This window comes from Simochromis diagramma, unplaced genomic scaffold (assembly GCF_900408965.1).
Source record: "Simochromis diagramma unplaced genomic scaffold, fSimDia1.1 OVJJ01000261.1, whole genome shotgun sequence".
NCBI lineage: Eukaryota > Metazoa > Chordata > Actinopteri > Cichliformes > Cichlidae > Simochromis > Simochromis diagramma.
Genome location: NW_024387206.1, coordinates 1 through 58726, shown reverse-complemented (window position 1 = coordinate 58726; position 58726 = coordinate 1). Strand labels below are relative to the sequence as shown.

At 40.2% G+C, this 58726-nt stretch overlaps 5 protein-coding genes and 1 long non-coding RNA gene across 6 annotated transcripts; 4 read left to right on the top strand and 2 right to left on the bottom strand.

Moving 5' to 3' along the window:
* Positions 1-237: 237 nt before the first annotated feature.
* Positions 238-4125, bottom strand: LOC120746011. The gene is made up of 2 exons (XM_040051233.1): positions 3940-4125; positions 238-2246 (listed from the first exon to the last, which is right to left on the bottom strand). The coding sequence occupies exon 2, from the start codon at positions 2160-2162 to the stop codon at positions 477-479; it is 1686 nt and encodes a 561-aa protein (XP_039907167.1). The 5' UTR covers positions 2163-2246; positions 3940-4125; the 3' UTR covers positions 238-476.
* Positions 4126-6309: 2184 nt separating this feature from the next.
* Positions 6310-11665, top strand: LOC120746009 (NACHT, LRR and PYD domains-containing protein 1a-like). The gene is made up of 2 exons (XM_040051232.1): positions 6310-6418; positions 9527-11665. The coding sequence occupies exon 2, from the start codon at positions 9543-9545 to the stop codon at positions 10926-10928; it is 1386 nt and encodes a 461-aa protein (XP_039907166.1). The 5' UTR covers positions 6310-6418; positions 9527-9542; the 3' UTR covers positions 10929-11665.
* Positions 7016-9228, top strand: LOC120746008 (piggyBac transposable element-derived protein 4-like). The gene has a single exon (XM_040051231.1). The coding sequence runs from the start codon at positions 7350-7352 to the stop codon at positions 9156-9158; it is 1809 nt and encodes a 602-aa protein (XP_039907165.1). The 5' UTR covers positions 7016-7349; the 3' UTR covers positions 9159-9228.
* Positions 11666-11676: 11 nt separating the features above from the next.
* On the bottom strand, positions 11677-13229 carry LOC120746010. Its single transcript, XR_005698752.1, has 3 exons — positions 13134-13229; positions 12854-13018; positions 11677-12739 (listed from the first exon to the last, which is right to left on the bottom strand). It is a non-coding gene; the product is annotated as an uncharacterized LOC120746010 (long non-coding RNA).
* A 15627-nt stretch (positions 13230-28856) lies between these two features.
* Positions 28857-32025, top strand: LOC120746007 (NACHT, LRR and PYD domains-containing protein 1b allele 3-like). Its single transcript, XM_040051229.1, has 2 exons — positions 28857-28965; positions 29414-32025. Exon 2 carries the CDS (start codon positions 29430-29432, stop codon positions 30804-30806), a length of 1377 nt encoding a protein of 458 aa, XP_039907163.1. The 5' UTR covers positions 28857-28965; positions 29414-29429; the 3' UTR covers positions 30807-32025.
* Positions 32026-41760: 9735 nt separating this feature from the next.
* On the top strand, positions 41761-45354 carry LOC120746012 (NACHT, LRR and PYD domains-containing protein 1a-like). Its single transcript, XM_040051234.1, has 3 exons — positions 41761-41934; positions 43081-43160; positions 43319-45354. The coding sequence occupies exons 2-3, from the start codon at positions 43106-43108 to the stop codon at positions 44551-44553; spliced, it is 1290 nt and encodes a 429-aa protein (XP_039907168.1). The 5' UTR covers positions 41761-41934; positions 43081-43105; the 3' UTR covers positions 44554-45354.
* Positions 45355-58726: the final 13372 nt, after the last annotated feature.

Sequence of the window (58726 nt, the reverse complement as noted above, 5' to 3'; positions counted from 1 at the left end):
GTTCATAATGTTAGCGGTTCCCAATTGAATCCCTCGACATGGTGATAACAAAAAAAATCTTTAAAAAAGGTGCATGCACACTCTCTAGAATGCGTCATATGTTTATTCTTACTGTCTGTTCACATGGATTGCATCACAACCCACGATATGTCCGAGGAGGGTCAGCTCACACCACGCATCATCCTGTGAACTGCCCTCACCTTTCTTCCCTCACGGTCGAAACGCGGCTCTGTCATTCTGTTTGTATGACGTTTGCTTCCTCCATCTCAGCATCAGTTATCACCTTTTCATCCAGCAGTTTGTCCATCAGATCGCTGAGAACAGGTCCTGATATACTTTTGATGAAGGAGCTCCGTAGAGCTGATAGTCTCTTTATTGGATCAGTGTCCAAAGTATCAGTTTTCCCTCCGCTGGGCAACAGACAAACCTCTCTTTCCCAAACACAGCTGGAGCTGCTCTTGTCTCCCAGACTCAGGTTAATATCCGTAAGGGATTTTTTTTAAGACTACCTGAAATGATGGGAAGTAGCTTTCATGGTGCTCCTCATCAAAATCAGCTTCTTTGGGTTGAACTTTAATCAGGTCATGCTCAGGATCAGTGACCAGAGTGTAAACCTGCTTTGGGTGCAGTTTACAGTGAGATGATGTCTCTATGTATATCTCAGTTTTGTCTGACTTCTTCCTGTCACGCCGCATTTTGGGGAACACAATATTACGTGGCAACATGAACACACTGAGGACAGATCTGGGATTACAATCGTTTGGGGGTTTGTAGAAGAGCAGAACTAATGATTGGACTGGGTCAGGAGGAGAGTCTTCATCCTTGACATTACCATAAGCAGAAAACCCTGTGATGTTTATAAAAGCATGACTTTCTGTTATCTTGTGGGGGGTAATAAACTCGATACCCTCATCCTTCACATGAGCGACCTGCAAGAACTGACCTCCACCTGTGGAGATGACCTCACAGTGTGGGAGACAAAGCTGACACACAGACTGCTGCTGACATTTGATGTCAAACAGGGGTCCTGCAGGCTTCTTGTGGTGTTGGGCCAGCAGCCTCCTGTTCCAAGGGACAGTCCTGTAAACCACGTCTCCTTCTGCCTTCATGACAAACACCAGGCCGGTCACACTGCACTGGTACAGGCCTGCACTGGAGCACTGGAACAGGTAGGTTTCATCATCAGACTCATCAGCAGTGATGCCAGGTGTAAACCCCTTTAACCTCATGTCAGGTAAGCTTGCTGCTTGTATCAAGTTCTTGATTGGTGTTTTGGTCAGTGAAGACAGGCTGTGAGAACGAGTCAAGTAGCAGGAATCTGTGGAGGAGAACTGTACACGAGAACTGTGTGAAAGCGTATTGGTTGATGACATGTTCTTAGTCATGACAGGAGGATCTGTTTCTCTTGACTTGTTTTTTATCCATGGAGAAGAAACTCTGCAACCATCTTCTTCAATTGTTCCTTCACTTATATATTTAGGCAACCCAGTGGATTTACAGGGTGATGAAGTCTTGCCCATCAGGTCTGTGGAGCCAAACTTAATTTCACCACATTTACCTTCAGTATACTGGTGAGATGTGTTTTGTTCCTCTTGCCAATCTTCCATCTCATGAAAAACATACACTAGTTCAGCTCCTGCTATACTTGTTCTATTTGATTTTTGATCTTGAACATAGTCAGGAGTAAAAGAGCCAGACAAATTAATCTGTCTAAAATCACTGTCTTCCACTTTGAGCTCCTCATAAACAATTGACGGCTCCGGTGATGGGGAAGGATTGTGGCTTAAAGGTTTACGGTTCTCCTTTCTGTCTGACTTCTTCCACTTAAAATGTAAAATCTTGAATCCACGTTTATCAGCTGAAATCTTTTTTTCTTTAGGTAGTGAAATATTCCTGTAGCAGACACCATCATCATCATTGTCGTCGTCTGTGTTCAGCTCTGTTCTGATGTCTTCATCACTGATGCAGTATGTCCTACAGGAGGGCCTTCTGAGAAAGAAGCACCAACCTGCTCTTACATCCTCCTCACCTTCTTCATCATGTGACTTAAATGCATAATTTGTGTCTTCTTCTGTTTTTCCTTCACTTATTGGATCATCTCTAACTTTAGTGATTTCTCTCTTTTTCTCCTTTAAGTGTCTGTTCTTAGATAAACACTTCATCTTTTCTTCTTTAAATGTCTCTTGTTTAAAGAAGCTGCTTCAGTCTTCTTTTTGGCTCTGATGGTATCCGTCACTTTCTTGAACCTGGAAAACCAATTGTAGACTTTGTTTTATTCTGTAAGAATCATTCAGTAGCTGGAGTGTATACAGAATAAATACAAATCATTATTTACGCCTACACATTCAATTCAATTTTATTTATACAGTGCAAAATCACAACAACAGTCGCCTCAACGCACTTTATATTGTAAAGTAGACCCTACAATAATACATACAGAGAAAAACTCAACAATCATAAGACCCCCCTATGAGCAAGCACTTTGGTGACAGTGGGGACGAAAAACTCCCTTTTAACAGGAAGAAACCTCCGGCAGAACCAGGCTCAGGGAGGGGCATCTTGTCTAATGTAGACAAGATGCAATCCCGGATTGAAAATGCTGATTTGAGATGGTTTGTAGTGGACCTGTGTGGTTAAGATTTGGAATTGCAAATAAATAACACAGAATTGAATAAATAAAACAATCCAAAATTGAATTCAAAATCCTGCTCCTCACATACAAGGTCTTAAATAATCATCTTTTACTCCAGCAGAGTTCATTCGAGTTCGTTAATTAAACAAATGTATACAAATATTATAATATCATATAACATCTGTAGGACTCTGCACAGCATGGAGGCTGCATCACATGAAAGTACCTGGCTGGAAAAAAATGTTCAGTGAGAGAGAAGTTACTTACAAAGGCTACACAGCAGTACACTGAAGCAACCTCCACTCTGTCACCAACACTTGTGACCAGACAAAAAATATGAGCACACGTTTTCCCCACACACCAGCTGGTGTTTGTACAGGAAGTAAAAAGAACACAAAAGTGTCAGAACGCATCAGAGCCTGATTAAGTGACGTTAAAAGAAAAAGGCAAGAAAGAATTTAACATAACATAAACCAATGAACAAGATGTGTTTCACTCGGACATTTCAGCTTAAACTATATTTTCATTTTTCGTTAATAGTTTTATTATTTAATTATTGAATTTAATTGAATAAGTGCAATGAATATATTGTCCTATTTGAGCCAAGTAGCTTATTTGTCTCTCTCTTATTTATTTTTCTTTTCCGGCAAATAAACTCATGTGTGTTTTCACACATTTAAACTGATGTTGTTATTTTACTCCTGTAGAGAACTACTGTTGACATCAGTTTTTACAAATCCATAATCAAGAAACACGAAGCAATTCATTATTTTTCTTTGTTTTGTTTTTTAAGCGAGCGATACAAAGTTATCTCGGTTGTTTGGATGATTATATTCCAGCTTGATCCAAAAGTATGCAAAAAGAAATATGCGCATATTCAGTGAAACTGGAACAGCAACGCTGTAAACAGCCTGAGTGTGTTTGACAGACCGAGGTTGTCCAACCTGCATTTCAGCTTCGCTCCTGATCTGGACAGAGCCACGTTTTTACACTCGTACGTGACAATCAGGGCCCGAAATCTCTCTGGATGTGCGCTCTGTACAAAAATGTTCATGCCACAACTAAAAAAAATTAAATAAATAAAAATAAAAATAAACACCACTTTAATTAACAGAGAAATGTTAATCGTTACAGACAAACACGGCCCGCTGACGCCGGGGTGCAAACGGGAGTTCTAAAAAGTTTGTAAGAAAGAATTTGTTTCTGTAAGCTCTTCTTTTCTTAACTTTCATATTTTTAAAATGTTCTCTACAAATGTTTTAAAATGTTTCTCTGCAGATAACCCAAATGTTCACGGTCTACATTACCTGAAGCTTCCTTAACGTTTCAGCCTTGATTTCCTTTTTCGGTGTGATCCACCGACTGCACCTGCCAAGATCTGACTTTGCCTTCGACCAGTAAGTTTTAAGAATATATAAACGAAAATGGCTCAAAATCACTTTACCACCTATCGACCTTGATCCCATGTACACCTCAGCTATTAGAAATGTTTTTTGTTCATTTCAAAGTCCAGCAGGGCGCGGCCGACCTGTAAACGTCACCAGTATCTCACCCTTTTAGTTTAATTCGATTTATTGTTTTTTGGTTTTTTGTTTAATAAACTTTCAAGTCTCATTTAAATCCTTTGCAAACTATTTTGCTTCTAACAAGGGAACATGCTGCTTTCAAAAAGCATAGATTAGAAGTGGGCAGAGATTTATAGTTAAAGAAAGTGAAACAAAAAGTAATGTATAAAAACAAACCCTGAGCTGTCTGACTGCTCCAGTAATTATGTAACAGCACATGCAGTTCCTGCTTTCTTGCTTTTCACTTTTTGCAGGATTTTGATGAAATTAACCTAAATGAATCCAAAATGTCTTGGAAAGCTCAGAATTACATGTCAGGGTTTTGGTAGCTGGCAGTCAGTCCTGATCGCCTTCACTAAATCCCTGTCCAACAAAGCAGTATTGAGGCCTTATTGATTTAACTTGAGCTCCAGTCCTGAGTTTTATGTTTATGAAGGTGGTTCAGGTTTTTCTGGGATACATTGCCATGGTAACCTATGGTCAAAATAAGAGATCCGTATAAATGCCCAGGGACCAATCGAATTTGTAAAAAAAATAGCATCATCTGGATTAGTGAGAGGCAAGATCCCTCAGACCTCAGTGGGTGGATGGTGTCTAATGCTTTTAAGAGCATCAGAAGTTTCTGTATTCACCCAAAAAACATCAGGAAAAATTATCAGTTCTTAGAAGCAACATAATACTCACAAATTTAAATTAAGTTATTGTTTATACATATCAATATAGCTGACCTTTTATTAGGTTTGGTAGTAGACCAAGTCTGTGTGTGACTTGTGTTTTGTGTCGTACAGATAAGCTTTCATCTGATGGAATCGCAGGTTAGAACAATGTAGCTTTAACACTCAGATTTCCACAGTCAGCGTTTTTGAAGAGCAATGGTGAATGCATGTCATTCTAAAAGTACCGTAGCAAAGTTTAAGGCTATCATTTATTCAATGTTATGTGCCAACTAAGCAAACAGCAGCTGCTGCTACTCCCTCAACAGTCGATTGTCCTGTTTATTCTGGTTCATCCTCCACGCAAACATCACAAGACGCTCATTCTCGAGTTACTTAAAGTTTTGCGGGTGACAGTCTGTACTTCTGCGTGACAATGTATACATGTGTGGTCTGTTCATCAGGGATTCCCAAACGCTGACACTGTCCACAACACAACGGGTAAATGCCATCGCCTCAAAAAAAGAGGACGTGGTTTAAATAAGTAAAGAAATGTTCAGGCCACAAATAACCACAACATAAACACTTGTTTGTTTAAAACTCAGATGTTAATCAAAAAGAAGAAAAATATAAATGCAAATAAAAGTTTTTGTTTTTGAACTGTACATTTGAAATTATTTTGTTCCAGGGTGCAGCACCGTTTTTCTGTCTCTCCCTCTTTCCTCCACCTTTAATCTTCTTGTGTTCTCCATTCGATCATCCAACTAAATAAATCATCAGAGAAGCAGAAAGACGTCCTGCAGGACCCTGCGTTTGCAATGCACTTAGCTTTGAGCCCCAGAAACAATCAACAGATGCTGAAAGATGCTGATCGTATTGAGTTTCATGCAAACAACATGAGACACTCATTCTCCACTTAAAGTTTACCAGCTACACCTGTCTTATCTATGACCTATGACACCTTTCTCTGTAAGATCTTTAACAAAGTCTTAATAATAAAGTCCTTTAAAAAAAGTTTCAGTTTTTAATGAGCAATTATAGAGAAGCTATATCAGATTCCCTTATGAGAGAAATGAGTAATATAACATTGCTGCCTTCATCGGTCCATTACAGGGACATTATTGTAGATTATTTGAGTGCTTGGACTCGTGGGAGAACCCCAAGTTCGATTCCAGCTGCTGGAATCACTCGGCTGTAGTAGCTGTAGGTTTTCTGAGCACACAGACTGTGATCAGATGACCTGCTGTGGATGGTTCTAAGGTTTACTGCTTTTTGTGGATTTAGCCATCATATTGTATAAGCACCTGTCACGTGAGAGATGCTTTCGAACCCCTGGTCATTGTCTAAACACCATCAGCTGAAAATCACATTTTAAAATCTCTGCACTTATTGGCAGTTATTTAGTTTTGCACACTTAATCACTGTGGTAGGCTGCCACTTATGAAACACCTAAATGACATCACAGTCGGCTGGGAAAGAGGAAGGAGTCACACGACAGATTGGAATAAAAAGACATGACAACCTGTCTAAAAGATTCAGTTATAAGAAAACGACGGACAAGTTACTGGGTAGGTGAGATCTCTTTTTTTCTGTCTTTAATGCATGTAGGTTTATGTAAAACTAGATAAGTTTACATAGTTTGTCCAGTTTATTCTGATGTCAGTTTTCATAAGAAAAGGTCAAATTAGAAATGCAATACAGCACTGCTAGTCCCCAGCCTAGATAGAAAACAGACCTATTAATTGCACTTGTGTGAATACTATGCATTTATTTTTTACTGAAAGCGTTTAACTTGTAATAATCTTGTGATTATTATTATTATTTGCCAAATTCCTTTATTTATTTCCTATAATCCTATAATTCCTATAATTCCTATAATTTATAATCCTTATCTTTATAATCTCTTCTGCTATTTGCACATTCTTTACTGTAAATTCCTAAGTTAATTTGTAAATTTTTTGTAGTAAACTGTAAATCGTAAATATTGTAAAACTTTTCTTCTGTCATTTAATGGTCGGGCATTGTACAGCTACAAGCATTTCACCCCCATGTCATACTGTGTATGGTTGTGTGTGTGTGACAAATAAAATTTGAATTTGAATTTGAATTTAAAAAAGTTACATATGCTGAGAACAAACTAGCAGCACAGAGTTTTAAATAATTTCTGTCATGATCTCTTTTAACCTTCTTATTATGTTAAGGGTCAATTTGACCCATTCCAGTTTTTGTGTTGACCAAAGTACAGGTCACCCTTTCTTTTTCTTCATGAAAGCTTATGACTTTTCCTTATCTGGGGTCATGAACTGGTGTGTAAAATATGGACACTTTGATGTGTCCTGGAATGTCTCTGCAGTGTTTGTATACAAAGATGATGTTGCGGGTCATTTTGACCCGCACACTTTTATGTAAGTAAAAAGTTGTTCAGATCCAAAATAAACATTTCTCTTTGATGTACTTTGTTTTGACTGCTTCTGAATATACATTCAGACCCAGGTGTGCATGCAAGAAACTTTCTCTCCCCTATTCTTGTCACTGTTCTCATGTCATTTCAACACACCAAAAATGAGCTCCAGAAGGTTGACGACTGAAGAAGCTTTATCACTGCTTTTCAACTGGGATAGTGATGAAGAAGAAGATGTTTCAGAGACTGAGGATCTTTCAGAGGCCGAGGACAATGTTATTGATGATCCAGACTGCCAATTTTCAGACGAGGAGGAGGATTCTGAGGGAGAGTGTGCCGCCATCTCTACATCAAATGAAAACCAAGGAATGCAGCAATCATCATCCACAGAGGAGACATGGACATCTAAAGATGGTAATATAAAATGGTCATTATCACCACACCGAAGTCAAGGCAGGCTGTCATCTTCTAATATCATCAAAATGACTCCTGGTCCTACAAGATTTGCCATCACACGAGTTGATGATATTCAATCAGCATTTCAACTCTTCATATCCCCTCCAATAGAGAGGATTATACTGGACATGACTAACCTGGAAGGGAGGCGTGTATTTCAAGAGAAATGGAAGCCACTGGATCAGACTGACTTGCATGCTTATATTGGAATTCTGATATTAGCTGGAGTATACAGGTCCAAGGGAGAAGCAACTGCAAGTCTATGGAATGAAGAGAATGGAAGGCCAATCTTTCGAGCAACAATGTCTTTGGAGACATTCCTCAAGATATCTCGTGTGATCAGATTTGACAACCGTGAAACCAGAGCTGGTCGACGTGAAAGAGACAAACTTGCTGCAATCAGAGATGTATGGGATAAATGGGTGGAAATTCTACCTTTGTTGTACAACCCTGGTCCCCATGTTACTGTTGATGAGCGCCTTGTCCCATTCAGGGGTCGCTGTCCTTTCCGACAGTATATGCCCAACAAGCCGGCCAAGTATGGCATCAAAATATGGGCAGCCTGTGATGCAAAATCTAGCTATGCATGGAATATGCAAGTGTACACTGGAAAGCTACCTGGAGGAGCATCTGAGAAGAATCAGGGGATGCGTGTGGTGCTGCAGATGAGTGAAGGGCTGCAAGGGCATAACATCACCTGTGACAATTTCTTTACATCCTACTGGCTTGGAGAGGAACTTCAGAAGAGAAAGCTGACTATGTTGGGAACAATCAGAAGAAATAAGCCAGAACTTCCCAGTGAAATTTTGAAGATGCAGGGAAGACCTCTGCATTCCTCAATATTTGTTTTCACTGAGAAAGCAACAGTGGTTTCATATTGCCCAAAGAAAAACAAGAATGTTCTTGTCATGAGCACAATGCACACAGATGCATCTCTGAGCACAAGAGAAGACAAAAAACCACAAATGATCCTAGACTACAACTCCACCAAAGGAGGAGTGGACAATCTTGACAAAGTCACAGCGACATACAGCTGCCAGCGCAAGACAGCTCGTTGGCCCTTGGTAATTTTCTACAACATTTTGGATGTGTCTGCTTACAATGCCTATGTCCTGTGGACTGAAATCAACCAACATTGGAATGCGGGTAAATTGTACCGACGTCGCCTTTTCCTGGAAGAACTGGGAAAAAGCCTTGTCACTCCCAAGATCCAGATGCGAGTCAGACCAGCTCGATCCCCAGCAGCAGCAGCTGTCATTGAAAAGGTCAAGCGTGCACCATCCAACCAATCTGCAGTGGATCCAGTGGATACAGGTGTAAAGAAACGGAAAAGATGCCAGGTCTGTCCCTCACGAGAAGACATTAAAACAAGCACTGTTTGTGAGAAATGCAAAAAGTACATCTGCAGAAAGCACACAGTCACATTCTGTCCATCATGTGGACAAAATTGAAAATGTTGAACACTGAAAAACTGAGAAAATCGGGCAAGTTCAAAAGAAATGTGTTTGTAAAGAAGGAAAAACTTTTGCTAAATTGTTCTTAAAAAGAGTTATGGTAATTCAAACTGTGTTGTATGTCTGTGTTCTAAATGTTTTTCTAATGGAAAATAAAGTTGCTATTGTTTCATTGTACTTTTTTGACAATTCTGAGTGGATTTACATAGTACGGGTCAAAATGACCCGCAACATAATCAATGTGATTTTTTTTCAACATAATACAAGGGTTAAAACAAATCTGAGATCACACTGTTTCAAAATGTTTTATAACAGTTGAGAGTGAAAAGTGTTGTAATGAAGAGTTTGTTTTTAATGTTTCACAGATGCAAACAAGACAGGATGAAACGCAAACAGAAACATCTGCACTGCTTTGATGCAGGAGACGCACCACTGAAGGAAAAGAAAAAGCTTAATGGACAGACTTCTGTACCAATAAACACACAATCTAACAGTCAGAGTGTTAATGGGAAGGAAAGCCTAGAAGAAATCAAACATACTGGTGCTATTACATATAATGCAATGATCCAGAACAAAGGTCGGCGTCAGTCACTGACCACAACACAACGAAGGACGGATTTAACACAAGCAACCTGTTCACCTGACATGAAGCCACAAAGCTGCTTTGAAGAGTTTACACCTATCATCGCTGCTGATGAGTCTGATGACGAAACCTACCTGTTCCAGTGCTCCAGTGCAGGCCTGTACCAGTGCAGTGTGACCGGCCTGGTGTTTGACATGCAGGGAGAAGGAGACGTGGTTTACAGGACTGTCCCTTGGAACCAGAGGCTGCTGGCCCAACACCACAAGAAGCCTGCAGGACCCCTGTTTGACATCAAATGTCAGCAGCAGTCTGTGTGTCAGCTTCATCTCCCACACTGTGAGCTCATCTCCACAGGTGGAGGTCAGTTCTTGCAGGTCGCTCATGTGAAGGATGAAGGCATTGAGTTCATCCCCCCTCATCAGATAACAGAAACTCATGTTGTTATAAACATCACAGGGTTTTCTGGTTATGGTATTGTGAAGGATGAAGACTCTCCCCCTGAACCAGTCCAAGCTTTGGTTCTGCTCTTCTACAAACCTCCAGAAGAACTTAATCTCAGATCCTTCCTCAACGTATTGTTGTTGCCAAGGAACATCGTGATCCATGATGTTAAAAACAAGAGGAGGGAATTAGTTGGTGAAGAGATGTACATAGATGTACCCTCAAAATGTATTCTGTATCCAAAACAAGTTTACACTCTGTCCACTGTTCCTGACGATGACCTGATTAACATTCAACCAAATGAGGCAGAGTTTGATGAGGAGTATCCTAACTACTCCATCACAACCTTCCAGGTGATTTTAAAAACAATCATTACAGATATTAACCTGAGTGTGATACACCAGGGTAGCTCCAGCTGTATCTGGGAAAGAGAGGTTTGTCTTTTGCCCAACAGAGTTAGAGCCATGACTGCTTCTCCAAAAAAGAGGCTTTTAAATGTAAGGAGCTCATTCATTGATAGGATATCAGGACCTGTTCTCAGCAGTCTGATGGACAAACTCCTGGAGAAAGGGTTGATGGTTGATGGTGACAGGGAGGAAGCAGACGCAATGCAAAGCAGGAGCGATAGAGCTCGTTTTGTTATCGACACTGTGAGAAGGAAAGGTGAACCTGCCAGTTCACAGATGATTGCGTTTCTGCGTGAGCTTGACGCCTTCCTCCACAGAAATCTTTTTTTGATTTGACGTATCTGGCAAATTTTGTTATGTTTGCCTAGATCTGATTGAGTCTTTCAGGCTTCAGCTACAACATCAATAACCACGAGTGATCCAGTGTCGCCCATGCATCATTGTGTTGGAGGTTGATTTTAGTTTAATTTGTCCAAATAGGACTAATGCAGCTTTTTTTGATCTTTAAGCAAAGTTTAATCCAGACCTTTATCTTCAGACTGAAATCTGGTTTGTACCTTGTGGTGAATCCTCTTGGGGTTTTTTGTTTCTTTGTTTTGTTTGTTTTGTGAAGGCTCCTGTTTATGATACGTACACATAGACCACCCAGATAGCAAGGAAACATTGAAACAATGTTGAGTCAATATCAGGCGATGTCATTGAATCAACGTTGAGGTGTCACGTTGACCTAACGTCACTCTTGCACCCTTTTTTTTAACGTTGAAACAACGTCAGGTTTTGATGTTGAATCAATGTTGAAACCTGACATTGATTCAACGTTATATTTTCTAATACTGTTGACATTGAAACAATGTCAGATTCTGATATTGAAACACTGTTGAGTTATGGTGTTGATTTTCCACCTCTTTCACACAGTCGCTTTTTATTAAAACAGTTAAATCATGACTGGAAATCTACCTTTCTTTATAGGTATTTTAACCAATACTAAACTACTGCATGTTTCCATCAATACTTCAACCACCTAAACACATAATTGTACTTATTCCTTAAATTGGACACCCTTTATAAAAAAATGTCTCACAATGTATCATGTCAATATTAATATCCTAAAATAAGAAAGCATTGCATGTGATGTAACAGAGAAAAAAAATAAACAAAAAAAGGTCAATAGGCATGTTTCGTTTGCTAAATACTTTATTAAAAGACAGTTTCCTATTTACGTTTATATGTTTCACAGAAGTTTGTAATTTTTACTCTGGGATGGGGATGGATGGTGTGCGTCCTGCGCCACCCAAACGATCTGGGGCGTATCGGAGCCATTTCTGGACTGCTTATGCAAAGACAAACTCGGACATAGAGTTTGCCCCTAACTGCTGCCTCAGGCCATCTAGGACACACGGACACACACACACACACACACACACACAAACAAAAAAAGTGAAGAGATGGAATTAGCATATCTTGTGTCTTAAATGTGTATGCAAGTGCTTGTGTGTTTAATCAACAGGCCGTTGTTATGTATTTAAATCACATCTGACAGCTATTATACTTTATAGTTACAAAGTGTACATAACCTTTATATACTTACCATTGCCTTATTTGCCTCTTGTGATTGAAGAGCTGCCTCCTCATTGTTTAGCTCCTCAATGTTGTGCAAGGGCAAATCCAGAGGCAGTACCCCAGCATCTACCGATTCATTGCAGCAGGGATGGCGGATGGCTCTGACCTCCTCACGGAGTTCGTTAACTGCTCTGGTCTGACAGCATCGTTAACATCTTTTGTGAGGTCGCATGTGTTTCAAAGAACAATTCTAGAAATATTAATGGCTTAAGCAGTGGGAGGAGAAAAACTAATATATCCATAAGTGATGGTGTAACATTCTGCATTCAAGTATAAGTTGTTCTAACTGCTAAAACTGTTTGCTAGTTTTTGCCTGTCACATATATTTGATATTTGTATATGAAGCTGCCATCACCAGTGTGAATTGTGTGTGAATTGGTGGATGACTGAATGTGTAAAGCACTTTGGGGTCCTTAGAGACTAGTTAAAGCGCTGTACAACTATAGGCCATTTATACCATGTAAAATCTGAAATTCCAAGATTTTTGAACTTGCCTTGTAATAGTGGCCTCACAGAGTCTCTGGAATCTACAGAAAAATAAAAATCACAACAAGATGACATTCAGGAGTATAAACTGGTGTTTTGAAGATAAGAATACAATGACATTGTGATTCAGCTTTAAAAGTATTTTAAAAGCATACTATCTATAGGGAAGTCCTCGACATCAGACTCTGCATGCTGGGGAGATCGCAAAGCTGTGTGGGTTTGCGTGTTGTGCCGGGGTGGCGAAAGGTGCCGGAAGCTAGGTGGGGCATTATGATGCCTGCTGTCAGTGGGCTGGGGGGAAGACTGCGGAGTGGTGAGGGCTGTTTAGGAAAAGATAATTTTTTTTAAGTATTTAAGAATACAGACAACTTGTCAACAAAGTTTCCTTGTGTCACACACAGATATGTACAAAGACACTAGACAGTGTTTTATTACCTGGTATTTTCACTCGAGGGGCCTGGGGAAACCATTTTTTTGTAGACTGCTCATCCTCTGAGTCACTATATGTGTACAGGGGATTTGGTCTGAAGAAAAGAAGTTAAAAACGGTCAAAAATAATTACAAATGTGCTTTTGGCGTATTTTTTCCTAAAGTTACAGTTTGATTTATAACACACACATGAAACGGAGATGTGCAAGAAAGTACTGTATACAAGGAATTTTTGAAGTGCACAAGTGTACACGGCTTTGCATTTTTAAAAAGTTTACAAGCTTCCACTTTTTGGACTATATTATGTGGTGATATTGCAGTATGCAAGCACCACAGATATGTATAAAAGACAAGATCATAAATTCTTAGCAATCAAAGATATGTTTGTGAATAAAAAAGTTTTACTTGTGCTTTCTTTTAAGACTGGTCTAATCTGGGGCTCTCCTCAGCTCTTCCCAGGAGGGTGGCACGGATGCCCCTCCGGTGGTCCTCCTTGGGCTCACCATGGCTTATGAGAAGCCGGACTGGTGCATAGGTGAGCCATGTTGCACCAGGATGAACTCTCCTCTTTACTGCGGCGTGGATCCTGAATGATATGGAGGCCATGACAATTTCTCCCCACTTATCCATGAACTAGGGACTATTTCTGTACCACCAGTGCTAAACTGCACAATGCACCAGTCTTTCATTTTTATCTTTTTTTTAATTTGGAGTCTTTTTTTGCCCTGTCTAGGATAAACAAGAAACAGATAATGTCACGGCCCAGCGGCACGAGGGAACAAAGATGGACACAGGTGCAGAAACCAACCCGGAAGCGAGACGGTAGGGAACAAATGATTTATTTCCGCCCACAGGCAAACAAAAAACAAAAGCAAAGCGGCGCCACCACACTCGTGGCGCGTAGGATAATTTACGATAAAGAGGGCGACCTAGACACCTCTAGGAGACGGCTGAACAGCAGAGGCAGCGGGGAGGTAGAAACAGGACTAGGCAGGGGCCGGGGCACTGGAATAAGAGGAGATCACGGTCAGTGGGATCCAGCAGACAATCAACGATCCTCCACAGTTGAATTGAGTTGCCTTACTTGGTTTCAGGTGGAGCGGAAGCCCGGAAGCGGTCGAAGCGTGGGGAGGCAGGCAAGTGAGTGGTGGGCTGGCAGGCCACGTCGTGTTAGCAGCAGGCGGCCCAGGTCCAGGAAGGCGGGAGTGAGGGAGACAAGATCTCCACTCCAGGTGCTACCTCTGAGGATAGCAGATACTCAGGCGATGAATGGTTGAGAGCGCAGGTCTGATATACTGCTGGCATGATTGCTCACAGGTGGTCAGCCAGGGAGGAGCAACCGAACTCCGCCCAAAGGAGGAGGGGCCGCTGTCGGAGACCTGCAGGTGCCCACCCAGACCATGACAGATAATTACAATATATTTCATAGTCACTACAAAACTTGATCTATTGACTGAACTAAATAATAAATAATAGCTTAAAATGTATATAGGCAACAATTACAAGCAAACCCGATAAAACAAACTCTTTTTTTATTGACTTTGCATGATTGGCAATGCAATGAAAGCTGTGTTGTCTGGACAAAGAAAATATTTGCCTGTAATATTATTGAGCTTTGTAATGCCAGGTCTGCTGTTCAGCTGCGACACTGTAGCATCCAATTCTGGATGACGGTAAGAGGTACTGAAAGTAAGACTCTTTGTGACAAAACTTTTGGAAAATAACAAATGTGTCACCATCTACTTTCACAATGTTGCGGATTAAAGCAATGTCATCGGCTTTATCAATCAGCAAAAGTTTTGCGAGATCTCGCAAAAGTTCATCGTAATTTTTTTTTCTCCCATGTCCCTTGCAGGGCTCCGTAATATTTATGTAACAACATAAAAAATTATACCCATATTCACTGAATATGAACAAATTAAGCTACGTTGCCATAAAAAGTAGTGATGTGCAATACCATTGATTTCCTTTCCGATCCGATACCAAGTAAATTCCGATGCCATACTTTGTACAAAAACCTATTTTATTTATTGTATCTTTTATTATTTCTCGAATTATAGATTCATAATGATAACAGGACATCAGATTACTTGTTCTTATCGCTTAATAATGCAGAATTATCATATAGAAATAAAAAAAAGCAACTGAAGTTGTGCGCTATTTGAACACGTTGCCTGCCTGCAACACTGAAGGACTCCGTGAGAGATGTCTGTCTCGCCCTAGCAGCACCTGTCCCTCTCCTCCTCTTCAGTTCGCCTCAACATACGCTCGTCATATTCTGTGATATGATTTACTCTGAGGTGTTTGACGAGGTTAGTGGTGTTGCCACAACACCTCACTTTCTTGCCACATGTATCGGAAACCACGTCTCAGCTGTGTGTGGAGGTAAAATACGTCTATACATGGCTCCGCACAATTACGCTCAGCCATTGTTGTGAGTGCGCACGCCAGGGGCTGACACATTTATACAGCCATATTTCACACATGACTATGAAAGGCGGAAGAGGAAGTAGTTCCTTCCAATGCAGACAATCCGAATGATATAGTTTCTATCCACTGTGTTCCTGTTAATCATAAACTACAAATTTACCCATAAATTACTAAAATATCGATATTTTAATATGAGAATCGATTCTAGAACATAAATGATTGGTAATCGATATTTCAGGCATTTCAGAATTATGCTGCATTTTTCTGACTTTTTCTTTCAAGTCTCTCCATCTCTCCTCCACCTTTAACCTTCTTCCGTTACCCTATTTCATCAGCCAACTTAAGTTGTCATCGGAGAAGCAGGGAGACCTCCTATAAGACCCTGCAAACAATTAATAGGTGCTTAAAGAAGAGCGTGGAGGAATCCTGAGAACTGCGTGGGGTTGTTCCTCTCATTTAACTCATAATGTTATTGATGGTTCATGCAAATCCACTGGTGAACAACACGAGACGGTTATTGTCACGTTACTTAAAGTTTTGCTGACAGTTGTGGTAGTCTGTACATCTGCGCCACAATGCATGTGCGGTCTGTTCAAAACTAGTTAATGCCATCAATTCAAAAAAAAGAGGATGTGGTAAAGAAAAGCACATTTCACAGACAACCACCCAAACCCCGATTTTAACCAGAGGAAAAAAAAAAGTAAAAGTAAGGATTTGAACTGTACATTTGAGAAGCTATTTTAAAAACATTTAGACTATATTTGTAATTATTGCTCTCCGCTAATACTTTTAAATTCTCCATAATTATGCTTTGGGTAAAGCTTTAATTTGACTTGATTTCCCAGCTGCACTTGTCCAAGTTATGACTCCAACTTTGCTCTGTAAGGTTTGTTGAAAATAGTAAAGAATAATAATAAAGGCCTTCAGGAAAAAAGTTATTTTTAATCATCCATCTTTATCCCATGTACAAGTCAGTTATTGTGAAAAGTTTCTGTTTACGGTAAACTTAAACCTATGTTCCTACCACCGCCATCATCGCCGACATGATGCGTTTTCGGAGTTTGACAGGTTTTTTTGTTCCATGAATAAGAACAAACAAAAAATAATAAAAGTTTTACAAACACTTTTATCATTTCGTTTGAGAAAATAACAGAAAATAAAGAAGCACAATATTAACATATATTTTCCTCTTTTTTCACAGTGAAAATAAAAACAAAATTGTAATCACGGGACTTATGAATGAAACTGAAAGAAAAACCATGACGTCTGCTGTTACGTATAATCATATTGCTGGTGAAACGCTTTCGTGTTCTCCACTTTTCGGATATTTCACTCAATTCATTGAAATTCTCATATAAACAATATAAATATTTCAGAAACTTTTACGTACACAGAAAGCTGCATCATGTTTGTGTTTACATAAAATATTATATGTCTTACATAAAACCGCTGAGTTATGAAACAGTTTACGTGGTAAACAGCTCTTTGAGTAGACTTATGTTCTGATGCCATAGCCCTGACACTACACACTGCCCTGTCACACCTGGAGAAGAGAGACACGTATGTGAGGATGCTGTTTGTAGATTACAGCTCAGCATTCAATACCATCGTTCCCTCGAAGCTGGACAGGAAACTGCAGGATCTAGGACTGAGCAGCTCCCTCTGCAGCTGGATCCTTAGCTTCCTGTCTGACAGACGCCAGGTGGTCAGACTGGGCAGCATCACCTCATCCCCCATCACACTGAACACTGGTGCTCCACAGGGGTGTGTACTGAGCCCTCTCCTGTACTCACTCTACACCTACGACTGCACAGCCACTAACAACTCCAACATCATTGTGAAGTTTGCGGACGACACTACAGTGGTGGGTCTTATCACCAACGGTGATGAGACGGCTTACAGGGAGGAGGTCAGCGCCCTGACCCACTGGTGTCAAGACAACCATCTCACCCTCAACGTCGCAAAGACAAAGGAGTTGATAGTGGACTTCCGGAGGTGCAGAGAAGTACACACCCCCATCACCATCAACGGCGCTGCTGTGGAGAGAGTGAGCAGCTTCCGGCTCCTTGGTGTACATCTGGCTGAGGATCTTACGTGGTCAGTACACACAAACAAAACAGTGAAGAAGGCGCAGCAGCGCCTCTTCTTTCTCAGGAGACTGAAAAGATTCGGCATGAGCCCCCGCATCCTCAGGACCTTCTATCACTGTGCCATTGAGAGCATCCTCACTGGATGCATCACCACCTGGTATGTCAACAGCACCTCCTACAACTGCAAAGCTCTCCAGCGAGTAGTGCGGTGCTCTGAACGGATAATTGGAGGTGAGCTTCCCTCCCTCCAAGACATCTACAGGAAGCGCTGCCTGAGGAAAGCGGGGAGGATCATCAAGGACTCCAGTCACCCCAGCCATAAACTGTTCAGACTACTTCCATCAGGAAGGAGGTTCTGCAGCATCCGGTCCCGTACCAGCAGACTGAGAGACAGCTTTTTCCATCAGGCCATCAGACTGCTGAACACGTCATAGACACCTCAGCTTCACTACTGGAACTTTAACATTATGCACTCCATACTGTACAGTAATGCCACTGTTTTGCACATGTCTCACTCTGTATATTTTATATATTTTATATATATATATATATATATATATATATATTTTTTTTTTTTTTTTTTTTTTTTTTTTACTATTTAATTTGTAAAAATGTGTATACACACACACACACACACACACGTAGGAAAATATTTAGTATACACATCCAGAAATGCATACACTATTATATATTGTACATATATTTATTAGTTTCAGGTCGGCCATTCTTGTATTTTGCTCGTTTGTGTTGTTGTGTTTGCACATCTCTGTTGCTTGTGGGGCTCGCACACAAGAATTTCACTCGCATGTGCTGTGCCAGTGTGCCTGCACATGTGATGTGACAATAAAAGTGATTTGATTTGATTTGATTTGATATTTCAGTATCAGATTCACTATCAGAAATGTGTGATGTAACATTGCTGCCTTTCTCGCTCCATTGCAGTGACATTATTTAAGCTCTGAGCTTAGACTCGTGGGGGAACTCTAAGTTCCAGTCTACCTGAGGGAATCACTCACTTTAAACTAAGTCGTGTACATTTTGAGCTCCAGCAGATTTTCTGTGCAGACAGATAGTAATCAGATTACTTGATGATGATTTCTATTTTTTTTCTGCTTTTTGCCATCTTTGTACATCACATGGCAAATGGAAACAAGTGTTCATCTTGTCCAGTTTTCCTTTAAGTGAAGTATTTCATGTACTGGAACAGTTTCAGCCTCGGTAAGGGTGGACTTACTCCAGGAGTAAGTTCACCCAGGAATTTGACAGAGGGGTGAACTCTGTCTATATACAGGGAGCGCAGAATTTTTAGGCAAATGAGTATTTTGTCCACATCATCCTCTTCATGCATGTTGTCTTACTCCAAGCTGTATAGGCTCGAAAGCCTACTACCAATTAAGCATATTAGGTGATGTGCATCTCTGTAATGAGAAGGGGTGTGGTCTAATGACATCAACACCCTATATCAGGTGTGCATAATTATTAGGCAGCGTCCTTTCCTTTGGCAAAATGGGTCAAAAGAAGGACTTGACAGGCTCAGAAAAGTCAAAAATAGTGAGATATCTTGCAGAGGGATGCAGCAGTCTCAAAATTGCAAAGCTTCTGAAGCGTGATCATCGAACAATCAAGCGTTTCATTCAAAATAGTCAACAGGGTCGCAAGAAGCGTGTGGAAAAACCAAGGCGCAAAATAACTGCCCATGAACTGAGAAAAGTCAAGCGTGCAGCTGCCAAGATGCCACTTGCCACCAGTTTGGCCATATTTCAGAGCTGCAACATCACTGGAGTGCCCAAAAGCACAAGGTGTGCAATACTCAGAGACATGGCCAAGGTAAGAAAGGCTGAAAGACGACCACCACTGAACAAGACACACAAGCTGAAACGTCAAGACTGGGCCAAGAAATATCTCAAGACTGGTTTTTCTAAGGTTTTATGGACTGATGAAATGAGAGTGAGTCTTGATGGGCCAGATGGATGGGCCCGTGGCTGGATTGGTAAAGGGCAGAGAGCTCCAGTCCCACTCAGACGCCAGCAAGGTGGAGGTGGAGTACTGGTTTGGGCTGGTATCATCAAAGATGAGCTTGTGGGACCTTTTCGGGTTGAGGATGGAGTCAAGCTCAACTCCCAGTCCTACTGCCAGTTTCTGGAAGACACCTTCTTCAAGCAGTGGTACAGGAAGAAGTCTGCATCCTTCAAGAAAAACATGATTTTCATGCAGGACAATGCTCCATCACACGCGTCCAAGTACTCCACAGCGTGGCTGGCAAGAAAGGGTATAAAAGAAGAAAAACTAATGACATGGCCTCCTTGTTCACCTGATCTGAACCCCATTGAGAACCTGTGGTCCATCATCAAATGTGAGATTTACAAGGAGGGAAAACAGTACACCTCTCTGAACAGTGTCTGGGAGGCTGTGGTTGCTGCTGCACGCAATGTTGATGGCGAACAGATCAAAACACTGACAGAATAACACGAAGAAGAAGGCTAGGCAGAGAGACGCGGAGGGACACTAAATGACACGGGGAAACACAGAGTCATGTGGAGAAACGCAGATGATGCGATGAGTAGCACAGGCAGACACACACAATAAATACACACACCAGGTAATCAGGAAATGGCACACAGGAGGGGACACAGCGGGAGAGAAAACCGGGAGAGGACACAGGTTGCGAAAACAGAAACACTAAACACACGACTAAGAACAAATACAAAACAGCAGAAACTGGAAAAATAAAACAATAAACTCAGAACACTGGGTCAACGACCCAGGACCATGACAGTTCTTAGTATCAGACCAGTTTGATTCATGCTACAGAGCAAAGAGTCGCAATCCTTCAGACACACACACACACACACACACACACACACACACACTGTAGTTTTCTGTCAGAGTTTCACGTGTCGCTTTTTTTCACCCATTAAAATAAATTCTATTAAATAGATTTGCTGTTGTATTTGTTTTTGCTGCAAGCCTCTGCTCACACCTTAAAAATCTTTTCACCCTGCTCAATATTGATATTTGACTTTTAATTTAGTTATTTATTTAATAACTTATTTATTATTTATTTAATAGTTAAGTATAAACTTAGTGACTTCTTTGGTTTATTAATTGAACTAATAACTTATCCAGCTTTCCCAGCCGTTTTGATTATTTTTAATTAACTGTGAACCAATAATGAAAATGAAAGATACTAGCGGAGTTTTTCCTTTGTAGACAGAACAATGAAGTAATTTCAACATACCAAGGACATCTTGTCCTTATCAGCAATTCACTTACTGGAAACCAGATAAGCCATTTATCCCATACCTGACATCAGCAGTCAGGGTAAGCAGTCTCACAAAAGCTTTTGTCAACATTGTCAGCCTGGCGTTTGAAATTATACTGTTAAATTTACTGTAAATGTGTGTGTGTCCTGTATAATCTCTTTGGTCAGTCTACAAAAGTGCTCATATTTTTGGCGTGTTTGGCCTATTTAAAAGGAAAGCTAGCAAAAATGTTCAAAAACCTCTCAGTACTCAACTTCTGTTCTCATACATGCTCCATTAAATTCATATTTACATATGCCGAATACTCTTAGTTATTTACTGAGCTGTAGCCCTGACCTTGTTAACAGTCTTAACAATTTCAATAAGTTAACAATAAGTAGAAAAATAAAAGTCAAAGGTGGGATCAGAATAATTGTAAATTAAACTAATTAACTAGCTAACTAACTGTAAATTGAAAGTCAACAAGTAATACTCCATTACTACTCTACTCCACTGTATGCAACAAACTTTTTTAGATGGTAAGGAATAATGCTTTGTTCATTAATCAATATTTATTAATTTATTTGTTTTTTGCTAATCGATATAAAATGGAAACTTTAACACTGACACTCCTACTGTGTGCGAACCACGGTCTCAGGAGTCTTCAGTGCTCAAGAAACCCGGCTGATCAGCAGGTGTTGGTTTAATCAATTGTTTAACATAAGTTACTAAACAATGTACCCAGGTGTGAGGCGAGCATCATCATAACACTAAAACTTAACACTTAAGTTAACTTAACGAGCTCCCAGTTTCACTTTGTTGTTCAGGCCTCAGGTTTGAAGTAGTTTTTCCTTATGAAATCAGAAAGTAGTGGAGGTCAGTCCTTGATTCAGTGATGAGGACAGTGAGTACACATGCCCTCACAAGACAAGGCAAAGTCAAGTTGCTGACCTAGTATGAGTAATGGTCTTGTACTTCTAAAGACAATGAAAACATTCCAGTTACAATGTGACTCTTACAGATCACATCAGGGCTTCATTCCATGGTGTTAGTAAGGTATGAAGGTTATGAGTCTGTAGGTTCTCAGTCTGACTCACTGCAGCCCTGCTCATTCTTTACATTATCATCAGTGTCTGTCTGCCCAACTGTCTGACACCAGCTGATAAGAATGCCTTTCTAAATATTTAGCCTCTGTTTTCTATCATTATTATTACACTGAAATTCAATCCGATTCAATATAAATTGTATAGCGCCAAATCAAAAGTGCTCTGAAGGTGCTTTATATTGTAAGGTAGACCCTACAATGACACAATGATCTCCCTTGAGTTCATGCATGGGGTTAAAAAATGCCTCCAGATGTAGACACCACAGTTACTGATCAACACACATTTTATCTGCTTAATTCATTTTTCCTGTAAATGGTTAATTACAGTGAAATAAAGGACTCTCCATACAAATTTTTCCCTGCAGTTAATCCAAGCATACAGTGTCTGTGCGCTATGGTGGCCCTGAAAGTAAGCAGCAATTATTCCAATTTTCTTTTATGTGTTTTTGCATCTTTTTTCTCATTGCTGGTTTTTTCTTAAGTTGTACTCCATTTCACTGCTTGGGGCCACCATAATGTCATCTAAAAGGCAGCAATATAGAAGCAAGAGCTCACATTTATCATGGGTCAGACCAACCACATGTCTCGTATATGATAACCAGTTTGTTTCTTTCCGTTCAGTTTACTCACAAACTCTGTATTTTATTTCTCTGTCAGACTCCTGTTACGTTGCTCTTTGGTGTTTTGCTCAGTGAAGGCAGGCTGTGAGAATGAATCAGGAAGCAGGAAGCTGTGAAGGAGAGCTGGAGGTCAGAATTACATGTCAGGGTTTTGGTAGCTGGCAGTCAGTCCTGATCGCCTTCACTAAATCCCTGTCCAACAAAGCAGTATTGAGGCCTTATTGATTTAACTTGAGCTCCAGTCCTGAGTTTTATGTTTATGTGGGTGGTTCAGTTTTTTCTGGGATACATTGCCATGGTAACCTATGGTCAAAATAAGAGATCCGTATAAATGCCCAGGGACCAATCCAATTTGTAAAAAAATAGCATCACCTGGATTAGTGAGAGACAAGATCCCTCAGACCTCAGTGGGTGGATGGTGTCTAATGTTTTTAAAAGCATCAGAATTTTCTGTATTCACCCAAAAAACACCAGGAAAAATTATCAGTTCTTAGAAGCAACATAATACTCACAAATTTAAATTAAATTATTGTTTATACATATCAATATAGCTGACCTTTTATTAGGTTTGGTAGTAGACCAAGTCTGTGTGTGACTTGTGTTTTGTGTCGTACAGATAAGCTTTCATCTAATAGAATCGCAGGTTAGAACAATGTAGCTTTAACACTGAGATTTCCACAGTCAGCGTTTTTGGAAGAGCAATGGTGAATGCATGTCATTCTAAAAGTACCGTAGCAAAGTTTAAGGCTATCATTTATTCAATGTTATGTGCCAACTAAGCAAACAGCAGCTGCTGCTACTCCCTCAACAGTCGATTGTCCTGTTTATTCTGGTTCATCCTCCACGCAAACATCACACGACGCTCATTCTCGAGTTACTTAAAGTTTTGCGGGTGACAGTCTGTACTTCTGCGTGACAATGTATACATGTGTGGTCTGTTCATCAGGGATTCCCAAACACTGACACTGTCTGCATCACAAATGGGTAAATGGCATCGCCTCAAAAAAAGAGGACGTGGTTTAAATAAGTAAAGAAATGTTCAGGCCACAAATAACCACAACATAAACACTTGTTTGTTTAAAGCTCAGATGTTAATCAAAAGGAAGAAAAATCTAAATACAAATAAAAGTTTTTGTTTTTGAACTGTACATTTGAAATTATTGTTTTCCAGGGTGCAGCACCGTTGTTCTTTGAAGTCTCTCCCTCTTTCCTCCACCTTTAATCTTCTTGTGTTCTCCATTCGATCATCCAACTAAATAAATCATCAGAGAAGCAGAACGACGTCCTGCAGGACCCTGCGTGTGCGATGCGCGTAGCTTTGAGCCCCAGAAACAATCAACAGATGCTGAAAGATGCTGATCGTAGTGAGTTTCATGCAAACAACATGAGACACTCATTCTCCACTTAAAGCTTACCAGCTACACCTGTCTTATCTATGACCTATGACACCTTTCTCTGTAAGATCTTTAACAAAGTCTTAATAATAAAGTCCTTTAAAAAAAGTTTCAGTTTTTAATGAGCAATTATAGAGAAGCTATATCAGATTCCCTTATGAGAGAAATGAGTAATATAACATTGCTGCCTTCATCGGTCCATTACAGGGACATTATTGTAGATTATTTGAGTGCTTGGACTCGTGGGAGAACCCCAAGTTCGATTCCAGCTGCTGGAATCACTCGGCTGTAGTAGCTGTAGTAGGTTTTCTGAGCACACAGACTGTGATCAGATGACCTGCTGTGGATGGTTCTAAGGTTTACTGCTTTTTGTGGATTTAGCCATCATATTGTATAAGCACCTGTTACGTGAGAGATGCTTTCGAACCCCTGGTCATTGTCTAAACACCAAACACTGTCATTGGCCTCATTCAGGATGGTGATGAGTCTGCATACCGGCAGGAAGTTGAGCGGCTGGCACTCTGGTGCAGTCAGCACAATCTGGAGCTGAACACTCTTAAGACTGTAGAGATGACAGTGGACTTCAGGAGACATCCCTCAACTCTGCTCCCCCTCACCATATCAGACAGCCCTGTGTCAACTGTGAAGACCTTCAAGTTCCTGGGTACAACCATCTCCCAGGACCTGAAGTGGGAGACCAACATCAACTCCATCCTCAAAAAGACCCAGCAGAGGATGTACTTCCTGAGACAACTGGGGAAGTACAGTCTCCCACAGGAGCTGCTGATCCAGTTCTACACTGCGGTCATTGAGTCTGTCCTGTGCTCCTCCATCACAGTCTGGTATGGAGCAGCCACTAAACAGGACAGGAGCAGACTGCAGCGGACTGTACGGGCAGCAGAAAGGATCATCGGCGCCCCCCTGCCCTCCATCCAGGATCTGTACCTCTCAAGAACCAGGAAACGGGCAGGGAAAATCATCACAGACCCCTCACACCCTGCACACAGACTTTTTGATCTGCTGCCCTCTGGCAGACGGTACAGAAGCCTGCAGACCAGGACCACCCGACACAGGAACAGTTTCTTTCCCCTCGCCATCTCCCTTCTTAACAGTTGACCTGTCACACTGCTCCCACTGCCAGACTGCAACTGCACCTTATGTACATTTTGTAGTATTCATTCCACCTCATTCATTTCTGTATTTTATGTATATAAGTTTAGATTCGTTATTTATAGTTTGTTTACACAGCTTTGTGTATGTATGTGTAATGTGTATATATAGACAGCTGAAAATCACATTTTAAAATCTCTGCACTTATTGGCAGTTATTTAGTTTTGCACACTTACAGCAGAACTCTCTGCCTGGGAGGGATGTGAGATGGGCAAATGAACTGAATCATTTCTTCAACAGATTTGATTCAGCCATGAGGCAGTCACACTCCTCCTCTTTGGGCTGGCTCGCCAGCCCAACTTACACCAGGATTTGTCTCCAAACAAACAAACACGTTATGACACTTATCAACCCCAACACCTCCGTTGTTTTCCAATTTTCCCACAACCCAGCTGTTCTTTTAGCTTCAGACTCGAGTTTCAGCCTGTCCCGCTTCAGGCCTCTTTGCCACCTCCTCTTGGAGTGAAGAAACGCCCTCGGATTCTTCTTTCTTCGACTCGCCAGGTAGACTACTGAGCGAGCCAGCCACGTTGCAGAGGATTATTCTGCCTCCGCCACCCGTGTTGTGACTTGGAATACGCCTTTCCCTGAGGTCCCCTCTGCTCATTCACCTTGAGATCACAGGAAACAGAACTATTACTTCCCGAGCTTGGCACGCTCCCTCCATCCTTCCGGTTTTCATGTTCCAATGCTGCTGAAGGTTTGAGGCAGAGCAGGTTACTCCTCTCCATCCCCTGGAAGCTCAGTAGCACAGCTCTCAGTGCCAGTTCCGCTCACGTCACATCCACGCACTCCTCGAGACCTCATTGTTCTGGTGTCTACTCCTTTCTCTGCAAGAGACAGAAGCCAACCCCTCTCCCGCGCTGGCTCTCATAACCTAATGTTGTTAACTGTATGTATTCCAATCCTATGCTATGCCTATGTGTGTAAGCGTGCATGCATTTAACCCTCTGCACTTGAAGTCAATACCTCCAATATATCAATCAGATCTGTTAAATCAAACAGCTTATTTAAATCATCAGAGTAATAAAAGATTCAACAAAACAGACAAGTATCATGTTCAGGTTTTCTCCGATCATTAAATCACTATTGTTGCCGCAATTTGTTTTATTCACACTTGGGCAATGTTACTCCACTAGTTTATCACTCAGAGCCCCCTAATGGCCAGTTAGTGAGCTCTAGGTCAAACTGTCCCCAAATTAGTTATTTGTTATTATTACTTGTTTTATTGTTATTCTTTGTTTTCATGTCACTTGTCTGTTTTCTACTGCAAGCATTCTCACGCATTCTTAACAAAAGCAAAGCAAACATTAGCAGCACACTGACCGCAGTCAGCCATCCACATTCCAGAGGTGCTATAAAAACATTTCCTGTCAGAAGAAAACATTAAGAACTGTAACGCTGTAGAAAAGAAAATGTAAATGTTAACGCTGCGCAGTTACCTCTGTAAGCAACACATGACACAAAAATGGCATTTAAAAGTTCACTCATCCTCGAATATTTTGTCATCCTTCTACTCCTGTAAAAAGAAACACATAAATTCATCCACACATACACACACAGAATCCCCTCTGAGAGAAAGAGGGAGAGAAGAGAAAAGAGTTTGTAGAGAGGAAGTTTAGCAGGAGTTTCAGATTTAACAGGATGACAGTTTATAGAACTTATTTACACACACAGGTCATTTATATCCTATTTACACCCGGGCCCGTATAAACATAAACACACCGCATGCCAGAACCACCTATCTCGTTTATTTCTCTAGCGGTGTTCCTATACTTTAGACTGATTTAAAAGCATCTATAGCCCAGGCCGCGCCTTGCTGATCAATTACACGCGTCGGGAACGCCCTCGCCGGCCGCGGTCTAATTTCTAAATACTAATTAATTTATAACCGTTTCCCGCAGCTGGGAAGGAGCTCCACTTCTGGCGCTAGTATCAAACCCACGCCTTCAGCTTTACTTAAAGCTCACAGGCCAACAACGTTGAGTGGTCGCGGCCGGTCCCCGAACTGTTGATCAATTTAGCGCAGTAAGAAAGTGGTCTCCGTCGACCACTTTGGTTCTTCGGGGTGCTCGACCTCCCCCGGCAACCAACCGAGCAAATAGCCTAACCACGCGTCCGCGATCAGGAGTCGCCGCCACGGCGCTGAGCAGCTGCGCTCTTAGGGGACCCCGCCCCCAGTCCTAAACAATTTACTCAATATATTATAAGCATCACTGCGAGGTCTCCGCCTCCAGTTTAATTATCTGAGGCCCAAAACCGCGTTTTTGCTGATCGATTAAACCAAATTCCCTACACTACCGAGCGACTGGCTGGCATCCAGTCAACCCACCTGTTCTTTAAACACTTTAAACCGTATTGTCTTAACCACATATAACCTCTTAGCTCAAAATTCACTCCCACAATAAACAACAATTAATTTAGACAGACCAATATTCCTTATTTCAAAACTAATTACCCAAGATCACCACAGACAGAACAGAAGCCCCACTGAGTGAACATTTATTATAGCTTAATCTCCAATTTAGCACCTTTGGACATCCATCAACAGGTGGTGCTTACCTCTCATACTTCGGGGCCCATCACTCAGTCGGCCTCCTGGCTGTCCGTCCGACACCACTAGACCGTCAGCCAAGCTCCATTAGTCTCCCCCCAAACCGGTTTTCGGCACCAAAATGTCACGGTTCGAATTTGGGGAGAAGACAAACGACTGCATGGTCTCAGTAGATGTCAGAATAGGTGATTTTATTATACATATGTACATATGGGGAAGATGAGCAGCACAAGCCTCTAAGCGCTGATCTCCCCCGAACAACCACGTCACAAGGTTTTTATTACAATGATGACGTCAAGTCACATGATAAGTATCAGTCAGTTCCCAGAACTCAGAAAGTTCCCCTATATGGCCTCCAGATGTTTCCACTCAGTCCAGCACTCGGAGAAAACCAGTGTGTGTGTGGTGTGTATATCTATTGTAAGTGTGTGTGTGTGTGTCAAACAGGGACCATGTCCTGAGACGCCCTCACAGTTAGATATTACTGGAAATGATAACAGGGTGGGCCCACTCAAACAGTTCTCCCTACATGGACTTCAAATGCTACTTGTAGAGAAAAACAAGTGTGTATTACATTGTACATTTTGTGAAAGTGTATCTATCAGAAAAACTGTCCTCAGACGACCCTCCTATTATTACTAAGTGTGTATGTAAACGTGCATGTGTTATACAAGTGCGTGCATGTGGTTACAGGCCGGCGTACGTGCAGAACTGAACGCAGACAGGCCCGAATCCAACAGGACTGGTGTGATTGCAATGTGGTGCAACAACTTTAATCGTCTGTGTGCATTAATATTTTGCTCAGAGTAACATAGATGTGATTCAAAGATTATTCTGTCAACTGATTCAACAATGGTAAATGATTGATCAAGGATAACTGACTATAAGAACACAAAATAAAATATCTCCTGGTCACACTGTATATAGTATTTTATTCTATTCTGTACAGTTGTGTACTGTATTTATTCTTATTGTATTCTAATTTTTGCCTCATAACTTTTGCACTGTCCACTTCCTGCTGTGACAAAACAAATTTCCCACGTGTGGGACTAATAAAGGTTATCTTATCTTATCTTATCTTAATCACTGTGGTAGGCTGCCACTTATGAAACCCCTAAATGACATCACAGTCGGCTGGGAAAGAGGAAGGAGTCACACGACAGATTGGAATAAAAAGACATGACAACCTGTCTAAAAGATTCAGTTATAAGAAAACGACGGACAAGTTACTGGGTAGGTGAGATCTCTTTTTTTTCTGTCTTTAATGCATGTAGGTTTATGTAAAACTAGATAAGTTTACATAGTTTATCCAGTTTATCGAGTTTATTCTGATGTCAGTTTTCATAAGAAAAGGTCAAATTAGAAATGCAATACAGCACTGCTAGTCCCCAGCCTAGATAGAAAACGGACCTATTAATTGCACTTGTGTGAATACTATGCATTTATTTTTTACTGAAAGCGTTTAACTTGTAATAATCTTGTGATTATTATTATTATTTGCCAAATTCCTTTATTTAAAAAAGTTACATATGCTGAGAACAAACTAGCAGCACAGAGTTTTAAATAATTTCTGTCATGATCTCTTTTAAAACAAATCTGAGATCACACTATTTCAAAATGTTTTATAAGAGTTGAGAGGGAAAAGTGTTGTAATGAAGAGTTTATTTTTAATGTTTCACAGATGCAAACAAGACAGGATGAAACTCAGACAGAAACATCTGCACTGCTTTGATGCAGGAGACGCACCACTGAAGAAAAAGCTTAATGGACAGACTTCTGTACCAATAAACACACAATCTAACAGTCAGAGTGTTAATGGGAAGGAAAGCCTAGAAGAAATCAAACATACTGGTGTTATTACATATAATGCAATGATCCAGAACAAAGATCGGCGTCAGTCACTGAGAACAACACAACGAAGGACGGATTTAACACAAGCAACCTGTTCACCTGACATGAAGCCACAAAGCTGCTTTGAAGAGTTTACACCTATAATCACTGCTGATGAGTCTGATGATAAAACCTACCTGTTCCAGTGCTCCAGTGCAGGCCTGTACCAGTGCAGTGTGACCGGCCTGGTGTTTAACATGAAGGCAGAAGGAGACGTGGTTTACAGGACTGTCCCTTGGAACCAGAGGCTGCTGGCCCAACACCACAAGAAGCCTGCAGGACCCCTGTTCGACATCAAATGTCAGCAGCAGTCTGTGTGTCAGCTTCATCTCCCACACTGTGAGCTCATCTCCACAGGTGGAGGTCAGTTCTTGCAGGTCGCTCATGTGAAGGATGAAGGCATTGAGTTTATTACCCCTCATCAGATAACAGAAACTCATGTTGTTATAAACATCACAGGGTTTTCTGGTTTTGGTATTGTGAAGGATGAAGACTCTCCCCCTGAACCAGTCCAAGCTTTGGTTCTGCTCTTCTACAAACCTCCAGAAGAACTTAATCTCAGATCCTTCCTCAACGTATTGTTGTTGCCAAGGAACATTGTGATCCATGATGTTAAAAACCAGAGAAGGGAATTAGTTGGTGAAGAGATGTACATAGATGTACCCTCAAAATGTATTCTGTATCCAAAGCAGGTTTACACTCTGTCCACTGTTCCTGACGATGACCTGATTGTAGTTCAACCAAATGAGGCAGAGTTTGATGAGGAGCATAACTACTCCATCACAACCTTCCAGGTGATTTTAAAAACAATCATTACAGATATTAACCTGAGTGTGACACACAAGGGTAGCTCCAGCTGTATCTGGGAAAGAGAGGTTTGTCTTTTGCCCAACAGAGTTAGATCCATGACTGCTTCTCCAAATAAGAGGCTTTTAAATGTAAGGAGCTCATTCATTGATAGGATATCAGGACCTGTTCTCAGCAGTCTGATGGACAAACTCCTGGAGAAAGGGTTGATGGTTGATGGTGACAGGGAGGAAGCAGACGCAATGCAAACCAGGGGCGATAGAGCTCGTTTTGTTATCGACACTGTGAGAAGGAAAGGTGAACCTGCCAGTTCACAGATGATTGCGTTTCTGCGTGAGCTTGACGCCTTCCTCCACAGAAATCTTTTTTTGATTTGACGCATCTGGCAAATTTTGTTATGTTTGCCTAGATCTGATTGAGTCTTTCAGGCTTCAGCTACAAAATCAATAACCACGAGTGATCCAGTGTCGCCCATGCATCATTGTGTTGGAGGTTGATTTTAGTTTAATTTGTCCAAATAGGACTAATGCAGCTTTTTTTGATCTTTAAGCAAAGTTTAATCCTGACCTTTATCTTCAGACTGAAATCTGGTTTGTACCTTGTGGTGAATCCTCTTGGGGTTTTTTGTTTCTTTGTTTTGTGTTTTTGTTTGTTTATGATACGTACACATAGACCATTGTTGTGAGTGCGCACGCCAGGGGCTGACACATTAATACAGCCATATTTCACACATGACTGTGAAAGGCGGAAGAGGAAGTAGTTCCTTCCAATGCAGACAATCCGAATGATATAGTTTCTATCCACTGTGTTCCTGTTAATGATAAACTACAAATTTACCCCAAATTACTAAAATATCGATATTTTAATATGAGAATCGATTCTAGAACATAAATGACTGGTAATCGATATTTCAGGCATTTCAGAATTATGCTGCATTTTTCTGACTTTTTCTTTCAAGTCTCTCCATCTCTCCTCCACCTTTAACCTTCTTCCGTTACCCTATTTCATCAGCCAACTTAAGTTGTCATCGGAGGAGCAGGGAGACCTCCTATAAGACCCTGCAAACAATTAATAGGTGCTTAAAGAAGAGCATGGAGGAATCCTGAGAACTGCGTGGGGTTGTTCCTCTCATTTAATTCATAATGTTATTGATGGTTCATGCAAATCCACTGGTGAACAACACGAGACGGTTATTGTCACGTTACTTAAAGTTTTGCTGACAGTTGTGGTACTCTGTACATCTGCGCCACAATGCATGTGCGGTCTGTTCAAAACTAGTTAATGCCATCAATTCCAAAAAAAGAGGATGTGGTAAAGAAAAGCACGTTTCACAGACAACCACCCAAACCCCGATTTTAACCAGAGAAAAAAAAAAGTAAAAGTAAGGATTTGAACTGTACATTTGAGAAGCTATTTTAAAAACATTTAGACTATATTTGTAATTATTGCTCTCCGCTAATACTTTTAAATTCTCCATAATTATGCTTTGGGTAAAGCTTTAATTTGACTTGATTTCCCAGCTGCACTTGTCCAAGTTATGACTCCAACTTTGCTCTGTAAGGTTTGTTGAAAATAGTAAAGAATAATAATAAAGGCCTTCAGGGAAAAAGTTATTTTTAATCATCCATCTTTATCCCATGTACAAGTCAGTTATTGTGAAAAGTTTCTGTTTACGGTAAACTTAAACCTATGTTCCTACCATCGCCATCATCGCCAACAAGATGCGTTTTTGGAGTTTGACAGGTTTTTTTGTTCCATGAATAAGAACAAACAAAAAACAATAAAAGTTTTACAAACACTTTTATCATTTCGTTTGAGAAAATAACAGAAAATAAAGAAGCACAATATTAACATATATTTCCTCTTTTTTCACAGTGAAAATAAAAACAAAATTGTAATCACGGGACGTATGAATGAAACTGAAAGAAAAACCATGACGTCTGCTGTTACGTATAATCATATTGCTGGTGAAACGCATTCGTGTTCTCCACTTTTCGGATATTTCACTCAATTCATTGAAATTCTCATATAAACAATATAAATATTTCAGAAACTTTTACGTACACAGAAAGCTGCATCATGTTTGTGTTTACATAAAATATTATATGTCTTACATAAAACCGCTGAGTTATGAAACAGTTTAAGTGGTAAACAGCTCTTTGAGTAGACTTATGTTCTGATATTTTAGTATCAGATTCACTATCAGAAATGTGTGATGTAACATTGCTGCCTTTCTCGCTCCATTGCAGTGACATTATTTAAGCTCTGAGCTTAGACTCGTGGGGGAACTCTAAGTTCCAGTCTACCTGAGGGAATCACTCACTTTAAACTAAGTTGTGTACATTTTGAGCTCCAGCAGATTTTCTGTGCAGACAGATAGTAATCAGATTACTTGATGATGATTTCTAATTTTTTTCTGCTTTTTGCCATCTTTGTACATCACGTGGCAAATGGAAACAAGCGTTCATCTTGTCCAGTTTTCCTTTAAGTGAAGTATTTCATGTACTGGAACAGTTTCAGCCTCGGTAAGGGTGGACTTACTCCAGGCCTGGAATAAGGCCAATATATATATATATATATATATATATATATATATATATTGGCGTAATGGTCTATTTGATTCACCTTTTATTGTTTATTTTATTTATTTTTTTATTTTCACTTGCTAGATACGGGACAGACTTGAATGAGGAAAAGAAAAGGGAGAAAGGAAGAGGGGGGAAAAAACAGCGGACAAGAGGGATGGGGATAAAGGGCAAAAAACAAAAACCAACTAAATAAGCAGACAAAAATGCATATATCGATCACCTGGATCACCTGTTGAGAAAGAAAAAAGAAAACAAGCAGAAGAAAAGGAGACCAATAGAATAAACAACATCATGATGATATATGGGAATATAACAGTAAATACTAAATATTAAACATTATTGTGCAGTACGTAATATCAACAGCGCACAGTGTGCTTTGAGGTAGGAGCCAAAAAGGGTGTAGTTTGTGGGTGTGAGCACCCGTGTGTACACCTGTATTTTAAAAACCAAAAAACCTATACTTGTGATTCTTGCTCTCCACAAATATTTTTAAATTCTCCATAATTAAAATCAGATATCCTCTGGTCTTCTCTGAATAAACCTTGATTTGATTTCTCAGCTACACACATCCAAATTCAATCTTTAGGATTTTCTTCTGTTCATTTGAAGCCCAGTTGATGGACACGGTCCTGCTACATCATCTACATCACAAACTTTTTGTAATTTCTCGTTTTCGTTTAAAGAGGGAAAAAAATAATAAAAGACCAAAAACATTCATCAACATTTCAAATTATTTTTCCTCATTATATTTCAACATTTCAAAAATTATAGATTAGATTATAGATTAACAAAGAAGCAGAACAGAAACATCACATTTTAAAATGGAAGACTGACGATAAAAGCTACGTTTTTTAGGTGACTCATGATGAATGAAACAAATAAAAAGTGAAAATGTTGCGCTGTTGAGTAAAATCATGTTATTGATTAAAAGCTTTCTTGTTTTCCACTTTTCTGATTTTTTGCTTAATACACTTACATTCTCATTTAAAAAATAAAAAGGTTTTCAGAAACATTTACATACACAGGAAGCTGCGTCACGTTGTTACAAAGTCACGTTGTTACAAAGTCACATTGTTACAAAGTCACATTGTTACAAAGTCACGTTGTTGTAAACATCACAGGGTTCACTGCTTTTGGTAATGTCAGTGAGGAAGACTCTCTGACCCAGTCCGAGCGTTGGTTCTGCTCTTCTACAAACCTCCAGTTGATCCTGATCCCAGGTCTGTCCTCAGTGTGCTGTTGGTGCCGAGGACTGTAGTGATTCGTCATGTTAAGCACACCAGGAGGGAATTAATTGGTGAAGAGATGTACATAGACATACCCTTAAGATGTAGTCTGTTTCCAAAGCAGGTTAACACTCTGTCCACTGTTCCTGATTGTAGTTCAACCAAATGAAGCAGAGTTTCATGAGGAGCATCTCAACAGCTCAGTTGCATCATTCCAGATGATTTTCAACAGAGTCATTACAGATGTTAACCTGAGTCTGACACACCAGAGCAGCTCCAGCTGTGTCTGGAAAAGTGAGGTTTGTCTTTTGCCCAACAGAGTGAGAACATTGAGTCTCCCTCCAAATGAGAAGCTGTTAAATGTACGGAGCTCCATTATTAAAGGGATATCAGGACCTGTTCTCAGCAGTCTGATGGACAAACTGCTGGAGGAAAAAGTGATAACTGATGCTGAGAGGGAGGAAGCAAACGTAATGCCAAACAGAAGTGAAAGAGCTCGTTTTGTTATCCACACTGTGAGGAACAAAGGTGAACGTGCTACTTCACAGATGATTGAGTCTCTGTGTGAACTTGACTCCTTCTTCTGTGAGTACACTGGGCTGATTTGAGGCATTTGGTAAATTTTGCTGAATTTGTCTTCAGGCTTCACTTACAAACCTCAACATCGTAGTTTGATCGAAATAGGACTGCTCCAGCTCTTTTTGATCTTTAAGCAAAGTTGAATCCAGCCTTTTTCTCTAGACTGAAACTGGCTATTAATATTAATGTTACATGGCACAAACCCCGCTGGAACATGAGACCACTAACTGCACGACAAAACAAGACTAGACAGAGCTCTTTGTCAGCCAAAGTCGGGGAAAAGATTCCTTCACCTGAACTCGACCAACTTCAACTGATTCCTTCGCTAGAGCCCTTTTTATTGTCAGCAAGCAATCATTCATGAATATGCAATTACACATACACGTGACATTCTTGAACAACATCAGTGTCTGTATTCTGTGTGTGTTTCCAGCCATACTATACATAGACATACGACCTTTCAATGAACTTAAACTGTATGCAGAAAAGCAGAAGTAAGCGTCTTGCTAAACTATACAAAACAAACAAGAACTTGCAGTAGGTCATGTCTCAAAGAACATTCAAAGGTGTGAAAATGTGTGTGCACTTTGAGATAACGAACAAGACAGTCGGGTCTCTGCAGCTATAATGGAAATTATAACGTCGAGGCTGCTTCCTCTCATCTCATGGTACAGAAGTGAACACAGAATCTTATCAGACCTAATAAGGATAAGATTTTTATCAGCATACAAATGATTAAATATTTCTAAGCATAAATGACAACCTTAAATTATTAATTCTGACAGTAACAATTAAAATATAATAATAATATCTTTAGTTTAATCTGAGATTTTCTTTGACTGGATGTAGTGAGTAAAAAAATGCAAACACAAACCACATTTTATCTTCATAATTTGAAACAGCTTTTATCAGAATTGTTAATGTGAAATACAAGATTGCATAAAAAAACTTGCAACTTTAACCACACAACACTCAAGTCATCACTGCTCTCATATGCAGACTGGCCATTGTTTAGTTTCCACCACGAATGTCCATCTATGTGGCTCTTTCACTTTAGTGCCCAGTTTTGATTTTAACAGTCAGTTTCATTTCACTACAAACAAGGTTTCTGTTAATGACGTGACAGTTTCACAGTTTTGCACAACAAAAGGAATTTATTTATTATGGGGCACATTTCAAATGCAGTGCATGGTTAAACATTTCACGGACCTGACCTGACTTCACTGTTAATGTTTTTAAACGTTCACCATGACCATGGTTCAATAAATATTCACATTTACAAATTGAAAACACATGTTTGAAAATAAAAATATGAAGTTATCCTTGACATCGCTGCTGATGACTCTGATGATGAAACCTGCATGTTCCAGTGCTACTGTGCAGGTCTGTACCAGTGCAGTGTGACCGGCCTGGTGTTTGTCATGAAGGCAGAAGGAGACGTGGTTCACAGGACTGTCCCTTGGAACAGGAGGCTGCTGGCCCAACACCACAAGAATCCTGCAGGACCCCTGTTTGACATCAAATGTCAGCAGCAGTCTGTGTGTCAGCTTCATCTCCCACACTGTGAGCTCATCTCCACAGGTGGAGGTCACAAACAAACCCCAAGTTGTTGCTGCAGATGAATTTAGCGATTTGTCAAGTAAAACAGACCAGGACTGAATTAACTGGAAGAGAATTTACATGGATAGGACTGGACTGGAATCTGTCATAAATTACAGGATGGACCGTCACTCTTTTGATCCGGCAGTGCAGCCTAAGAGGCTGCTGCGCACCAGCCGTACAAGCATTGACACACCTCATTTTCAGTATTGACACTGGATTGCCCAATCAAACCTCTTAATGCGACCAGCCCCTCCCCTACCTTAGCTGTGCGCTCACGCAGCTTGTAAAAAAATATAGGGTGGAAGAAGTGAAGGAAAGATGCAGCTGAAAAACTGAGAGACAACCGTAAAAAGAAACTAAAAACAGATGCAGCAAAATGTGTAAAATTAGCCTATACTGGTCTTCACAATCCATAGCAAAAGTATTAACAACAAGGGGTATTGCATAGTTTTATACATGCAAATGAGCCTGCTTGTGATAAAAGTAAGTATAGCATTTCAGTAATATCAAGTTCCAACCCAAATAACTGATTTGCTGCCTGGAGCAGCAGGTAAGCCAGGTGTTGAAGCTGGGATAAAACATGCAAAACCACTATTAGCCATTGTCACGTGACTTGGGAGTTTTGAACCACACCTCGGAGCAGTCGTTCAAAACATCTGCACAGAAGCTCAACCAGTGTCAGCGTTGGGCATCTCATAACAAAAATTTGGATCATGTCATTACTTGAATGGACCTAGAAAAACTAAAGGTGATAAAGCTGTGTGAGGTCAGACTGTAGAGGGAGAGTGTTTGATTCACCGCAGTGTTTCTGCTCTGTGACGACAGTCGTGTTAACTGCAGAGATTTTATACACCGAAATGGAGACTAACATCAGAAGCTTGGACCCCACACAGCTGATTTTCTTAGTTTCATCACTAAAACTATTTAAAGTCACCTGAAAAAGATCTAACTGACCGCAGGTATCAGCGGGTAACTCACGTGACAAACAAAGACAACTGCTTATCTTATCTGGTTTACCTTTAACTGAAGTATTGCATCTACTGGAACACTTTCACTGAGTTTTTATTGGTGTCAGCAAGCTGAGTTATGGATTACAGGACGCAGTGTTAGAGGAATTGTACAGCACAGGCCAGTTATTCCAGACCAGGAATTTAAGTGCTTCCAGGAGTACACACAGGACACATTATTGCTGTCTTTCTCTATAAAGATATTTTAGGAGAAAATTATGCAATTATTCAAAAACATCGAGTCTGATGAACTTTGTATGGAGAGTTTTCAGACATTGTGTTGCTCTGAGGCGATTTGATAAAAATTTGTAACTTCCACAACAGTGACAGTGACATTTTCTGAAAGCCAGCAAAAATACCTACGTTTTCATGTATAATTTGAGGAGGTTGAGTGGAAATTGAGCGAGTAGCAAGAAGTTGTTCAGACATGAAGAGAAAATTGGCAAAGTTTCACTGTCCACTCTGAGTTAATTGCATAGCAACCATAACAACACATGTATTTTGTGAAAAATCACAATTTTGCAACTGAAAACTTAAAGAGGCATTACATGAAAACGGTAACAGATATGAAAAAGCTGAATCACACAGGAATAGCCCAATCATCTGAGAACGTTTTAAAGTTTGAATGGAGTTTCTAGGTGAAAGTATGAGCATGTAGTTAAGTTTCAAAGACAAGCAAGTTTTAGCAGAATTGTGGAAGTTTTCCATTAATTTCAATGGGACAAATTAAAGGAAAAAAGTGTAATATTTTAAAAAGTGTAATAGCTATAACTACCAAAAGATATAGCACCCATCTCCAAAAAGAGGTGTTACTGCACAGTAATGATGGAGGTGATCTTTGCCGTAGAGTGCCTGTAGTGCTTGTTTTGTAAGCCTAATGCTGCTTCTTGCCATTTTTCTCCAGACTCGTTACTTGAGAGGCGCCACATTTAACCCATGAGCTCTACATGTCATCTCAATGTTTAATTTCTCCATTTAGTTTCAGTGCCACAGTGCACGCTGATCATTAGAGATGTCTCTGATGGGAAACGTTACTTCAAGTTTATTTATTTAATCAGCATCCACACAATTAAAGCGGCTATAGCTGAGTTGGGGAATAATTATATTCATGCATTCATGCACAAATACAGAAAATGTATCTAAATTCACCTCTAAACATCGCTGTAAATAGACCAAGTGCTTTCGCTCTTGCCTAGCATTTTAAAATCCATCCATCCATTTTCTTCCGCTTATCCGGGGTCGCGGGGGCAGCAGCCCAGGCAGAGAAGCCCAGACCTCCCTCTCCCCAGCCACCTCCTCCAGCTTATCCTGAGGAACACCAAAGCGTTCCCAGGCCAGCCGAGAGATATAATCTCTCCAGCGTGTCCTGGGTCTGCCCCGGGGCCTCCTCCTGGTGGGACATGGCAGTCTTTCTCTGATATTTTAGGAGAAAATTATGCGATAATTCAAAAACATCAAGTCTGATGAACAAGTGTGGAGAGGTTGTGAGAGTCTCCAGTAATAAGTCTACAAAGGTGTACAAAATAACAACAACCACCACCATCATCGCCCAACATGATGCGTTTTTGAAGTTTGACAATTTTGCTTAATGAATTCAATTTTTTTTTAAAGTTTTACAAACACTTTTCTTTTATTTTCACAGTGAAAAAAAACAATCATGTGACTTATGAATGAAACTGAAGGAAAGACGATGTCGTCTGCTGTTACGTATAATCATATTGTTGGTGAAACGCTTTCATGTTCTCCACTTTTCTGACATTTCACTTAATTCATTTAAATTCTCATATAAAAAATGTAAAGATTTCAGAAAGTTTCACGTAAACACAAAGCTGCATCATGTTTCTGTTTACACAAAATATTATATGTCTTACATAAAACCGCTGAGTTATCAAACAGTTTACGTGGTAAACAGCTCTTTGAGAAGACTTATGTTCTGATATTTCAGTATCAGATTCACTATCAGAAATGTGTGATGTAACGTTGCTGCCTTTCTCGCTCCATTACAGTGACATTATTTAAGCTCTGAGCTTAGACTCGTGGGGGAACTCTAAGTTCCAGTCTACCTGAGGGAATCACTCACTTTAAACTAAGTCGTGTACATTTGTACATTTTGAGCTCCAGCAGATTTTCTGTGCAGACAGACTGATCGTTGTACATCATGTGACAAACAGAAACAACTGTTCATCTTGGCCAGTTTACCTTGAAGTGAAGTACTTCATGTACTGGAACAGTTTCACTGGTATCAGCAAGGGTGGACTTATTCCAGGCCAGGAATTTGACAGCAAAGGTGAAGACTCAATGTCAGGAGTGAGATATGAACCCACGCCTCCAGGGGAAACTGCGACCTGAAAGGAGCTCCTTAGACTGCTCGACCATCTTGACACAATTAGCCCACATCGAGCTGAAGAATTGTGCACAGCTGCTGATTTCAACTCAACATACCCGCTGAGTATATAGAAAATAAACAAAAATAAACAAACCTGTTATTAAAATCATCCATGGTGTAATGGTTAGCTCTCAGGATTCTGAATCTAGTGATCTGAGTTCAAATCTTGGTGGAACCTGATTTTTTTGGGAGGTCGGTGAAACCATCGTGCATGTCTTCTCTGCCACATTGAAATTGTGTTTTCAGTCACACCTGTATAAAATCAAGCAGCTAACTCTGACGTTCATGCAAATTTCTTTCAAAATGAAATTTCCACTCGTGTTCGCGAAAAGCACGAGGCATCGTCACGTGACTTAAGGTTATGCACGTCACAGTCTGTACATCTGCGTGACAATGTATAGACGTGTGGTTTGTTCACCAGCGAAACGGGTAAATGCCATCACTTTAAAAAAAAGAGGATGTGGTTTGAAGTCAAGAAATGAACTGTTTATGTCACAAACAACCACGAACTATGTGAAGTGATTGTTTAAACCTGGATTTTAAACAAAGAGAAGAACAATATAAATGCACTTAAAAGTAAGAGTTTGAACTGTACATTCGAGAATTAATTTTAAAAACATTTGGACTCTACTTGTGATTCCTGCTCTCCGCAAATATTTTTAAATTCTCCATAATTATGCTTTGAAAAAAGCTTTAATTTGACTTGATCTCCCAGCTGCTCCTGTCCAAGTTATGACTTCAGCCTTTCTCTGTAAGGTTTGTAAACAATAATAAAAATAATTTTGGAATGACATATATAAAGCTCTCAATACAGTTTTCTAACAACCATTAATAAAGGACCAACAGTGAGCCATTTTAGGAGTATTACCAAATGGTTTTGCGGGAAATGATAAAAAGTATCTCTTAAGAATCTTGTTTACAGCAGCACTAAAGTGTATCACCATTAAATGGCTGAATCTTGACCCACCTTCATATAATATGTGGATTGATAAAGTAAGAAAGATTTACCAGATGGAGGAAATAACATCTGCTCTGCGGATTCAGAGAGAATTGTTTACTGAGCGTTGGCGACCCATACATGCTTTACTGTTTCAATAATTTAGCTTAGGTCTGTTTCTTTGTGTTTATTTATGGCTATTAAGATTGTCACATGTTATTTAGTATTACATTAAGTTTTGGGTTTTTTTTCCCTTCTTCTTGTTTGTTTGTTTGTTTGTTTGTGTTTTGTTTTGTTTGGCTTCCTAGCATTGTTTGTGTTTCCCTATTGCAGTTTTTATTTTAATCTGTACTTCTGCATTGCTATTCCTGTAACTGTCCTACTTGCGAACATTGACAAGTACAAGTTGCAATGTTGTAAATTATAATAAAAACTGAGTTTAAAAAAAAAACTGGTTTTTCACTTAATACGCTTAAATTCTAATTCAAGCAATAAAAAGGTTTTCAGAAACATTTACATACACAGAGAGCTGCATCATGTCTCTATTTGCACAAAATATTATATCACTTAAATTAAACTCCTTAATTATCAAACACTTAAATGACTGAATGGTAAACAGCTCTTTGAGAAGTGATGTTGTGATATTTCAATATCAGATTCCCTTCAGAAGCCTTTAGAAATAATGTAACATCACTGGCTTCCTCGGTCCAGCGACATTATTTAAGGTCATTTACGACCTCGGACTCGTAGTCTGCCTGGAGAAATCACTCACTTTAGACTACGTGGTGTACATTTTGTACTGTGATCGCCAGCAGATTTTCTGTGCAGACTGTGATCAGATTACTTGCTGCTGCTGATGATTTGAAAGTTTGCTGTGGATTTAGACTTCTATATTCTACAGTATATAAAAAGCTGTTACATGAGCGCTGAGGGCTGCTTCAAACCATTGGTCAGTGGTCAAACACAGCCAGCTGAAATTCTGATTTTACAGCGGATCTTGTGGGCACTTGTGGGAAGTTGTTTTGCTAGAGCAAACTGAAAAACTCTCAAATGACACGACATTCAGGTGGGAAGGAGGAAGGACTCACATGATCCAGCCAATCCATCCATCATATAAAAAGACATCTGACAATCTGTTTGAAAGATTTGGGTTATGAGAACCCAATAGACAACTCACTGGGTAAGTCAGATCTTTGTTTTTCTTGGTTTTCTTGTCTGTCCTGCATGTAGGTTTAGGCAAAAATAAATAAATGAACAAAACACATAAAAAACAATACAATTTTCCTGTTTCCAATAAGAATATCCAGCAGAGACCAGAAATGAACTTCTTAACTCTTAATTGAGCTTAACAGAGTTCTTTCACTGAAACCGTTTAACTCTTCTGTTTATTATTATTATTATTGTTGTTGTTATTGTCATTGTTATTATTATTATTATTATTGTTGTTGTTGTTGTTGTTGTTATTGTTATTGTTATTATTATTATTATTATTATTATTATTATTATTATTGTTGTTGTTGTTGTTATTGTTGTTGTTGTTATTGTTATTATTATTATTATTGTTGTTGTTGTTGTTATTGTTATTATTATTGTTATTATTATTATTATTATTATTGTTGTTGTTGTTGTTATTGTTATTGTTATTATTATTATTATTATTGTTGTTGTTGTTATTGTTATTGTTATTATTATTATTATTATTATTATTATTATTGTTGTTGTTGTTGTTATTGTTATTGTTATTATTATTATTATTATTATTGTTGTTGTTGTTGTTATTGTTATTGTTATTATTATTATTATTATTATTATTATTATTGTTGTTGTTGTTGTTGTTATTGTTATTGTTGTTATTGTTATTGTTGTTATTATTATTATTGTTGTTGTTGTTATTGTTATTGTTGTTATTGTTATTGTTGTTATTATTGTTGTTGTTGTTGTTGTTGTCATTGTTATTATTATTGTTATTATTATTATTATTATTATTATTATTGTTGTTGTTGTTGTTGTTATTGTTATTATTATTATTATTGTTGTTGTTGTTGTTGTTGTTGTTGTTGTTATTGTTATTATTATTATTATTGTTGTTGTAATTGTCATTGTTATTATTATTGTTGTTATTATTATTATTATTATTGTTGTTGTTGTTGTTGTTATTGTTATTATTATTATTATTATTATTATTATTATTGTTGTTGTTGTTGTTATTGTTATTGTCATTATTATTATTATTATTGTTATTATTATTATTATTATTATTATTGTTGTTGTTGTTGTTGTTGTTGTTGTTGTTAATCATATATTTTGTTAAATTGCTGTGTGGTAGAGAGTGCTGCGACGGACCGAGTTCGATGGCGTTCCCTTGTCACCCGATGTGCCAATCGGCACGGGAGGATCCAAGTCTAAGTAAGAGAGTGTAGAGATTACTTTGTGTGATGATGAGGAAAATCTGGACCCAAAAGCAGATTTCTGAGGGAATTGTTCCAGATGGCTGATTTGCCCTCTTGCTTCCCATCTACAAACTGTCCCACTGCCATTGAATCCTCTATTTTATTTCTCTGCAGATTTCCATGAGCCGAGTGAAATATCCAACTCTGTGAATCGCTCTAAGGACTTGCCGTCACTGAGAACAACATTAAAGAAGGATTTAACACAAGCAGCAAGTTCACGTGACATGAAGCCAAAAAGCTGCTTTGAAGAGTTTACACCTAGCATCACTGCTGATGAGTCTGATGATGAAACCTACATGTTCCAGTGCTCCTGTCCAGGCCTGTACCAGTGCAGTGTGACCGGCCTGGTGTTTGTCATGAAGGCAGAAGGAGACGTGGTTTACAGGACTGTCCCTTGGAACAGGAGGCTGCTGGCCCAACACCACAAGAATCCTGCAGGACCCCTGTTTGACATCAAATGTCAGCAGCAGTCTGTGTGTCAGCTTCATCTCCCACACTGTGAGCTCATCTCCACAGGTGGAGGTCAGTTCTTGCAGGTCGCTCATGTGGATAAGCTTGAAGATATCGAGTTTATCACCCCTCTGCAGATAACAGAAACTCACGTTGTTATAAACATCACAGGGTTTTCTGGTTATGGTATTGTCAGAGATGACAACTCTCCCCCTGACCCAGTCCAAGCTTTGATTCTCCTCTTCTACAAACCCCCAGTTGATCCTCATCCCAGGTCTGTCCTCAGTGTGTTGTTGGTGCCGAGGAATGTAGTGATTCGTCATGTTAAGCGTACCAGGAGGGAATTAAATGGTGAAGAGATGTACATAGACATACCTTCGAGATGTAGTCTGTTTCCAAAGCAGGTTTACACTCTGTCCACTGCTCCTGATGATGACCTGATTGTAGTTCAACCAAATGAAGCAGAGTTTCATGGAGAGTATTTTAACAGCTCAGTTGCATCATTCCAGGTGATTTTCAACAGAGTCATTACAGATGTTAACCTGAGTCTGACACACCAGAGCAGCTCCAGCTGTGTCTGGAAAAGTGAGGTTTGTCTTTTGCCCAACAGAGTGAGAACATTGAGTCTCCCTCCAAATGAGAAGCTGTTAAATGTACGGAGCTCCATTATTAAAGGGATATCAGGACCTGTTCTCAGCAGTCTGATGGACAAACTGCTGGAGAAAAAAGTGATAACTGATGCTGAGATGGAGGAAGCAAACGTCATACAAAACAGAAGTGACAGAGCTCGCTTTGTTATCGACACTGTGAGGAACAAAGGTGAACGTGCTACTTCACAGATGACTGAGTCTCTGTGTGAACTTGACTCCTTCTTCTGTGAGTACGTTGGGCTGATTTGAGGCATCTGGTAAATTTTGCTGAATTTGTCTTCAGGCTTCACTTACAAACCTCAACATCTTAGTTTGATCGAAATAGGACTGCTCCAGCTCTTTTTGATCTTTAAGCAAAGTTGAATCCAGCCTTTTTCTCTAGACTGAAACTGGCTATTAATATTAATGTTATATGGCTGATTACAACAATTAACATATAATAATAATATCTTTAGTTTAAACTGAGATTTCCTTTGACTGGATGTAGTGAGTAAAAAAAGTGCAAACACAAACCACATTTTATCTTCATAATTTGAAACAACTTTTAACAGAATTGTTAATGTGAAATACAAGATTGTATAAAAAAGTTTCCAACAGTTAATCCATTATTTTAGTTTTTTTAACTCCCAAAATTAAAAGTAAATGTCTGCGCTTTAACCTCATATTAAACACATATTTGCAACTTTAATGTGTTTTAGCTAAAAAAAATAAACTAAAATTGTTATTGTGCAGTAATTTCCAGATGTATCTGTATATATTTGATCCATCTCTGTTGTGTATTTGTGGATATTTTTTTTTTAATGAGGCTACAACAAACAGCAGGAATTTGATCTTGTTGGCCCAAAATGATCTGATGTGATTGCTTATTGTTGTCAAGTCTTAAAATATTCTATATTTGCTAAAGATTTGTTCACTTTATGATTCAGTGTTCACCGTAAATTTGACTTGAATCCAACTTTTTTTGAGTACTAAATGCTATGTATTGTCTATCTGAATCAATCGCCCTGTAATTAAAAAGAAAGAATGAAAATAAATTACTTGTGCATGTAATGAAGTTTGTTTTGAGTTTCCTCACAATGACACTGAAGGCCTTCACACGCTCGACCCATGTGAACATTTCAGGTGTTAAAAATGTAACATGACGGTTCGTTATGTGGCTCTGAATCTCTCTGAACTATTAGAAACAGCAAGATGAAGATGGATAACTTTCTTAGCAGCACCTTTAATCTCCACACAACAAAAACAACACTTCCTGTGTGCAGCCCCCATGAGACTTCGCTAGCCAATCAGAAGCCAGGAAATCCTAGACTCAGGTAACTGCAGCATTCAGTACGTACTTATTACTGCTTTGAAAGTGCATGTGTAAACATTCGAATATGTAAAAATGTGAATATCAAAACATGTAACCATCAAATGTAAAAATAAAATGGTTACATAACTAGCTCTGTAATCCTCATAAACACTCCGTTTCAACGGAGTTCAACTCCTAAATAAAACTAGGAACTTCTCCCACCTGCTGCCTTCTACTGGTTATCAGATGAACGCTCAAATAACAGACACTTCAAATTGCCAAAATAACATAATACAGAAATGAAGAAAACCAATATAGAACAAGAACATAATCCCTTCACAAAACCTGAATGAAATCCATCCATCCATTTTCTGGGGTCACGGGGGCAACAGCCTAAGCAGAGAAGCCCAGACCTCCCTCTCCCCAGCCACCTCCTCCAGCTTATCCGGGGGAACACCAAGGCGTTCCCAGGCCAGCCGAGAGATATAATCTCTCCAGCGTGTCCTGGGTCTGCCCCGGGGCCTCCTCCTGGTGGGACATGGCAGTCTCTCTCTCATATTTTAGGAGAAAATTATGCGATTATTCAAAAACATCAAGTCTGATGAACAAGTGTGGAGAGGTTGTGAGAGTCTCCAGTAATAAGTCTACAAAGGTGTACAAAATAACAACAACCACCACCATCATCGCCCAACATGATGCGTTTTTGAAGTTTGACAATTTTGCTTAATGAATTCAATTTTTTTTAAAGTTTTACAAACACTTTTATTTTATTTTCACAGTGAAAAAAAACAATCATGTGACTTATGAATGAAACTGAAGGAAAGACGATGTCATCTGCTGTTACGTATAATCATATTGTTGGTGAAACGCTTTCATGTTCTCCACTTTTCTGACATTTCACTTAATTCATTTAAATTCTCATATAAAAAATGTAAAGATTTCAGAAAGTTTCACGTAAACACAAAGCTGCATCATGTTTCTGTTTACACAAAATATTATATGTCTTACATAAAACCCCTGAGTTATCAAACAGTTTACGTGGTAAACAGCTCTTTGAGTAGACCTTATGTTCTGATATTTCAGTATCAGATTCGCTATCAGAAATGTGTGATGTAACGTTGCTGCCTTTCTCGCTCCATTACAGTGACATTATTTAAGCTCTGAGCTTAGACTCGTGGGGGAACTCTAAGTTCCAGTCTACCTGAGGGAATCACTCACTTTAAACCACAGGTGTCAAACTCCAGGCCTCGAGGGCCGGTGTCCTGCAGGTTTTAGATGTGTCCTTGATCCAACACAGCCGATTTAAATGGCTAAATTACCTCCTCAACATGTCTTGAAGTTCTCCAGAGGCCTGGTAATGAACTAATCATTTGATTCAAGTGTGTTGACCCCGGGTGGGATCTAAAACCTGCAGGACACTGGCCCTCGAGGCCTGGAGTTCGACACCCCTGTCGAACAATGTAAGTCGTGTACAGTTGTACATTTTGAGCTCCAGCAGATTTTCTGTGCAGACAGACTGATCTTTGTACATCATGTGACAAACAGAAACAACTGTTCATCTTGTCCAGTTTACCTTGAAGTGAAGTACTTCATGTACTGGAACAGTTTCACTGGTATCGGCAAGGGTGGACTTACTCCAGGCCAGGAATTTGACAGCAAAGGTAAAGACTCAATGTAAGAAGTGGGATATGAACCCACGCCTCCAGGAGAGACTGCGACCTGAAAGGAGCTCCTTAGACCGCGCGGCCATCTTGACACAATTAGCCCACATCGAGCTGAAGAATCGTGCACAGCTGCTGATTTCAACTCAACATTCCTGCTGAGTATATAGAAAATAAACAAAAATAAACAAATCTATTAATAAAAATGATCTCAAAGAAAATGTACTGAACTTACTTGTGTGTGGACAGTGAATGATTAGATGTGATCTTCAGTGATGGAGCGTGAGAAAGTGTAAGCAGGTATAAAACTGAGGTAAAGAAGAGATTTTGGGTTCTTCACTTTTGTCTTCTGTGAGATGAGCAGTTCAGAAGATTGGATCTAAGAGGTTCACAGTTGAAAGTTCTGCTTGAACTTTCAACTGTTTGTCCACATGTTGGCCTATGGCTCCCCCCATAGGCCAACATATGAATTGATTTCCACTGAATGGCAGCTGCTTTCCTGTTGGGTGATTATCATCAACATATGATAAGCTCATCTTTGAGTCAAGTAGTGCTCATCCTTTCTCCATCCTCTCCTCACCAAAGATAAGAACAGAATCTGCATTAACTCAGAGTAGGTTAGTTAGATAAGTGTAGTTTACATAATCTGATTTTTTTTTTTTTTTTTTGTGATTTTACTTGATTTTGCTTTGCACCTGTATAAAATCAAGCAGCTAACTCAAATGTCTGCCTTTAGAAACACTTGTGAATCACTATGTGGTACTAAACAGCTGTCTGAAATTCAGCTGCACCCCACACAAAGTTACACAGTGGGGTGTAAGTTGAAGTTTTAAGCTCCACACATATTAAATCTGTAAGCATTGTGCTTTGCTCTTCTTACAGTTGTGATGAAATACACTTGAAATTTGAGTTCATCAGGAGGTTTCTGGAAACTTGTGTATGAGAGTTGTGCACCGTTCATCCCTGAATAGGAAATTTATTCAGGTAACTTTTGGGTTTTATGTTTGCATCTTATAATCACAGGTTTGAATGACTGTGTTGAGATGGCACGATACCACTTTTTTATGTCCGATACGATATCATAAATTTGGATATCTGCCGATACCGATATGAATCCGATATATGTGTTTTTTAATTAATAAAACTTTTTTCATATCTTGCTACATTTTGTATAAGTCCATACTCAAGTTTAAAACAAACACTAAAGCTATTGTGTTATACCTGTATGCAAAAAATATACTACACCCAAAATATTTCATAGTTCAGCAAAACTGATCAATCTAATAAACGTAAAACTACTCCATCCTCCCTACTCTGGTATTTTAAAGAGCACTTAGCAGAAATATTAAGCAACCTGACTAATAGGGTTGCAAACTCCCAGCAAAAATAAAAGGGAACCACCCCCAAAGTGATGTCATAAAAACATGAATGACCAACAACACATTTTTTCTCCTTCATTTCTGTCAAACAAAGCTGTATGAAACATTTCTCGCTGTTAGTATCATGGTTGCTAGGCAACCTGAGCAGCGCGAAGAAGGCTAGACCGTCCCATTTCACGAGCCTCTCACTTCCGCACTTCTCGCACTTCGTAGTACGTAGTGCGCGAACTGCGCGTACTCCGAAGCGTGCGGTCGCTGGATTGAGACACAGCCTTTATTAACAATTTTATTTATTCTTTGTTTAATATACAACTTGAAAAAAACAACAAAGAAAAATATCAACACATCATTTAAAGCCAGGAGTTCCTTTTTAAATTGGGAAATGAATAATGTTTAAATAAAGATTTGGGTTACTTAAAAAAGAAAAGGAAGGCGAGAAGAAGAAGAAGAAAAAACGGTGGGCTGGATTATTCATTTCCGGAGTTTTTGAATAACTGGAAAGGGTTTCAAATATGTACGTCTTTACCTGAGTAGTATCGACAGAGTAACTAGGACTTTTTAAATTTATTTATTTAATTATTTGAGTCGAAGGAGGAAATGCGAGATTGGATTTAAAATGGGAGCTTCGGCAGCAGGTAACGAAACAAGAGAGCAGCATCTCTAGCAAATTTACCTGTAAACCTTACACTTTCAGATTGTAAAGTTTTGAAGGAAGGGTCTAACTGGGGTTTGTTTACACGGATTACATGTAGACCTAATTATTTCAAACTTCGGCCTTGATTAATCCTAACATTAAGATCTGGAGTGAGAAACGAAAAACAAGGAAGTGTAAAGCAGATGTCTGTACTATGAAGTACCATTAACGGCTTATCGAGTTGTGTCGAGCTGAACGTCAGAGTTCCCGGCTAGGAAATATGGTCGTTATGTTTAGAGTTTCGGTTTAAAATCGGTTCGCAGTGGTCTGTAGTTTCTGCTTCTAAAGGCTGACTTTGGTCCAAGATGGCTCCGGTGCGTGTTGCTTGCCGTTTGCCTCTGTAAATTGCGTTATTGTTTGTTTTGTTTCTTACAATTTGTGCCACCAAAATCAACTCACGACTGGTGTATGAACGCCCAAAACGTTTGGATCTTCAATATTTTGCCACTAATCAAAAGGACCAAAGAACAGGGTATCCACCGCCTCTGGCTGATGTTCCTGCTTACTTGTTATGTGGTGCGCTTCCTCCTGCACCTACGCACGCACCGCCATAGACGCTGGGTAATCGTGCCGGTCGGCTGGTGAAGCTTTAAGCTTATGCCGGGCTCACACTGTGTGATTTTTTTCAGTCGCGCGATTCAGCTCCTGCTCAAACTGCATGATTGACTCGCAGGGATGAGACGTTCGTAGGTCACGATGCAGAGTCTCACACTATACGGCCCGATGCTCTGATGCGACCCGAGTGCTCACACTGTGCGTCCATAAAATGAAGGTTAGAACAGAAATTCTGTCGCTCGCTCTCCCTCTCTGTCTTTCACTCACACAGACACACCACCACCATCAACTTTGCTAAATTCCTAATGGAAAAACATGATCAGGCAGCTGTGATTGAGCAGCAGTGTAGATCCAACTATTTTCACGGTTGTTGTGGTCGTGATCATTTTGTGAGGCCACATCGAAAAGGCTCGGATGAGCTTTCCAAAGTTCTACAAGTTGTGCCTCCATTGCTTGTGTCCAGATCACACGCTGCACTGCCGTGCTGCGCCGTCTATTTCGCTGACATTTTTGTTTGCGCGTGCGCAGTGTGAGAAACTGCGGTGACACCCTCACGACGGTCGTGAGGATTTCAAACAGGTTTGAAATCCTCACGACCAAGCGATTGATGATCGGGAGCTGGTCGTGAGGTGTTAATCGCTTCTCGTTACCCCACGTATACTACACGATGCACGACGCACGATGAAGGCCAAAATCGGGCCGATCGCCAAAACGGTCGCACCACTCAAAAAGGGCCAAAAATCGCACAGTGTAAGCCCAAGTTGGCCCAAGTTGATGGTGGTGGTGTGCGTGTCTGTGTGAGTGAAAGACAGAGAGGGAGAGCGAGCGACAGAATTTCTGTTCTAACCTTCATTTTATGGACGCACAGTGTGAGCACTCGGGTCGCATCAGAGCATCGGGCCGTATAGTGTGAGACCCTGCATCGTGACCTACGAACGTCTAACCCCTGCAAGTCAATCGTGCAGTTTGAGCAGGAGCTGAATCGCGCGACTGAAAAAAATCGCACAGTGTGAGCCCGGCATTACTTTTTCTTCAGCGGCTGCTCCAGTTAGTTATGGTCTGCTCCATCGCATCCCGAGGCGTCTTCTGGATCCTATTGCCTCTTATTTGGTTCCTCTCGTGAGCTCGGGAGGACGTTGTTGACATAAGAAGAGAAAATGCTCTCAATTATGGAGACAGTCAAATGGTTCGTTTATATTTGATGTGTGGTTTACATTTGTGTGGCTGTTAATAAAGTCAGTGCGCTCTAGGGGGCGTATGCGTTCATCAAAAAGGCCGAAGGCTGATGTGTGTTTATTCCTCCCTAAATATCGTCGGTGAAGTTTGCCATGCATGTCAGATTTTCCTGCGCATTTTTATACCTCTGCCAACAGGTTATGGGCCCACGAAGCTAAGAAGTTTTCCGAAAGAGTCCATGTGGTTTTGCCACCGAGAGAAACGCCGCGACGTACTGCGCACTCGGTGAGGATTAGCATACGATGCTAGCGCCATGAGCCGACGAGCCGCTGAGTCAAATAGCCGTTGGGCTCGGCTAGTTTTTGATGGAGACGAAAAGAATTACGAACTATGGGAGATGAAATTTTTGGGCCACCGTCGTTTGCAAGGTTTAAGAGACATTATTTTGAAGCAGCCTACCGACGCGGAGGGAGAAGAAGACAGAGCAAAGAATGCAGAGGCCTACGCGGAGCTGATCCAGTTTCTGGATGACAAAAGTTTGTCTCTTGTTATGCGAGAAGCAGTGGATGATGGACGGAAGGAGCTGGGGATTCTAAGAAACTATTATGCAGGTAAAGGAAAGCCTCGTATAATTAGCCTGTATACAGAACTCACTTCGCTCCAAAAGTCCAGCAGTGAGAGTGTAACTGAGTATGTGATACGAGCAGAGACAATAATCACAGCCCTGAGGAATGCTGGTGAAACATTGAGTGATGGGCTATTGGTAGCAATGGTTTTGAAGGGACTGCCAGAATCATTCAAACCGTTTGCTATTCATGTCACACAAAGTGACGTTGAAGTGACTTTTGCTGAATTTAAAACTAAACTGCGAAGCTTTGAAGACACAGAGAAAATGCATGCCGCAGCGTCAGATGACAACGTCATGAAAGCACGTGCACGACTGAGCGACAATTCCACGTTTAAAAAATCGAATGACCGTGGGGCCGGCAACGCAGACATAGTGTGTTTCAGATGCGGACTAAAGGGACACAAAGCCAGGACGTGTCAGCGCAAGCAGTGGTTTAGCGAGTGTAAAAGCACCACCGATCGGGACTCAACATGCAGACGGAAACGGCGGCAAGACGACGCACGGAAAGTTTCCGAGGAGTCGGGTAGCAAAGACTAGGCATTCCGGGTGAGCAGCGAGGATGCAGCGTTCCACTCAGAGCATGGCATCAACAAAAAGGGTCTGATGGTGGACACAGGGGCAACTTCACATATTGTCACAGATATAACGAAGTTCAGGAGATTCGACGACAGTTTCCAGCCCAAGTCACACTGCGTAGAGTTGGCTGACGGCACAAAGTGCACTGGAGTTGCAGAGCAAAGAGGGGAGGCAGAGTTTTGCTTGATGGACAGCAGAGGGCAGTGCCACAAAACAACCTTGAAACAGGCACTGTACATCCCATCGTATCCACAAGACATCTTTTCTGTGAAAGCAGCTACCTCAAATGGAGCAACTATGATCTTCAAGCAAGGACAAGACACCCTGCGACACAAAGACGGTACAAGGTTCCCAATATATGAGTACAACAGACTGTACTACCTACAAACTGTAAACACTGAAGGTAAAGACCAGTGTAAGGGTTGCTATGACATGCAAACATGGCATGAAATTCTTGGTCACTGTAATTATGATGACATTCAGAGATTACAGGGTGTTGTTGATGGTATGGCAATCAAAGGAAAAACAGATAAATCTGTCTTGCATTGTGAAGTGTGCACACAGGGGAAGTTTGTTCAAACTAGAAACAGGGACCCTGATGCACGAGCCAAAACCGCCTTAGAGCTGGTACACACAGATCTAGCTGGTCCAGTAGACCCAGAGTCCAGAAATGGATATAGATTTGCACTATCATTCACTGATGACTATTCCAGTGCAGTGTTTGTGTATTTTCTGAAAAATAAGAGTGACACAGCAAAAGCGACACAGAAGTTTTTGGCTGATACAGCCCCGTATGGGCAAGTTAAATGTATCAGGTCTGACAATGGAACAGAGTTTATGGGAAATGAGTATCAGGCACTCCTTAGCAAAAATGGAATCAGGCATGAGACCTCAGCACCATACTCACCACACCAAAATGGTACTGCAGAACGCAATTGGCACACTCTTTTTGATATGGCCAGGTGTATGTTAATAGAGAAACAGTTACCTAAAGAGTTGTGGACTTACGCAGTGCAAACAGCAGCTGTAGTGAGGAATAGATGTTTTAACAGACGCACAGAACAGACACCATATTTAATGCTGACAGGAAGAAGGCCAAACCTTTCCAGGATGCAGACATTTGGGTCAGTGTGTTATGCCTACAGGCAGAACAAGAGAAAACTAGACTCAAGGTGTGAGAAAGGAATTTTTGTTGGATATGACAAGAACAGTCCAGCTTATATGGTCTACTACCCAGACAGTGGGAAAGTACAGAAGCATAGACTGGTGAAGTTTGAGACTAAAACAAGAGTAGAGAGACAAACACAGACTGACAAGGTGCCAGATGATGAGGGTGACTTTGAGACACCAAACAGGTTCACCAAGACCAGAGAACAGACTGATGTGAGTACAGAACACACAGATACTCAGGAACAGATCCCAGTAAGCATGTCTGAGATGAGCAGCCAGTCACAGGAGAATGAACTCGACTGCGAGGCTGCAAGGTATCCTTCCAGAGTGAGAAAGAGGCCTGAGTATTTAAGTGAATATGTTACTGACAAGGAGGATTGTGATCAAGTACTCACAAACATGGATTATTGTTACAGAGCAATGTGTAACATTCCCCAAACATTCAAGGAAGCAATAACTTCATCTAACTCAGAGAAATGGGTCAGTGCAATGGATGAAGAGATGCAATCACTAAGAGAAAATGACACATTTACCTTAACCACTTTGCCTGAGGGTAAGAAGACAGTGGGGGGTAGATGGGTGTACCCAGTCAAAAACAATGTTGATGGATCTGAGAAGTACAAGGCACGTTATGTTGCTAAAGGATATAGTCAGAGGATAGGTGTGGATTATGAAGAAACATTTTCCCCTACTGCTAACCTGACTAGTATCAGAGTGTTGATGCAAAAGGCAGCACAAGAAAACATGCTTTTACATCAGATGGATGTTTAAGCTGCCTATCTTCACGCACCAATAGATTGTGACGTATTCATGGAACAACCTGAGGGCTATGAGGTAAAATCCGACACAAATGAAAAACTGGTGTGCAAGTTGAAAAAGTCGCTATATGGGCTAAAACAATCAGGCCGAAATTGGAACAAGTTGTTGCATGAATATCTGAGTGAGAACAACTTTGTGCAAAACCCCGCTGACCATTGTGTTTACACAAAAATGACAGAAAATAAGAAGGTGATTCTGATTGTATGGGTAGATTTATTTATTAACCTTTATTTAACCAGGAAGATCCCACTGAGATTAAAAACCTCTTTTTCAAGGGAGACCTGGGTAGATGACCTGATCATTGCTGCTAGTGATGAAAGTGAACTAACTGTTGTGAAGAAAATGCTTTCAGCAAAATTCAAAATGAAGGATTTGGGTAAACTGAGACATTTCATTGGTATAGATTTTGACCAGAGTGATAACTGTGTAAAAATGTCACAAAAACAATATGTGGAAAAAATACTTGAAAGATTCAACATGCAGGATTGTAAAGAAAGACAGACACCTTGTGAGCAAAAACTGAACTATGCTGATGATGCAGAAAGGATGAGTGATGTCAAAAGGTACAGAGAGGCAGGTGGTAGTCTGATCTATTTGGCTACATGCACAAGACCAGACTTGAGTTTTATAGTCAGTAAACTTTCACAGTACTTTACTGAGCCAACTGAAGACCAATGGACTACAGTAAAACATGTACTGAGGTATCTGAAAGGGACAATCGAGAAAGAACTGTGTTACAGGAAATGTGACAACAAAGAACTGAGGTTGTGGGCATACAGCGATGCTGATTGGTCAGCTGATGTAACAGACAGACTGAGTACAACTGGTTATTGCATAAGCTTGTCTGTAGATGGTCCTTTAATCTCATGGAAAACCAAAAGACAACCTACTGTTGCATTATCTACCTGTGAAGCGGAGTACATGGCTTTAGCTGCAACCCTACAAGAAGTTTTGTACCTAATGCAACTGTTACAAGGTATCGATGGACAAAAATATGCACCGCCAAAAGTTCATGAGGATAATCAGGGTGCAATTGCGTTGGCGAAGAATCCTGTGACGAGGCAGAGATGTAAACATGTTGACATAAAGTACCACTTTGTGAGGTCAACTGTGAGTGCAGGAAAAATAACTCTGGATTATTGTTCAACAGAAGAGATGGTTGCAGATGTAATGACAAAACCTGCAACAAAAGTTAAGTTGTTCAAGTTTGAGAAGTTTATGTTTGGACATTAACATGGTATACGGACATGTATACAGTACTGAGGAAGAAACCCTTTGTTTGTTGTTTTTTGTTTACTTAAGAGCATCATAATATGAGAGCAAGTGGGGGTGTTGACATAAGAAGAGAAAATGCTCTCAATTATGGAGACAGGCAAATGGTTCATTTATGTTTGATGTGTGGTTTACATTTGTGTGGCTGTTAATAAAGTCAGTGCGCTCTAGGGGGCGTATGCGTTCATCAAAATGGCCGAAGGCTGATGTGTGTTCCTCCCTAAAATATCGTCGGCGAAGTTTGCCATGCACGTCAGATTTTCCTACGCATTTTCATACCTCTGCCAACAGATCTAAAACCTGCAGGACACTGGCCCTCGAGGCCTGGAGTTGCCCACCCCTGTTGTGAACTGTCAGTGAAAATTATTGAGACTGCAATAATGTAATGTCCATCAGGCAAGCGTCACAAAGGTTTCTCCAACTGCAGTGATAGTTCTACGTGGTTTTAAGAAAATGAATAAAATCGCTTAAAAACAGAATATAAATAACATTTGTTTTAAATTAATGTAATAATAATATTGTGTATTTCTTAACAGACCCATTTATTTTTCTTTGTTTCGCGTTCTCTAGGTCACGTGGCAGCAAATGTTAATGCGTCAGACGCCTCATGGTGTTACTTTATTCGACAGCTTTATTTATTCTTTTTTTCCTGTCTGTCCCGTTTGGCTCTTTTGCATCAGAATCATTGTCTAAAGGCGAGGAAAGATGCCCAACGGATTTACTTTACCAAATTGACCATCCCAGCCTTGCTGTAATGGTCTGTTTGATTCGCCTTTTATTGTTTATTTTATTTATTTATTTTATTTTCACTTGCTAGATACGGGACAGACTTGAATGAGGAAAAGAAAAGGGAGAAAGGAAGAGGGGGGGAAAAACAGAGGAGAAGAGGGACGCGGATAAAGGGCAAAAAACAAAAACCAACTAAATAAGCAGACAAAAAAATACGTCTATCGATCACCTGGATCACCTGTTGAGAAAGAAAAAAGAAAACAAGCAGAAGAAAAGGAGAACAATACAATAAACAGCATCATGATGATCTATGGGAATATGACAGTAAATACTAAATATTAAACATTATTGTGCAGCACATAATATCGACAGCGCACAGTGTGCTTTGAGGTAGGAGCCAAAAAGGGTGTAGTTTGTGTGTGTGATCACCCGTGTGTACACCTGTGAGCATGGACGCGCTTGTTTTTAAAAGGTTCCTTCATGTAATGATCTGCTAGAGGGTGTGGGGGGGCCACAGCCCCGTCCTCCAGGGCATGAAGCAGGTATGGAGGAGATCAAGACTCCAGACATCCAGAGGCCCCCAGAACACAAGAGACCAAGGAAGACTAACAGAGGGGCAGCCGCGCCACTGTCCCAGAAAGAGCTGAGGAGAGTCCCAGATGAGGGCTCACTCAGCAGCCGCGGAGCAGAAGCCAGGGGGTGGGTGGGGGGGTTGTAGAGACGTGCCCGTGAGCTCCGCCGGCAGCCAGTGCCAGAGTGACCGAGCCCCAGGCCGAGAGGCCGGGGGCACCCCGCCCCCGATGTGGCCCGAGCGAGCCCCAGGCTCCAGGCCCCGACAAGCAGCCACCAAGGAGTGAGCCGGTGTGTACCTGGGTGCCAATCCCCGGACACAATTTTATTTATTCTTTGTTTAATAAACAACCCAAAAAAACAACAACAAAGAAAAAGATCAACACATCCTTTAAAGCCAAGAGTTTCTTTTTAAATTATCAAATAAATGTTAAATTTTAGACAAAGTGTTTGGTCTACTTTAAAGAAAAAAGAAAAGAAATCGAATCTGAAAGAAAGGTGGGCGGGACTAGTGATGGTCCGCTTGAAGCTGACGCTCCGGTGCGTGTGTCTTCAGAAGCTCTGTGTCGAAGCTTGATTCGTTTGGCCAGAGTCACGTGATCAGTGACGTCCGAAGCTTCGTTTAGAACGTGACTGCTTCGGTGTCTCATTCAATGCTTTATAAGGAAGTGAATCTTTCGCAGGATTTGTGGAGTGTTTTGATGGTGACAGGTAGCAAACCACTGATATTTCTAGTGATGGTGAGATGAAGCCTCATGATGAACTGAAGCTTTCCACCCAATTGGTCGACTCATGGTTCGAAGCATTGTGATGATTCATTTGCTCTACTGCGCCATCAAGTGGACAATTCAAGTGAAGCGGGCTCTGTGATTATAATGATGTGATGTGTAAACCTCTAAACTGAATAAATAAATTGTTTTCTTGGTTATTTATCCCGAATATTGTCTCAGTATGTGTGATACAAAAGACAAAGGTTCCGGAGGCAAAGAGAAAGGAAGAGGGGGGGGCCTGAGGGTGGAAAAGGCGGAGACTGAGAAAAGTAAGTAATAGGAGTAGGAAGTGAAGATAATAGACTAAGCAAGTGAGATGGGTTTAAACCTAGTAAAAAGACCAGAAAAGAGGAACCAATTTTAGAGAAGGGAGAGAAGGTTGTACAGAAGAAACGAGATGAACTGGGGGGTAAAAATAGCGGAGGAGACAAAAAAAAAAAACGACGTTGGAGAAAAAGCAGGATAGCAGTAGAGAAAAAGAGGGCAGTGACAAGGACCTGCAATAAGGTAATTAATGAAAGACAAACAGTAAAAAGGAATAAAGTGTCGGAAAGAATAATGAAATGGGAAGAAGGCAAGGACTAAAAGAGTTTATGGGAAACCCCAAACCAAGTAAAAATTGAATTAATGATGGACACATTTTAAGTAAATTATAGTATTGCCATTTAATTAATTATTGACACCTTAATACAGTAATGATTGAAAGTTCCAGTCCATTATTATGGATTTACATTGGAATTATTATTGACAATAAATAAGTCATTGACAAATTAATCTAATTATTAATGATATTAGTATTGATTTCATTGGGCATTCATGGAGCTGGATATCTTACCATGAAAAATTTTATATGTAGCATCACCCAATCAAACTAGGGGGGGCGGGGGGTTACGCTTACGAGGTTACAAAAAATGACTTTGGCTGGTGGAAATTGTTTTTTCTAGACACAAAAAAAGGCAGTGGAAAGCTAACAGAAATGAACTTTGAAACACCTTTTCCGTGTGTGTCAAAAAATACGTTTAATAATTTCTTTCGCCGAGAAGATTGGTTTAAATCTTCATGTGTCATGGTAGGTTTGTCAACGATACAGGCCTCTTTCACACGTGCTTCGATGATTCGGATATGTCCTGCC

Bases quoted from the DNA above. Each gene is read 5' to 3' on its own strand.
- LOC120746007 (XM_040051229.1), top strand. From the start codon at position 29,430: ATGAAACTCAGACAGAAACATCTGCACTGCTTTGATGCAGGAGACGCA.
- LOC120746011 (XM_040051233.1), bottom strand. From the start codon at position 2,162: ATGAAGTGTTTATCTAAGAACAGACACTTAAAGGAGAAAAAGAGAGAA.
- LOC120746008 (XM_040051231.1), top strand. From the start codon at position 7,350: ATGCAAGAAACTTTCTCTCCCCTATTCTTGTCACTGTTCTCATGTCAT.
- LOC120746012 (XM_040051234.1), top strand. From the start codon at position 43,106: ATGGCGTTCCCTTGTCACCCGATGTGCCAATCGGCACGGGAGGATCCA. The intron at 43,161-43,318 runs GTAAGAGAGTGT...ATTTCTCTGCAG, and splicing joins ACGGGAGGATCCAAGTCTAA to ATTTCCATGAGCCGAGTGAA.
- LOC120746009 (XM_040051232.1), top strand. From the start codon at position 9,543: ATGAAACGCAAACAGAAACATCTGCACTGCTTTGATGCAGGAGACGCA.